This window comes from Hordeum vulgare, chromosome 5H (assembly GCF_904849725.1).
Source record: "Hordeum vulgare subsp. vulgare chromosome 5H, MorexV3_pseudomolecules_assembly, whole genome shotgun sequence".
In the NCBI taxonomy this organism is placed as follows: Eukaryota; Viridiplantae; Streptophyta; class Magnoliopsida; order Poales; family Poaceae; genus Hordeum; species Hordeum vulgare.
Window position 1 is genome coordinate 281,558,326 of NC_058522.1, and position 72,089 is coordinate 281,630,414.

Below are 72,089 nucleotides of genomic sequence, written 5' to 3' on the forward strand. Positions count from 1 at the left end.
GCCTAATTACCTCTATACTTTGTCTTGCTTTTTGTACTTAAAAGTATGACTAGTTGACTACTATTGTGTATGACTATGTATTTTTATTTCTGCTAAAGTGATGTTATTTATTAGAATGTGGTGTTGTTCTTTACGATGTGCTCTTGTTCATTATCGGCGGTATATGATGTGATCTTTTTTATAAGTATATGCTCCTGTTATGGTGTGTTGTTGTGTACGAATTACGATTATATGTTGTTTTCTATGACTATGTGCTGCTCAAATTGATGATTTGCAACATGGTTATTTCACACGTGGGTACCCGTTTACCCTATCAGTTGACGGGTATGGGAAAACATTATACCCATCGGGGATTATGGATACGAGAGTATGGGGTGGCTCCACTTGTACCCAAACCCGGCGGGTGCCATCCCTAAAACTAAACTATTCCCCTCCTCATGTTCCTACAATAAAAAAAGAACTAATTGAGACAATTATGCCCCCATACACTTCCTAACACTTCAAACAAGACAACCGCTTGAGCCTTCTTATCTTTCACAGATGAACCCCCGTCCCCATACAAGTTTTGTTTCTCTTCTTGTATGTTTCTCTTTCACCATCTCTTTTCAATCCCCCACCATCGTACATATCATCATAGTGTTTCCAACCTATAGATTTTATCGCCTTACACTACCCTAAACATGATCTCCGCCGAATTTGTATCCCTTCTCAGCCGCATCCATCGGCCTCACCACATCCGGTGACACTAATTTGCTTATTCGGGCACAGATCTCACAAGGCGTGCATGGATCTGGTTTCTAGGTCTCTTCGATGTGGGTGTCAATTATGCTAGCCCTATCCGCTATCTATGCCACCCTTTTGCGCGTGCTATGAAGTAGGTAAGTTCTTACTAGATCTGTGGTTCTTTCCCCAAATCTGAAGTACCCATTGATAGTTATATTGGTATTCTTTTATGAATGTGGTTGATTTAGGAAAATTAAAATACATAGTTTTGACAAATATTATTTTCTTATGTGGATGGCAACTTCTTTTGTTAGAAATATATGGTTTTGTTACCCTCGGATAAAAGGTTGTACGTTTTTGTGCACTATACTAAATTTGAGGTGATTCAGAACAGTAAGTTTTTCAGGAAATTGTCAATGTGTTACACAGACTTTCAAACTCTTCAAATGAGAAAACTACTTCAGTCTTCTTGTCATTTATAATTGGACCCTCCCACCCCCATTTTTTTGCATCTTTCTCTCCTACAATCTCTATGCAATCCCCCCCCCTATCATCCCTATCGCAAAAGCGACGCCAACCTGCAGATTTCATCACCTTCCACCGATTTAAACATGGGTGCCGCTAAATTCGTGTCCCTTCTTAGCTGCATCCATCGGCATCCCCATATCTGGCGACACTAATTTGCTTAGGTCGTCATAGATCTCACAAGGCATGCACATACATGCATGGCTTCTAGGTCTCTTTGACATGGGTGTCGATTGTGCTAACCATATCCTTTATCTACGTCACCCTTTTTCCGATGAAATGAAGCTCGTAAGTTCTTACCATATCTATGGTTCTGTAGCCAAAATTTAGATAACCATAGATAGAGTTATATTAGTTTTTAATTTGTGGATGTGGTTGTTTTAGGAAAACTTAAAATATGTAGTTTTGATAGTATATTACTTTTCTTATGTGGAGGGAAATTTATTTTATTAGAAGTATATGGTTTTGTTAACCTCGGACGAAAATTGGTATGTTTTGTGCAACATACTAAATTTTGAGGCAATCCAGAACAATATGTTTTTGAGAAAATTCGCAGTGTCTTCCCAAAAATTCAAATGAGACAAATGGTCCAACCTTCTTATATTTTATAGTTTGACCCTCCCTCACAAGTTTCGTTTCTTTTTTCGCAACTTTCCCCATTACCATATCTTTCCAATCCCATAGTCATCCATATCACGAAAGCGACGCCAGCCTATAGATTTGGTCGTCTTCCACGACTCTAAACATGGGTGTCGTCGACTCGATGTATCTTCTCAGCCACACCCATCGGCATCCACTCATTCTTATGCCGCTACAAATCTCACAAGGCGTGCACGGATATGGTTCCTAGGTTTCTTTGCTGGGGTGTTGATTGTGCTAGCCCTATCCTCTATCTATGTGATCCTTTTGCCAATGTAATGATGTAGGTAAGCTCTTACCATATATATAGTTCTTTAGCTAAAATTAAAATAACCAGTAATAGTTATATAAGGTCTTATTTTGTGGATGTGGTTGTTCTAGTAAAACTTAAAATACGGAGTTTTGATAATATATTGTTTATATTATGTGGATGTCAATCTATTTTGACGGGAATATATCATTTTGTTAGCCTTAGACTGAAATTGGTACGTTTAAATGAGACAACTGGTCCAATCTTCTAATAATATTATATATATATATATATACATATATATATATAGTTGGACCCCTCTGGCCCGAAGTTTTTTGTGCTTCTTTCTCTCTCACCATCTATTTCCAATCCCCACTATCATCCCTATCACAACAGCGGTGCAAACATATAAATTTCATAAATGTGGATGTGGTTGTTTAACGAAAACTTAAAGTGTGTACTTCTGATAGTGTATTGTATTGCTTTTATTATGTGGATGCTGATTTCTTTTGTTAGAAATACATGATTTTGTTAGCCTTAGACAAAATTTGATACGTTTTTGTGCAGCATACTAAATTTTTAGGCGATCCAAAATAGTAAGTTTTTGAGCAAATTCTCATTGTCCCACACACTTCAAACTTGACAACCGCTCCAGCCTTCTTACCTGTTATAGTTGGACCCATCCTGCCCCTTTTTGCATCTTTATCTACTACCATCTCTTTAGAATCCCCACCTATAAATTTAGTCACCTTCCACCGTTCAAAACATGGGCACCACTGACTCATGTCCCTTCTCAGCCACATCCATCGTCCTCTCCACATCTCGTTATGCTAATTTGTTTGTGTCGTGATAGATTGTCCAAGGCATGCATGGATCTAGTTTCTAGGTTTCTTCGACAACAGGATTGATTGTGCTAGACATATACTCTATCTATATCATCCTTTTGCATATGCAATGAAGTAGGTGATTTCTTACTAGGTATGTGGTTATTTAGCCAAATTTGAAATGACCAGTGACGGTTATGTTAGTTTTTCTTTGGTAGATGTGGTCGTTTGGGGGAAGCTGAATATACATAGTTTTGAGATTATATTGTTTTACTATTGTGTATGGTGAATTCTTTTATTAGAAATATATGGTTTTGTTATCCTCGGACTAAAGTTAATATCTTGTTTGCAATATACTAAATTTTGAGGCTATCTAGAACAGTCGAGAAAATTCTCATTGTCCCACACACACTTCCAAACATTTGAAACGAGACAACCAGTCCAACCTTCTTATCTTTTATAGTCGACCCCCCATCATAGTTTTATTTATCTGTTTGTATGTTTCTATTTTACCATATCTTTTCAATCCCCACCACCACCCATGTCATGAGCGTTGCCAACCTATAGATTTCGTCGCCTTCCACCACTCTAAACATGGGCACCGTCGAATCCATGTCCCTTCTCAACCACATCCATAGGCCTCCCCACATCCGGCGACGCTAGTTTCCATATGTCGTCATAGATCTCACATGGCCTGCATGGATCTAGTTTCCAGGTTTCTTTCTGTGCCGCCCTTTATCCAACACAATTAAATAGGTATGTTCTTATCAGGTCCGTGGTTTTTTAACCAACTTTGAAATAACCATTGATAGTTATATCATTTTTTATTTTGTGTGTGTGGTTGTTGTAGGAAAATTTAAAATACTTAGTTTTGATGGTGATTTATTTTATTAGAAATATACGGTTTTGTTAGCCTTGGACAAAAGTTGTCACATGTTTGTGCAGTATACAACATTTTGAGGTGATTCGGAATAGTAAGTTTTCAAGAAAATTCTCATTGTCCTGCACACACTTTCGAGCACTTAAAACGAGACAATTGGTCTAGATTTCTTATGTTTTATAGTTGGATCCCTCCCACCCCAGGTTGTGTTTTTTTGGCTCTTTCTCTCTTACCATCTCTTTCCAATCCATGTTGTGATCCCTATCATGGAAATGGTGACAACCTGTAGATTTCGTCACCTTCCGCCACTCAGAACATGTACGCCACCGACTCCATTTCCCTTCTCATTTGCGTCCATCGGAATCCCCACATTTGGAGAAGCTAATTTGCTTATGTCTTTAAAGATCTCACAAGGCATCCACGGATCTGGTTTCTATGTATATTTAAGATGGGTGTCGATTGTCCTTGCCCTATCCTTTATCTATGTCATCCTTCTGTCGATTCAATGAAGTAGGTAAGTTATTACCATACATGTGGTTCTTTAGCAAAATTTTGAATAACCATTGATTGGTATATTAGTTTTTGTTTTGTGGATGTGGTAGTTTTAGGAAAACTAAAATACGTAGTTTTGAAAGTATATTGTTTTTGTAATGTGGATGGCAATTTATTTTGTTATAAATATATGGTTTTGTTAGCCTCACACTAAAGTTGGTATGTTTTTCTTCAACATACAAAATTTTGAGGCGATCCATAGTAGTAAGTTTTTGACCAAATTCTTATTGTCCACACACACTTCCCAACACTTCAAACAAGACAACTATTACAACCTTCTTAACTTTTATAGTTGGACCCCTTCCACCCCAGATTTTTTTTTGCATCTTTCTCTCTTACCATGTCTTTCCAATCCCCGTCGTCAACCTAATCGTCAAAGTGGTGTCCAATTGTAGATTCCGTCGCCTTTCATCATTCTGTACATGGGCATTGTCGACTCCATGTCCCTTTTTAGTCGTATCCATGAGCCTCCCCACACCTAGCAAGGCTAATTTTCTTATGCCATCAAAAGTATCACAAGACATGCACATATCTTGTTTGTAGGTTTCTTTGAAATGGGTGTTGATTGTGCTAGGGTTATCCTCTATTGGTGTCCCCCTTTAGCCAGTGGAATGAAGTATGTAAGTTCTTACCAGATATGTGGTTCTTTAGCCAAATTTGAAATACCCATTGATAGTTATATTAGTATTTATTTTTATGAAATCGATTTTCAAAAACTACTAATCCTTAACTTTTTGAGTTTCTGAATATGGTTGTTTTAGGAAAACTTAAAATACGTAGTTTTGATAGAATATTGTTTTTCTTATGTGGAGGGCAATTTCCTTTATTGGAAATATATGGTTTTGTTAGTATCAGACAAAAGTTGGTACTTTTTGTGCAGCATACTAAATTTTGAGGCGATCGAGAACAACGGGTTCTCGAGCAAATTCCCATTGTCCTACACGCACTACCCAACACTTCAAACTAGACAACCGGTCAAGCCTTCTTGTTTTTTATAGTTGGTCTTGTCCCACCGCAAGTGTTGTTTCTCTTTTATGCATCTTTCACTCTTACCATCTCTTTCGAATCCCCACCATCATCCATATCAGGAAAGCGAGGCCAACCTTATTTCGGTTGCCTTCCACCATTCTAAACATGGGCACCACAGACTCCATTTCCCTTCTTAGCCACATCCATCGGCCTCCCCACATCTGGTGACGCTAATTTGCGTATGTTGTCACGAATATCACAATACGTGCACGGATATGGTTTCTAGGTTTCTTTGATATGGGTGTCGGTGGTGCTAGACCTATCCACTATCCATGCCATCCTTTTGTCGATGCAATGAAGTAGGTAAGTTCTTACCAAATATGTGGTTCTTTAGCCAAATATGGAATATCCTTTGATAGTTATGTTAATTCTTCTTGTGTGGATGTTATTGCTTTGGGAAAACTTAAATACGTACTTTTGTAGTTTTGATAGTATAATGTTTGTCTTATGTGGATGATGATTTCTTTTGATAGAAAACATATGATCTTGTTAGTCCCACACTAAAGGTGGTACGTCTTTCCGCAACATACTAAATTTTGAGACGATCTAGAATAGTAAGTTTTCGAGCAAATTTTCATTGTCCCACACACACTTCCCAACACTTCAAACGAGGCAACTCGCCAACCTTATATTTTATAGTGGACCCCTCCAACCCATGTTTTGTTTCTCCTTTTTCATATTTCTCTCTTACCATCTCTTTTCAATCCCCATCGTCATCCCTATCATGAAAGCGGTGCCAACTTGTAGATTTTGTTGCCTTCCACCACTCTAAACATGGGTGCCACCGACTCCATTTCACTTATTAGCAGCATCCATCGGCTTCTCCACATCTGTTGTTGCAAATCACACAAGGTGTTCACAAATCTGGTTTCTAGGTTTCTTTGATATGGCTTCTATTTATGCCATTCTTTTATCAATGCAATGAAGTAGGTAAGTTCATACCAGATCCTTGGTTATGTAGCCAAATTTGAAATAACCATTGATACGTATACTAGTTTTTTTCTTTTGTGGATGTGGTTGCTTTAGGAAAATTTAAAATACATAGTTTTGACACATATTATTTTCTTTTGTGGATGGCGATTTCTTTTGTTACAGATATACGGTTTTGTTAGCTCGGACGAAAGTTGGTACATTTTTGTGCAACATACTAAATTTTGAGGTGATTTAGAACAACACGTTTTTGAACAAATTCTCATTGTACCACACACACTTGCCAACACTTTAAACAGACAACCGGTCCACCGTTCTTATCTTTATAGTTTGGCCTCTTCCACCCCAATTTTTGTTTCTCTTTAAAAATATTCCTCTCTTACCATCTCTTTTCAATCCTCGTTGTCATCCATATCAAGAAAGGGATGCCAACCTATGGATTTTGTCGCCTTCCACCACTCTAAACATGGGTGCCACAGATTCCATGTCACTTCTTAGCCATTGGCCTCCCCACATGGCTCCCCACATTAGGTAACATGGAATATTGTGTTGTCAGAGACATCACAAGGCGTGCATGAATTTGTTTTTCTAGGTTTCTTTGATACGGGTGCCAACTACGCTAGCCCAATACTTTGTCTTTGTCACCCTTTTATCGATGCAATGAAGTAGGTCAGTTATTTTCATATATGTGACTCTTCAGTCAAATTTGAAATAACCATTGTTAATTTTAATAGTTTTTATTTGTGGATGTGGTTATTTTATGCAGTGAGAGATTTTATTTCAACACGCCATCGCGACCTTCGCCTCGTTGATGCCACCAGGGAAACACAATCTAAGGGGAAAAAAACTAAACAATGAGGTCCCCACTCCTTTTGCCACCGAGCTAAGAGATGGTGGCGAACCGAGGTGGTGGTGTGGAGACCTTTGACAGCGGCAGGGGGAAGGGTTGGGAACGAGCAATGGGATAAAGAATAAGTTGAAATTATGTTGAGTTGGGTAAGTTGAAATTTCTCTCCGGTGTTGAATAAGGCACTTTTCTGTGTTATTCCTTGTTAGAAAGAAAGGGTGAGTTTACTCAAGTAGGGCATTTTAGAGCCCGAGCTTCATAGAGGGCTTAATTTTGAAAAAAAAAATCAAACTTACTAGTTTCAAAAACTTCTAAAAGAAATGCACATGCATACAAGGATGTAATGTGTATGTTTGTAAAGATTCAGGATTCAAAACCTTGAATTGCAAGCTGCGCAAAAAAACATGGGCTTTAAGGATGAACAGTATATATGTAAAAAAGTTACAGATTTGTTTTCTTTTTCTGTAGCCCTCATTTTAACATATTTAGACCTGAAAATTATATACATGTACATTATGTCTCAATGTATATGTCTCTGTTTTTCTGAATTTTTAGAAACTGGAAATTTTGAATTTGAAGTTTACTCCCCTGAAACTAAAATCCATGGTTCACCTAACGGTTTATATAAGAAACTTCTTTTCTTTTCCTTATTCATGCACGTGGAGTTCTTGAGTTTTCTCAATCATATTTTTTTTAGGCCCTAAGTAATGTTGTACGGCATTTCGTAATGGTATTTTGTAAACATAGAAAGAGTCATTTTGCCTAGGCATAGTCACACCATGTCGCAAACATGGAAAGCAATTCAAACATTAATAGGGGGAAAAAGACTAGGCACAGTCACACCATGTCCTAAACATGGAAGGCAATTCAAACTTGGAGGGGAAAAAAGACTAGCATAGTGACAATTGAGACCGATTTCCCTATTCAATAGCACACACTAAATGCCTGACTTCTCCACTTTCCACTTCCGCCGCACGAGCAAAGCACCAAGCGGCATGGAAATGAGCAAGTATTTTAACATGGCTGACAAAATATCAAGGATAACAACAGCCACTCTAACGAAGAGTGGAAGAGGCACTTCTATCTGGTAAACGGAAGAACAGAAAGAATGAAAGAGGACACACCGAATTACCGAAAGGAACCTGGCTTTGAGACCCATATTACCTGCTGCTAACAGCATCCTAGTTATATAACTCTCCCCCTAAATAAACCACCTAAAGAATGGAAAACGGTCAGCGGTGACCCATCCTTTAGTATGTACAATGTCAACTTCGCACAGACGGTATAACTAGTCTAACTTTCTGATGATTAAAAGTATGTCCAGTAACCAATGCCAATTTCAGTTCCACATGATCGCTATCACCGCATACCAACAGCTAGATGGAAAAAAAAATCCATTGATATACCCCAGCGCCCTTCATACGATATTACATTCCACCTGAATAGAAAGACTGATCAGCACAGTAAACCCAATTCTTGTTGCAGCAATAATGCGGTCATCAAATACTGTAGAATATAACTGAGCTTACCTGCCATAACATTCGGCAGCATTTGCTCCGGCACTCAGATCACCAATGCATTAAAGCTGAAAGCTCATCATTGCCACTCCCGGCAAGTACCACACCTCCAATTGGCACTGTCACCAGGTTGTTCGCTTTCCTGCCAAGGTGAGCACTGATGGTGTACACACAGGCCACAGGAAGAACATTTGAGATCAGGTGGCGGTTGAGGATCCTTGCACTTGTGGCACACTAACTCGTCAATGGATGGATCGGTTGCTGGGAAGTGCACATTTGAAGACTCTTCTTCTACCATGAAAGTCAATTCATCAAAACTAGCCCCTTGCTGATCAAAGCTTCCTGCAAAGTTACCATCATCTTGCAGACCAGTAGACATCCCGAATGTGTTATCAAACTGTGTATCATCAGCTTCGAGCAACTCTGTGAATGAGAAATAAGTCTGTGGTTCATATTCCTCGGCCACAATGCTGCCACCACTAGTGTCATTCCACTGGGAATTAGTGCCATGATCAGGACCAGCAGCATATCCGTTTCCTTGGGTAAAATCCCAACCCAATAACTCCGAAGCATCCACACCATCAGCCTCTGACATGGAAAATTCAGTCATATGACCGAAATTAATGTTTGCCTCCCCTGGAGGTTGGTTCTGAACATAATACCCATTCACTGATGTTCCAGCTTGATCAAGGTATTCAGAATTCTTAACTTGTGCCCTTCTTATGGACAATTTCTGATTATTTCCTGGCATAAGGCTTCCCATGTTTATTGATAAATCAGCATTCATCGATTCTTCCCCAATCGGTTCAACAATTCCGTATGAAGCAAGCAGTGGGTCTTGATCTGCTATAGCGAAAGTCTCCTCACCAGAGAGCATAGTTGATTGTGATGACATAGTGGCTGTTTGTTCACTGACTTCTGGTTCAGGCTCCCTGTAATCATCTGAATGAGGACATTGCGGTATGGCTCTCCTTCGGCATCTACAGCATCGATATTGAACCACTTCAGTTATTCTTTCTTCCTCAAGTTGCAAGGCATCACCATGAAACCACTCTGTATGCAGGAGGATACCAAGATGTTAAAAGAAAATGAAAGATAACACAAAACATGTACCTTTAAGCAACAACAATTAGAAACATACTTACTTTGGCACCTCTCACAGCGGACATACATGAAATCTGGACTGTAAGGTTTGTTACAGAGACAGCAAGCTGGTTGTATTGAAGAACCTATACCATCCTTGCTTTTTAGGATTATGTCATTGACCCTGAAATCTTCTCCACTAATGTCATTCTTATTTTTCTTCCAAACAAGACCAAAGTATGTGATAACCTGAACTTTTTTAGGTTTTTTTGGCTTTTCTGGCTTCGGTTTTTTAGTTTTAGCCTTTGGCTGAACCTGCACCCTTGCAATATTTTGAGTTGCCACATTTGTACGAGGCACGGATCCTGCCTTTGGTATTGGCTGGGTTTCCACCTTCATGATTGTTTGGGTTTCCACCTTCGTTGGCTGACTTTCCACCTTTGCAACTGGCTGAGCTTCAATCTTAGCTGCAACATTCATGGCTGGTTCAGAAGAATGGGCAGAACGAACCGTGAAGATTATTTTGGGAGCAGTCACTGACAGTTGGCCATTACTCTTTTGTTGAGACAAGGCAGAATTTGCATTTGTCTTTTTCTGGATGAGATTATGCTTCTGAAGGCATAACTTGCACATCAAATTCGGAGCAGTATTGCCTCCTTTGCTGCCAACAGATCCTGATGTGCACTCTTTATGGCAATTGCCTGCAAAATATTCGTGCTTATCAATATTTTGACTTGGTATTGGACAGCTTAGAAATTGACTAGTTATCTTTTTAACCGCACATGAGGGGGGGAAAACAACTTTAAGTACATGCCAATAAACTGGTACATACCTTGACAAGAGCTACACTTTACGGCATCCCTACATGTGATTTACCCAACAAAACACATATGAGAAGTGAAGAAAATCGGTTGCACTGACAAGAAAAGAATAATTGAATGAGCGCAACAGAGATGTGAAGAAGAGGGCACCTGAAGGCCACATCCTTCTCACATGAGGAGCAGGCATATACATCTCCCTTGTGAAAGAGATAGAAAAAGATATCCCCAATGGTTGCCTTTACACGTCTTTGGTAGAAATTTGTGAAACTGTTAGAGATTATCATTCCTGGACTAGGTGAGGAGCTAACCCCAGCTTTCTGCTCAAAATCCCGTACTAAATACAGTGGGACATGGCTTTCAGAAAACCACAATTTGCCATTCTCATCCTGATTATCTTCTGCTTCCAAGATATTCTTGGTTACACGCACAGGAAGATGCTTCTGGTTTGAAAACTTCAGTGCATATCTTATGTTACCATCGACTACTTTTCTATCACAAACTACTGCGTTTCTGAGAGCAGAATGGTCAGCATCTGAAATTTTTCCATCTGAAGGAATTTGGTCTGGAGGGATGAATTCCTTCCATTTTATATGAGTGTCAAGGTATCTAACCTGAGAGAGAGAAAGAGAGAGAGAGATTAGGATCATTGTCAATATTTAAGTCAGAGTAACTCTTTTAAACATTAGGAATCATGTTCAAGATGCTAACCTGCAGAGCAAGTTGAGATGAATTATGGCTTAACCCAACACATGCTCGCCAAGCAAATTGTCGAGTTCGTCTTGGAAAATTGGAAGCTTCATGATAAGATAGACCTGCTATCTTTCTTTTACCACCTATTGAGCAACATAACATGTCAATTTATTCTTACCATCAATGCAAACAGGGGATGGAATGATAGTCATAACACTAATCAAAGATGAGTGGTACCTTGACGAGCAGCTTTTCTTACGGACGAACTCGGAAGAACCCCCCTCTGCAAAATACATTTAGAAATATTTCCTCCATTCCACCAATTCACCTCTTTCCAGCTCTTGTCATCATCAGTAACAGTAGAAGATTCAGATGCCAACAAACGTTTTCTTCCCCGCCTTCCACCAGTTCCACGTTTTTGGTATGCTGCAGAACGGGATGGTCCAGCAGATACACCAGGAGATTTCACAGGCCAATCATCCATTAGCTTCAACCAGCTTGCAGAAAATACTATGCCACGAATATTGCTCTCCAACTGCACACGAAATGTAGCAACTTTTTATTAGATAACAAATATACTTTGTTTTCTACTGCTATTTAGTGCAGTAATTTCTGCAGGGCCCTCAACATTATGTTACGGCTATTTATTGTGTGCCCAATTTGATTCACAGAAGCAAGTGATACTAGCACGAATGTAACAGCACTAAATATGCCATTATGTTTTACATATTATTTTACTTTGCCTAATAAAGACCTTTCTATTTAGCACTACCGATTATCCAGCGCTGAGCCGTGTGAAGCGCTTGACGAAATTGCCACCCACACTGTTCTGCTTTTTACTTGTATAGTTGCGTCTATAATACAACAATAACAAAGCCTTTAGTCCCAAACAAGTTGGGGTAGGCTAGAGCTGAAACCCATAAGATCTCGCAACCAACTCATGGTTCTGGCACATGGATAGCAAGCTTTCACGCACCTCTATCCATGGCTAGTTCTTTGGTGATACTCCAGTCCTTCAGATCTCTCTTTACGGACTCCTCCCATGGTTCTGGCACATGGATAGCAAGCTTTCACGCACCTCTATCCATGGCTAGTTCTTTGGTGATACTCCAGTCTTCAGATCTCTCTTTACGGACAACTCCCATGTCATGTTCGGTCTACCCCGACCTGGCGACCTCTCGACATTATCAGCACGATTTAGACGCCCACTATGCAATGGAGCTTCTGGAGGCCTACGCTAAATATGACCAAACCATCTCAGACGATGGTAGACAAGCTTCTCTTCAATCGGTGCTACTCCAACTCTATCCCGTATATCATCATTCCGGACCCTGTCCTTCCTTGTGTGGCCTCTGATCCATCTCAACATGCGCATCTCCACTACAACTAATTGTTGAACATGACGCCTTTTAGTCGGCCAACACTCAGCGCCATCAACATTGCGGGTTGAAATATGCCTCAACATTGCGTCATATAATAACATATTCATATTAGCTATTATTGGAATATACCTTTTAGATTGAGTTACTTTGTTTCTAGAAATATGCCTAATTATGTTACCCCTGTATATCGCCTCTATTTGCTACCATTACATAAGCATCCTCCAATCTGCTATTGATAACCACACTTGTTCATGGCCATTCTTCAAGACTAGCTCCCTTAACCAAATTGTTCTTTAGGATGGATCAAAACTTAGTAAAGTTGCAGAAAGTACAGTATCTTAGGCTCCTACAAGAAATACAAAAAGAAGGAGAGGCGGACTCCAGCTAATTATATTATCAGGTTATCCATGCAATTTCTGCAATCTCAAACAATTCAAGAAAATCTATAAATACTCATATAAGGTACGAGTTCAAATTCAAGCTACATATGGAAAGATTTTGTGTGGTGGATCTCGACCGACCCAAGAAAAAGAATACGAGATCAGTTCTCGTGGCATTATTACAGGAGAACGAGGTGTATATGGCATGGTGAAATCCTCCACGCGGTTGTTATTATGGTTTACAGAGGTGGTTGTGTGCCTCGCTAGTGAACGCGGGATTGCATGTGATCACTGCAGCTGAGAGGTGGTGGGGTACTCGAAGGCTCGGTGATCTTAGGCTGGTCATAGTGGAAAGTAACTTAGACTAGTAACATAGTAACATGCATATGTTACTAGCCTATGTTACTAGCCTATGTTACTACTAATAACATGCATATGTTACTAGTCTATGTTACTGCCTTCATATGGGTACTAACATGTGTGGTACCATGCAAGCCTTCATTTACTTAGATGTAGACTCATTTGCATTGGGGTGTGTTATATTACGGTAACATATTATGTTACCACAAACACTTCTCCTCATTAACTACTTGCCACATAAGCAAACTTGCCTTTGGGGTGCGTTGTGTTACTAGCTAAGTTACTCCCACTATGACCAGCCTAATTTTGTATTTGAAAGCTGCGAGGTCTTAACCATTCATTGCGTCAAGGAGGGGTCAAGGGCTGCAATTCAGAGTTGGTCCCCTCCCCAGAAAATATGCCTGTAATGAAGACACAATTGAAACACGCAGAGACTAAGTGCTGCATTAACTATGTTTCCTGATTTTGTAAGTAACACTAGATTCCACATGATGGCGTGACCACTAACTAGTGCGTCCCTAAATACGCACAAATAAAGTGGTAACCAACAATTCTGTTCTTCAAAGTATTACTGACAAGTATCAAGGATACTTAAAAATTAGTTTGAATCCTAGAACTCACTTCAAGTAAGAGGGGTATTATAGTTCTGCAGTTGGAAGCTTCTTGTAGCTGTTGATGCCATCGTTGTCTCTGCTGCATGTCTTGTAGGGAACCAGCTAAAAGGCCACGTAAACTCTCCTCCATGTTGGTCAGATAAGCAACAATGCTGGGGAAGTGGCTCTCGGAACTTTTGATTACATGCATGGTACTAAAAATTCGAGCAGATCCTTTGGAAGCATTTGCAGTGGCTAAATTAAGAAAACAAGCCTTTTTATTTCCAATTGCCGAACTTTTACAGGCAAGGCACCAGCCACATCTATCTCTTGGGACTTCCATAACCTTCTTTTCAGTACATGGCCAAACAAATTGAGCAGCTGCTGAGGAAAATGCTTTCACTTGTAGAGCGCAGTCAGCAGCCATTTTCTTCCTTGGATTTGTGAAGACCTGAGATGCTGCAACTTTTCCTTCATCTGATGTAAGAACAGCTAGATTAGCGGCAGCAGATGCTGCGATATTGCCATGATTGTAAAGATTCATGTAAGCCAGAGGTTTAAATGATGACAATTTAGCTGCCTTGCCACCAATCACGTTTCCAAAGGGATGCTTATTTTGGGATGCAGAAGATGAGTCTGCCTTCACAGAAATGGCGCTCCCAATATCTTCTCTGGACATGGCATTATCTTTCATCCCTGAAAAGGAGACGGACAAGTCCGTCCGAATTAACGGATATGCTGGCTGTGCATGTGTTATGTTAGACAAACCAGCTACCATGGACCCATTCTGATGAGAAACTGAGGATAACCCCGAGGATCCAAAAGCTCCATTGATTGGTGTAATATGTATGTCATTCTGAGCTAAAGAAGTTTGTAGGTTGTTGTTCTCAGTATCATCATCTACACTAGTCACCATGCATTTCTGTTCCTCCAGTTGATCGGCAGAGCACACTGTAAATTGATTAGCCACAAATTTGTGCTGCACATCTACTTGAGAAAATACTGCTGCTTTACTCTCCCCACCATCTTTTAAGATTGAACGGACACTTCCATCTACTGCTTCCCTTGGACTAGCACTCTGTGACATATTGCATTTTAGAGCATAGCTTGCATCAGTATTCTTACCTATTTTTGATCTCTCGTTCTGGAATACATCTAGCAGGTGCGGCCAGTACTCTGTTATTCTCCTACATATAGCTGTATATGCATCTGAACGGGCAAGTACTTGGATGATCTTGACAACATCATACTGATTGTAATAACTTGCATAAGACTCTGCATTTGAAGATGTTCCAGTCCTGCATTATTTGATGGAATTACCATTAAAGAAAAATTATGACAGAAGTGTATTTCCAGGACAGGCCGGAGAAAAAGGCTGGTATTTATGTGGTAGCACTCAAACTACCGTTACGCACTAAAAAATACGAATCAGGAGTCAGCTGTGAACAGGTGCAAAAGCAGAATTGAAAAATGGGAAAGACGAAACAAATGGCTGAACTACATGAGATTAGGAAGGGCAAAGGATACTAGAAGACTTGTCCTTGAATTCATAACTGTGGCTATCAAGTCCAATAGAATATGATTTCCCTATGTTAATTAAGTTCCACCTAACCTTATACAGCTGGCATGTTTGCCCTTATTTCACCACCACCACCACCACCACCCCCCCTTCTCAAAAAAAACATGTACTGTAGAATTCAACATTAATAGCAGTATTTATCGATGTATGGCTATGCAGAGTGAATGAGAAATTGTCGTACAAAGGGTTGATGCCTTCCCGCCCACCCAGGTTCAAGGCATGGTACTTGAAATTTGGGTTTGTTGCACCAATTATACAGTAGGGGCCTCCAGAGATTCCATTGCTCTACGCCTATCAACTAGCGATGTAGGGGACGGGGAAGGGTTTCTAGTAGAAGGTTCCCCTCCACCGAAAGAACTCTCACAAGTAGAACCACCTTCTGTGTCTATGAAAAAACCCTCTGGGTTCGTGGGCCGCAGAGCGAAATCTCACACCTCGATGATCCACAATGTTGGATAAGTAGTGGTGTCCATAGGTGGGGGCTCCACGTGTTGCAGAAAATATGTAAAAAAACACCTTTTAGCAAAAGAAAGGCCCGAGCTTTACAAGGAAAATAAAGGTCTGCTTCGTCAAACCCAACGAGCGCAAAGAGCAAGCCTGGCATACAAAGAAACGGAAAATACCAAAGAGTTCTAAATGACAGCTAATTAAGATAATCGCTCTATTTCTTGGATCGCTAGTAAACACCAAATAATGCAGGATTGAGATGCAAGAACTTACACAAGCAAATAGTTGCAGGATCCCAGGAAGAGTCTCCCACACATGTCAATCCCAAACATTTGAGCGCCTCTTGCTCCACGCTCTATCCTTGAAGATGTTGGCCCAAGCTTGTTAACCACACATTCTGGACAGAACCAAAGTCCCTGGGGAAGAAATGCTTTGTTGAGACCAATACATCTTGAGTGATATGCCCATGGGCACCCATCACAGCATACAAGAGTCCCATCCATTCCACATATTCGGCAATCATCACTGTTGCCATCCAGAGATGCATTTGCTACAATAGCTTCTGGACTTGTTGCATTTGGAGCAGCTTCTGGAGTCTGGGAATCTTCAATCTTTTTGCAAGCAGAAACCCTTGAGGGTCTAGTCAGGACTACTCGTGATCCAGCCTCTGAGGAATTACTTGGATCCATCTCATATTCCAGTTCCTCATTATAGGCCTCCCGTGCCTCCAGTTCGGTTTTGAGTTCTTCAGAATCAATGGCATGATCAGAGAGTATTTGGAGGACCCTAAGCTTCATGGTAACAGGAAGCTTATAATATTCAAGGGCCAAGAGGCTTCGACCAAAACTCTTCCCCCCTAGACTCTTGATGCAACGCATTACATAGAGGTACTCCAGTAACAAAGTTGGCCAAGTCAGTGCATCTAGCAATGACCAATCTAGATACCTGAAAGTATTTGAGGAAAATTGACAGAAAAAAAAAAATCAGTATTGAAGTAAAAGGACACGGCACTAACTAAAATATGGAGGATTGATAGGTTACGTACTTCAAGCAATTTGAAGCAAGCTCTGATCCTTCGGAGGATTTAGTCTCAAGCTGACGCCTCAGCGCCCGCAGCAGCGAGACATGTACAGCATCGAACAATGTACTCTGCACAGAGCAATTAATGGATGCAACAAAATCATCCATGCCAAATGGACTGAGGAACAGCTGCACACTGAATGAACGGAGGAAGTTATAAACAGAAAAAAGGTGACTTATGGAGTCCCCTGGCACATCAATGTCGCCTGATGACGGAGGTAACTCTGGGGCCTGAACTGGCAGGCACGGCACGACTGCCAAATCTTTAGTAGAATCTGATGAATTGCTCGAAGATTCCACATCCTCTGATACATCTGAGTCAGATCCACTTTGCTGGGATGCATCAGGCATTTCACATGCATCAACCTTCTGTCTAGTAGTTGGCGGACCATTGAGCGCCGTGGCAGTCCCTGATGAAACCACCAGGTCCAGCTTCCTCTTCCTGCAGCTGACTTTCATGCCAGATGCACCATTTTCCTCAGTCATGAGTAACTCCTGGAGCTGAGGATGCCCCAGCTCCTCACTCCGTCCATTCTCAAACACCACGCTGTACGCCCCAATGCTGGTATCGTATGATGCAACCTTCCCAAGACGAATCCTTGTACCATCATCAGCAGTCTGGCTGATGTAGCGGCCCACCAAGCATTCCCCCTCCTCCTCCTTCACCTGACGGGCACCAGCAGGTTGGGTGGGCTGTTGATCCTCTTGCTCCATCTTCACCTCAGTTGCCAGAGCATGCTCTTGCTCCGGAATGGTGGTGTCATGTACCACAGTCTTTGTTTCGGTCGCCACAGGGGCCGCAGCATGATGTGCGTCCCCCGTGCAGCAGTCGTCCACATCCATCTTCCCCTCACTCACCAAGGCCAAGGCCAAGACAATAGTCTCTTGCTCCGTTGTGGCGCCTCCGCCCTTCTCCTCCACCTTGGCCTCACTCGTCCCGGCCACGGGTGGCACGGCAGGGGTTTCTTCTTCTCCCACCGCCGGGCTGGCCTCCGCGATCTCTTCCATCAGCTCGTCAGCAAGTGGCGCCGCAGACGGGGCGACGGCGGGAGGGTCCTCTGCAGGCATCCGATCAGCAGCTTCCCGGGGCTGAGCCGCCGCGGGGTCCATAGCATCGGACGCGAAAACCCTAGCGACCCGAGTGGCGCGGCGCCTGCCTAGACAAGCATCCGCGCCGCGAATCGCGAGCGCCCCGGGCGAGATTCCGGCAGAATTCCCGGAGGGCCGGGCTCACAGAGTGGTCGGGCGTGGTTAGATGCGAATCTGGAGAGTCCGCTGAACCCCGCGACGCGCTGGCGGCGGCGTGACAGCCCAAGGCCCGGCGCGAGGAACGGCGGGGAATCGGACGGTCGATGTGTCGATCGGCGGCGGGGGCTCGCAGGGGTGCGCGTCGGCGGCGGCGGGGGCTCGCAGGGCGGCGGGAGGCGAGGAGGAGGAGGAGGGGGTGGGGTGGAGGCGAGGAGCAGATGAGGAATGGGAGAGGAGGGCAGGGAAGGGAAGGGGTTGAGGAAAAGGAAAGGGAGAGCGAGAACTGCACAGGCGAGGCGAGGCGAGCGAGCACGAGGAGGGGAAGGCCAGGCTGCACTCGGTCTCGCGTCGCGTCACTCCGTCCGGTCCGTGTCGCCTTCTCCGGGTCGGGTTCCGCACTCGCGCTGTTGGAGCCGGATCCACGTGACGCGAGGTGGGGCCATGCTGGCGGTGAGACTGCGAGGTGGGGCCAGCACACGGGGGGCGGGCGCGACCCGATGCGGATTGGATGGGTAGGGAGAACCGCGAGCGTGGCAGGTCCCGTCCCCTCGTCGTGTCCATCCGCCCGCCCGCCTGGCTCGGCTGGACCGGGCAGGGGAGGAGTGCGAGCTAGCAGCGGCAGCACCTGGTGGAGTGGTACGATGGACGGCCGCTCGATCTCGCTGCCCCGACGACGCGAGCGAGGAGGATGGAGGCGGGGTGGCGCAGCACTTTTTTCAAATTCAAAACGGTGGAGGGAGTCGCCGTAGGTGTCAGGGACAGGGAGGAGGGGTGGTGCACTGCCCGCTCGGGGTAGAGGTAGGGCTAGGGCCAACGGTTGGCGCGCGCCAAGCACCGGACTTAGACTTGCTCCTCCAGGGTTTTACGGGTATAGACAGACGACTGGTCGTGCCGTGCCAGCGACTGCCACACACACGCGCGCGCGCACGCCTAGTTGCAACTCTGCTTTGTGCTTGTGCTCTGCTCTCGGCTGCTTTGCTATCATGCGCACTGTTCATAAAAGGGTTTGATCCAAAACTTCGCATCGGCGCAATACAAGCGAAAATAATTCACGCCCGACTCTTATCAACCGATGCGGAATTTTGTAAAGAAAGTCACCATGTAACACCATGAGTCTAGGGGCGGGCACTGTACGACCCATCATTCCTTGCTTACATATGATCAATCTATAGTGCTAGCCTGCTGGCGCAAGGCGTAAATCGTTTCCTATTTCGGGGCATGCCTCTTTAGATCAATCTAGTCGCCATGTCACACCATGAATCTAGGGGTGGGCTCGGCGTTTATTTCACATGGCTTGGTTTCTTGAAATTTGTTTGTGTATATATAAATAAATAAACAAACTAGAGGTATTTGGGGGTGCGCAATGTATTTCCACTATCACTACGACTTGCCAGAATGCGCGACGTACATGCCTAGTAAGACGACCCAGAGCATGTATATAACTGAAGAAGTTGATGACGGTCCACAGAGCATGCCAGCTTTCAGCAATCATGGTCATAAAGGCCAAAGATGTACTACTGCTTCAAAAATTTCAAGAAGAAAAGTATACTCCTTAACTTTTTTGCAAGAAACAAAAAGATATACTCCTTAACTGCTGGTCAGTGGTGACAGTGCCACATGCAGCAGCAACACGGTACAGCCAGGAATAATTAGACATCCGTGACAGAAACTCAAAACAGGGTATATTGCCATGGGCTGCTAGGGTTATGCAGCGTCAGTATAAGAAATGTTTCTTAACAGCCTCGTCACAAAAACCAGCTTTGTTGCTTTAAGTATAACCCCAAGGAACAAGCTGCGTCGATGAGGGATCACCTAAAAAAACAAGACATCCGAATAGCTTAAATCATAGTATTGAGCCGCTTCGAGAAAAAATATCATGCTGTTGAGGTGAATCTTCCTGGAGTCCAAATTACAATGCCTCAACCACACGCAATCTGATAACATGGGCAAAAACCAAGATAAGAAGAAGGGCATGTTGATAGGGTAAAAACATATTTAAACCTAAAGCAGCATAGATTTACTCCACAAAATAGGGCGGGTTGATGTTCTATAGACTACATTGTGGTTTTCAGTATCGATTGTCACTGAACTTTTCTGAATTGTCACATTCCTATTGTATAGGCATCAATAACCATGTATGTAAACCAAGAGAAACATTGCTTCTGTTCATAATATTATGTACGAAGAGATTCGAATAAAATATTGTGTGCGCTAAGTTTCTCGGAAAATAAAATCTTACAAGCAACCTTTTAGCGGCAGAGAACATATATTAGTAAAATATGAAATGCAGTTTTGTTTTCACCACTAAATGCAACCTCATTCTTCATTATGCCAATGGAATTTGTCGCATTGCAACTCATCCGTGAGAACCCATTTTGGTTTAGGGATTGTAAACAGAAAGACCATTCTACCCCCATCTTTCCCAAGTCCAGATGTTATTCTCCCTCGAAAAAGTGCACAAGAGCAGATGTATGATCTCACCCCCTGGGTTTGAGTCCGCACGGATGCAAATTTGGGTTTAATACTATCAGGGCTTTCAACCGATTCTGGACAAGATTGATGGACAGCTAGGCGTGATGATAAAGGGCGGGAAACTCATGCTAGTTGAACAGTCAAGTCAGCTGCTCTAATTCATACCCTGCTGGCAGTGGATGTGCCCAGATGGTTCCTGTGAGGCGATAGATAAAAAAAGCAGAGTAGCTTCTTTTCGAAAAGGAGTCAAAGAGTCCTGTGTGTCGCGCATGGTGCCGACAGATTGAGTACAGAGGCGTTGGGGTGAAGAACCTGCAGAAGAAGAGGTGGGCGCAACGCCTAAGGTGGCCATGGCTGCAGCGCACCAGCCTCGACAGGCCCATGGGCTCAGTTTAAACTCAACTGTAACAGGAACGCCACAGTGATGTTTCATGCCACAACAAAGGTCATTCTAGGGAATTGCAAAAAACACCAAGTTCTGGTTGGATGGTTTGATCAGGGGTCAATCAATTGCTGACTTAGCTCTGGAGGTGGTGGCAGCAGTCAGTAAGCGAGGAGTGCGCAGCAGAGCAGTTGCAGATGATCTAGCTGGGTTTGTGACATGGGGAATCATGAAGTACTTGCACCTACTAGAGCTTGTTGGGAGTGTTCAACTCGCTCCGAAGATTGAGGATACCTTTATCTGATGCCAGACTGAATCTGGGTTATACTCCGCCAACTCTGCCTGCAATGCTTTCTTTGATGGCTGGACTGAAGCTCCCCTCTGGCAGCAAAATTAGCATTGCTGGACTCCTTTGAAATGCAAGATTTTCAGTTGGTTTGCAGCGAAGAACAGATGTTGGACTGGGGATAGATTGGAGAAGAGAGGAACGGATCACCTGGCAGGCATGCCCTCTCTGAGAAGAGGAGCCTGAAACCATTTCCCCTCTGCTCAAAGGTGCTCGTTTGCGCGCCAAGTCTGGTGCAGTATTCAGGGATCTGGGGCTGCAGCAGCTCACTCATACGGCAAATGACAACTCAGGAGCACAGGAAGCTGACATGGCACCCCTTCCCACGAAGGTAGGCAACAGGCTGCTGTAGTTTAGCCTTCTTCCTTTGTTAGAGCATCTTCAACCAGACCCCCTACTCCGCCCCGTATGTCTGGGCGGACAGCCTGGACATGCCTTGGACCAAGAAAAGGGCACCCAACTGGACCCCCCATACCTAGCCCAAATGTCCGGGCTGTTCTGCACCCTCAAACCTAGCTCATATGAGGGGCAGATTTGGGGCCGCGCAGACGTGTCTGCCACGTCGGGCCGGCCCATCCCGACAGCACAAAATCCATCCCTATCCCCACCCTGGGCGCAACCCTATCCATTTTGAACAGTCCACTCCGCTTCAACTCCGCTTCGCTTCGCTCCTCTAGCAGCCCCAATGTGGATCCAGCAGCCACTCTGTTTCCACTCAGCTTCGCTTCGCTCCTCTAGCAGCCCCGATGCGGATCCAGCAGCGGCGCCGCGCCCGGAGCTTGCGGCGTCATGTGTCCGCTCTCTTGTCGCAACGCGCCACCCGGTGGTGGGCGCTTCTCCCCGCACCGACGTCCGCCTCGGAGTCTGAGGCCAAAGACAGCAATGTGCATGGCCGTGGATGCAACAGCGGCGGCGGCTCCTCCGAGATCGAGGCACAACGTATCAGTCGTGAGAAGGTGAAGGCACGCCGCGGCTCCTGCTTGTCCGTTGTGGTACCGGTGCACTCCGGATCCGAGGAAGATCCGGTCCTCCATGCCGTCAAGCAACGGTCCTTGCCCTCCAAAGAGTCTGAAGCGCGCCGCCACAGCCGCCGGATCAACGCCAAGACCCTCGCGAAGGGCATTGAGGAGTCACGTCGCGTCGTAGAAAAGGACGCGAAGGAAGCCCGTGCCCAAATCCTCGCGAAGCAACGAACCTGTGCCGCCCATGCCCTCCGAAGAAGTAAACCCAAGTCATTCGTGTCCTCACGGGCCTGCCCCCGAAATCGGACGAGAACATTTCCGGTACCGCCTCCAACACTTCCAGCACCGTCGGCTAGCCCGACTTCACCTTCGACCACTACTCCCACGACAAGGGCAAGGGCAAGGGCGGCCGTCGATGAACTTCCCCTATCTATAGTCCTACTTTACTTTATGCTACAGCCTATAGTTATGAACTAGTAGCATGTTGTCATTGTGGTAGTCCGATGGCATGTATGACGAATTTCCCTATGCTATTTCCGGACTATGTATGAACTATGTGCTATGGAATTGAAGTACGTTTATTGATCGCCATTGCATGTTTGTGTGTGTATTTGAGGGTTGGGAAATGGGGAGTGCTGTTGCGGACGCGAACAAATGAGGGGCGAGCCCATGCTGTCCGTGGACATATAGGGGTCCAAATTAGCTATGTGTGGTTGGAGACACTCTTAGACAGGCTGGTGCTTTTTGTACAGTATTTTTGTTTGTGGACGCAGGCAATTTGCGCCTTCTTGGTGTTTTGTTTAACATAAAACAACACACAATGAGATGCGTGTTTGAGTAAAAAATACTGCCAGGGCTTCGCTTACAGTTTTCCTTAAGAAAAAGTTGGGGGAGGCCCCTGGCATGGACGGTCTGCACCGCTAGGGCATATAGACTACAGTATACACCTAGAACAACAAACAATGCACCCTAGACCAGTAGATCCCAATACAATTATACAGCCTATGATCCCCGTCTCCCTCACAACAACCTCTTGCACGCTGCAGTTGGCCCCAGTTTGGTAGTGGACTATTAGCTTTGCTCATGTCGGCAAGGTGATGGAATCAACTTGATGTGATATGGTAGGCTTCAACTGCAGCGGAACTGGCTACAGGGCTGCAGTACATCACCAATTTGTTCATGGTTTAGCATTTGAACTTGACTTGATAAAGTAGGCTCCAACTGCTGTGAAACCGGCTGCTGCACCTATTTTAATAATTTATTTAACAAAAACTGCATCGTTACTCTTTCTACCAGAAGGAGAAATCTGACTCCAGCTAGCTATCTTATAGCAGACAACTAAGGCAAGCCTACTTAACTAATCTCATGTAAATTCCTGTTCGCTAAAATCCAAATAGAAAAATGGAATAAATTCTTCACGGTTTCTACAGTTCTGGAATTACTTCAATGATATGGATTACTTATTAGTTGAACATGTATTCTCGGCAACCATAGAAAAGCTTACTCACTTGATAGCACAGTTAATTATGATGTTGTAGCAATCACATCTGGTGCTGGAGTCTTAGAGGCTACTCTGGTGATCAGATGGCCAGGTGGTGGAGGTGCTTGCGTTGTGCATTGATTGTGTCGGGACCTCGGAGTAGACTATGCCATGGCTGGCAATATCCTTCATTTGGTGTAGAGCAATTTTCTGAAGCTTGTCCAAGGTCCCCATGATCTCATCATTGGTGAGATAGTCCCCCTGTCTAATCCGCTCATATAATGAGCCACTCTCCGCAGCAACAACCCGAAAACCACCATACTGCAAGAAGTGCATTTACGATAAAAACATCACATGGCAATATGAATGAATTATGCAGACATGACTCTAGCACATACAGCTCTGTGAAGTGCAGCAGTTTGGTCTTTCTCAAAATTGGTCTCCACTGTGGGAACTGGCAGGGGGACATCATCCACAGGATCCATAGGGTCCAACTGCTGGCAGGTACCGCTACCAGGCGTATACCATGCAAAGCATGCATCATATGGTTGAGCGTCCTGAATAATTGATAAACCAAGATTTTTTTCAAAAATAAAGTATCAAGGACTGCAACTGAATTCTTGTCCAGTGTTCATTGTAAAATATCACATTTACAGTAAATTGCACTCAATTTTCAATATGTTAGACAGTAGACACACATTATTAATGAACGTACACACATTGTGATTTCCAACTTTAGGATAAATGCTTTTAGAGCACTAGATCTTTGCCGTATATACTAACACTCTGCTCGCGTACACATAGATGATCATATAGGGCTAGGGCCATATGCACCAAAGAACTGCAAGCACCTTTCAGTCTTTCACTACTTTCGCATTTAAAGCTTAAAATTATGGCATACATCAAAGTCATAGGATATGCAGACAAAGAATTGTCAATCGGCAAAAGAAACTACAAATATTTCTTATGTTCAATTGAGACCATACAATGATGAGCTATTGAAACTTGCAAAAAATGGGTGACCTGCTGAATTTCATAACAAACAATGATTTTCGTTCTAAGAAAACATACAGAGATCCGTGGAGGAAAAAATGCATGAGTTGGGTAAACTGAGCATGCCAATTTTAGATTGTGATTAGAATAAGTGTTACCTTCATAACCTGCTTAATTTCTATCTTATCGAATGAATGTGCTGAATTGTAAGAACCATCCACAAAGTTCATCTCTTGATTACTTCCCGGGACAAAGGTTTCCATGTGCACCGAGGAATCAGCATGAATCTCTTCTACAGTGTGTTCGAATCTACCAAATGAAGCACATGATGGATTTTCATCTGCTGCGCTAATAGCTTCCTCGCTTGAGGGAATATTAGCTGCACTTTCTTGGATGACAGGTTCTGGTTCAGGCCTCTTATGATAATAATCATCTGAATGAGGACATCCCGGTATTGCCCTCCTCCGACATCTGCAGCATCTGTACGATATGACTTCAGCAATCCTTGCCTCCTCTAGTCTCAAGGCATCTCCATGGAACCAATCTGTAAACAGGAGAAAATCAAGATGCGGAAAAGATCGGTAAGATAACGCAAAACGAAAATTGCTTGCTTAGAAAATGGCAGGTCAAAGGTGGAATCAACTTACTTCTGCACCTCTCACACCGGATGTACATCAGGTCTGGGGAATATCGCTTGCGGCAGAGACAGCAGATTGGTTTCATGGACGAACCAACACCATCCTTGCTTCCAAGGATAACATCGTCAGCACTGATAGCATTTGTGTCGCTCTTGCTTTTCTTCCATACGAGACCGAAGTAGGTGATCCCTTGTGTGTTTCTGCGTTTGATCTTGGACTGCATTTGCGCCTTCGCTGTTCGCTCGGCTTCCGCCGAGCTTCCCCCACGCACCTCCGCCCTCCTACCTTCGCTTCCAGGAGTTGCTAGGGTTGCGTACCTGTTCCCCGTGCGCTGTGCGCCACCCCAGCTCAGGCCATCTCCTCGATCCATCTGAAGCTGATTCTTCCACGCATCAGACAATTGTGAATCGCGCTCATAGGGCACCTCGTCCTCTCTCCCCGTTCAGGGTGGGCGCAGTTGGATTTTCTTCCTTCTGCTCCCCCGAGTCGTCGGATCCTGACTTGGGGGACTGCTCCGGCCGTCGGCGGCAGCAGAGCCAGAGCGGAACACTTCGGGACAGCCGGCGGCTGGTGGAGCCCTAAGGGGAAGAGGCGTTGGCGTTGTGCTTGGTTTAGGGCTGCAGTTGGGCCGTTGGATCCAAAGTTGACTGGTATCAGCCGCCCATTTCAGACCGGCTTGGGCGAGTGCGCTGAGGGCAACTTACAGTGGTTGCTAAGATAATATTCTAGTACCTCATTTAGAAAAAATAAAAAAGATATGCATTATATTTTGATATATTCTTTGAATTAAGGAACTTATATCCCGTTACATTTTGAAAGAAAAAATAAAAACAACATATCTCGCATCTCAAGTAGGCTTTTGTCTTCAAGCTAAAAGTATACATATAGGCAAGCATCCTAACACGACATTTACAAAAAAACAAAAAAACGAATTCCAATAGTTCCAATTTTTATATGACTTTGATGCATGCATGCAGTTTGTTTATAACCCTTTTGCTTGTTATACCATGAAGTCATGAAGGTGAGTGGAAGGAAGGTGGAGTGATACTTGCAATCTGCGGTGATGGACATGTATGCAAATAAACATACTGGGATTAGATGTACATGTACAAAATGCTAAGAAGGAGTAGTTTTGAACCCTTTTGATGGTGGTCGCTTGAAGGCTCACTTGCTGATCAGTGGTTTTATGGATGGCTATACTCGGTGGATAAGTGAAGATGATGATGAGGACGTCCACATGGCAGGGAATAACGATATGGGACTAAACGAAGAGATGACCGATCGACACGAAGACGATGGAGCCGGACACGGCGGCGTGAAGAGTCCGAACACGACGGCGGGGAAGAGTCCGGACACGGCGACGGAGAAGATTCTGGACACGGCGAAGAAGCACAGTCCGGACATGGCGGAGAAGAGGCGACGGACACGCTGCAAACTTCAACGCTACTAAGTTCAGTCGTGCAGGACCCTCATGTTTGAGACACCTTCGCAAGAGTACGACTAGCGACAGAGTTTGAAAAGGACGTGGATGTCGCCTAGAGGGGGGGTGAATAGGCGCTTTAAAATAGTTAAGGTTTAGGCTTGAACAAATGCGGAATAAAACTAACGTTTGATATGTCAAGCACAAAACCTACAAACAACTAGGCTCACCTATGTGCACCAACAACTTATGCTAAGCAAGATAAACAACTAAGTGATAGCAAGATATATTACAATAAACAATATGTCTATCACAAAGTAAAGTGCATAAGTAAAGGGTTCGGGTAAGAGATAACCGAGGCACGGGGAGACGATGATGTATCCCGACGTTCACACCCTTGCGGATGCTAATCTCCGTTAGAGCGGTGTGGAGGCACAATGCTCCCCAAGATGCCACTAAGGCCACCGTAATCTCCTCACGCCCTCGCACAATGCAAGATGCCGTGATTCCACTAAGGGACCCTTGAGGGCGGTCACCGAACCCGTACAAATGGCAAACCTTGGGGGCGGTTACCGAACCCGTACGCGTGGCAACCCTTGGGGGCGGTTACCGGTACCCGTACAAATTGCTCGGGGCAATCTCCACAACCTAATTGGAGACCTCGACGCTTGCCCGGAGCTTCACACCACAATGATTGAGCTCCGAGACACCACCAAGCTTCTAGGACGCCAAAGCATCCACGAAGAACAATATCAAGGGTACTAAGTACCAAAGGTAGTAAGCTTCTCAACTTCTCACTTCCACGTATCACCGTGGAGAACTCAAACCGATGCAACTAATGCAATGGCAAGAACACACGAAGTGGTCAAGTCCCTCACACTCAAATCCCTCCACAACAACAAAAGCTATGGAGAAATATGAGAGGAAGAACAAGGAGCTCACAAAGAACTCCAAGATCAAGATCCAAGGGGTTCCCCTCACATAGAGGAGAAAGTGATTGGTGGAGATGTGGATCTAGATCTCCTCTCTCTTTTCCCTCAAGAACAAGCAAGAATCATTGGAGGGATTGAGAGTAATCAAGCTCTAAGAATGTCAACAATGGAGGTAGAACAAGAGCTCAACTGATAGATTAGACCAAGGGGGAAGAAGACCCCCTTTATATAGTGGGGGGAGGAATCAGACCGTTACCCCCGCTTTCTGCCCGAGCTCCAGCGGTACTACCGCTGGCTGCAGCGGTACTACCGCGGGCACTCCAGCGGTACTACCGCCAGCTAGCGGTACTACCGCTGGCTGCAGCGGTACTACCGCTGGCACTCCAGCGGTACTACCGCTGGCCCGAGCGGTACTACCGCTGGGCCCTTGGTAGTGCAACGGTATTACCACCACCAAGAAAGTCTTCACAAAAAGGTCCGTCCACGAACAACCGCTAGGCAGGCGGTACTAAGCTCCTGGAGCGGTACTACCGCTGACCAGGGGCGGTACTACCACCAGCCAGCGGTACTACCGCTAGGGCCAGCGGTACTACCGCCAACTCTAGCGGTACTACCGCTAGGTCCAGCGGTACTACCGCTCGCCACTGAAACAGCCATAACTTTCGCATACGAGCTCCGAATCGAGCAAACCCAAGCTTGTTGGATTCAGGACGACAAGGGCTATCCAAACTCCGTTTTCGATGAACTCGAGCTTGTCACGAAGATGACCATAAGCTCTAAAACTCACAAAGAGAAACACCAAACAAGAACCAAGAAGTATGATGCAAGGATGCAAATGGTTTGAGCTCTCAACGAATGATACGATCAAGCTACTCACTTGAGAGCCCCCTTGATAGTACAACAATCTATCCTAAACAGAAAACCTATCAAGGGCAAACCTATACCTTGCACATCGTCCTCTTGAGCTAGATGATGATGATCTTGGCTTCCTCAAGATGGACCACCTTTCTTGATTGTGTTGGCTTGATGAAGACTAGTTGATTGCTCCCCCATACTCACTATGGGTGAGCCACTCTTCAGCATATCTTCACAAGTCCATTGCCACCACAATGGACGGCAAGCTTCAAGCATGATATCTTCGTGCTGATCCACTTGAACTTGCACATCGCAATCTTGATGACGATCACAACTTGACGTCATACTTCATGGGTTGTATGAGATCTTCCCTTTGACGCAAGCCCATGGAAACACACCATACCATGGGATCACTTGATCCCTCTCGGTACATCTTGTACGCTTTGTGTGTTGATCATCTTGATTTTCTCATGGGTTGTATGAGATCTTCCCTTTGACGCAAGCCCATGGAAACACACCTAACCCCCACATAGAACTCTCACGAAGACCATGGGTTAGTACACAAATACGTAATGGACAATGCTTACCATACCATGGGATCACTTGATCCCTCTCGGTACATCTTGTACGCTTTGTGTGTTGATCATCTTGATTTACTCATGGGTTGTATGAGATCTTCCCTTTGACGCAAGCCCATGGAAACACACCTAACCCCCACATAGAACTCTCACGAAGACCATGGGTTAGTACACAAATACGTAATGGACAATGCTTACCATACCATGGGATCACTTGTTCCCTCTCGGTACATCTTGTACGCTTTGTGTGTTGATCATCTTGATTTACTCTTTGTCTGAGATCTTGATCAACCATGTGTCTCTATGACCATTTTTTGGATAATACCTTGAATACCATCTTGGTCATCATATAAACTCCTTGAACCCAACAGATGGACTTCAAGAAGTGCCTATGGACAAATCCTATAAATGTAACTTAAGGCAACCATTAGTCCATAGGAATTGTCATCAATTACCAAAACCACATATGGAGATATATGCTCTAACAGAGTTGCTTCTAGAGAGGAGGACAAGCTGGCACAACTTGAAGTAGGCTCGAAGACTCCATTATATGACGGTTGTGATCCCGAGGTTACCCGCTTGAGTTTCACGCTAGAACTTCTAAAGATGAAGGCCAAAAACAAATGGATAAACAAAAGTCTCGATGAGCATTTGAAGTATCTACATAATAATGTTCTTCCCGCGAGGAACCTGTGTCCTACTTGTTGGAAATATGACCTAGAGGCAATAATAAAATAGTTACTATTATATTTCCTGTTTCAAGATAATCGTTTATTATCCATGATATAATTATATTGAATGGAAACATAAATGCATGTGTGGATATATAGACAAAACAATGTCCCTAGTGAGCCTCTAGTCGACTAGCTTGTTGATCAAGGATGGTTAAGGTTTCCTAACCATAGACAAGACCCAAACTATAAATGACGGGATCACATCATTAGGAGAATGATGTCATGGACAAGACCCAAACTATAAATGTAGCATATGACCGTGTCAGTTTGTTGCTATTGTATTCTGAATGTCAATGTATCTGTTCCTATGACCATAAGATCATGCAACTCCCAAACACCGGAGGAATACCTTGTGTGTATCCAACATCGCAACGTTACTGGGTGACTATAAAGGTGTTCTACAGGTATCTCCGAAGGCGTCTGTTGGGTTGGCATGGATCAAGACTGGGATTTGTCACTCCGTGTGACGGTGAGGTATCTCGGGGCCCACTCGGTAATACAACATCACAATAAGCCTTGCCAGCAATGTGATTAAGGAGTTAGTCACGAGATCTTGTATTACGGAATGAGTAAAGAGACTTGCGAGTAACGAGATTGAACTAGGTATATGTTGGGGAACGTTGCATGGGAAACAAAAAATGTCCTACGCACACGAAGCTTTGAACTGTTCAATATTTCAGACTTGTGATTCATCAAGTAAATACTCTTGTATCTACTCAAATCGTGAGTGAAGTAAGAACATAACGGTATCCACTGCGTGCCTCAGCACTCATTGGACTGTACACATAAAAAATGTATTACTCCCAACAAGTTACTCTCTTGTTTCATGTGGCATGATTTGCATGTCTCAAGTGATTCAAAATCAAGTGAATCCAAACGATCCATCAGGATGAAGCTTCTTCATGCATTTTACATCAGCATGACTCAAGTGGCAGTGCCACAACTAAGTGGTACTATCATTATTACTTTATATCTTTTGGCACCAATATTATGAACATGTGTAACACTACGATCGAGATTCAACAAACCATCGAGGGCAATTATTCAAGCAAATAGAATAACTATTATTCTCTCTAAATGAATAATCGTATTGCAATAAACACGATCCAATCATGTTCATGCTCAACGCAAACACCAAATAACAATTATTTAGGTTTTACCACCAATCCCGATGATAGAGGGAGCGTGCGATGTTTGATCACATCAACCTTGGAAACACTTCCAACACGTATCGTCACCTCACCTTTGGCTAGTATCCGTTTATACCGTAGCTTTCGTTTCGAGTTACTAATCACTTAGCAACTGAACCGGTATCCAATACCCTCATGCTACTAGGAGTACTAGTAAAGTACACATCAATATCATGTATATCAAATATACTTCTGTCGACTTTGCCAGCCTTCTTATCTACCAAGTATCTAGGGTAGCTCCGCCTCAGTGACCGTTACCCTCATAACAGAAGCACTTAGTCTCGGGTTAGGGTTCCATTTTGGGTTTCTTCATTAGAGCAGCAACTGGTTTGCCGTTTCACGAAGTATCCCTTCTAACCCTTGCCCTTCTTGAAACTAGTGGTTTTACTAACCATCAACAATTGATGCTCCTTCTTGATTTCTACTTTCGTAGTGTCAAACATTGCGAATCACTCAAGGATCATCATATCTATCCTTGATTTGTTTATAGTTCATCACGAAGCTCTAGCAGCTTAGTGGCAGTGACTTTGGAGAACCATCACTATCTCATCTAGAAGATTAACTCCCACTTGATTCAAGTGATTGTTTGTGCTCAGACAATCCGAGGACATGCTCAATGATTTGAGATTTTCTCCTTTACTTTTGTAGGCAAAGAATCTTGTCGGAGGTCTTACACCTCTCAACAAGGGCACGAGCATGAAATCTCAATTTCATCTCTTAGAACATCTCTTATGTTCCGTGACGTTTTCAAAACGTCTTCGGCGGCTTGCTTCTAAGCTATCAATTATTGCGCACTGAACTATCACGTAGTCATCAAAAACGTGTATGTTAGATGTTCTCAACATCCACAGACGACGCTCGAGGTGCAGCACACCGAGTGGTGCATTAAGGACATAAGCCTTCTGTGCAGCAATGAGGACAATCCTTAGTTTTACGGACTCAGTCTGTAAAGTTGCTACTATTAACTTTCAACTAAATTTTCTCTAGGAACATATAAAAACAGTAGAGCTATAGCGCAAGCTACATCATAATTCGCAAAGACCATTAGACTATGTTCATTATAATTAGTTGAATTAATCATATTACTTAAGAACTCCCACTCAAAAAGTACATCTCTCTAGTCATTTGAGTGGTACACGATCCAAATCCACTATCTCAAGTCCGATCATCACGTGAGTCGAGAATAGTTTCAGTGGAAAGCATCTCTATCTTAATCATATCAACTATATGATTCATGCTCGACCTTTCGGTCTCATGTGTTCCGAGGCCATGTCTGCACATGCTAGGCCCGTCAAGTTTAACCCGAGTGTTCCGTGTGTGCAACTGTTTTGCACCCGTTGTATGTGAACGTTGAGTCTATCACACCCAATCAACACGTGGTGTCTCGAAACGACGAACTGTCGCAACGGTGCATAATCGGGGAGAACACAATTTCGTCTTGAAATTTTAGTGAGAGTTCACCTCATAATGCTACCGTCGTTCTAAGCAAAATAAGGTGCATAAAGGGATTAACATCACATGCAATTCATAAGTGACATGATATGGCCATCATCATGTGCTTCCTGATCTCCATCACCAAAGCACCGACACGATCTTCTTGTCACCGACGCCACACCATGATCTCCATCATCATGATCTCCATCAACGTGTCGCCATCGGGGTTGTCGTGCTACTCATGCTATTACTACTAAAGCTACGTCCTAGCAATATAGTAAATGCATCTGCAAGCACAAAGTTAGTTTAAAGACAACCATATGGCTCCTGCCGGTTGCCGTACCATCGACGTGCAAGTCGATATTAACTATTACAACATGATCATCTCATACATCCAATATATCACATCACGTCTTTGGCCATATCATATCACAAGCATACCCTACAAAAACAAGTTAGACGTCCTCTAATTGTTGTTGCATGTTTTACGTGGCTGCTATGGGTATCCAGTAGATTGCATCTTACTTACGCAAAAACCACAACGGAGATGTGCAAATTACTATTTAACCTCTCCAAGGACCGCCTCGGTCAAAACCAATTCACGTAAAGTTGAAGAAACCGACACCCGCCAGTCATCTTTATGCAACGAGGTTGCATGTCAAGCGATGAAACCAATCTTTCGTAAGCGTACGAATAATGTCGGTCCAGGCCGCTTCAATCCAACAATACCGCCGAATCGAGAAAAGACTAAGGAGGGCAGCAAATCGAACATCACCGTCCACAAAACCCTTTGTGTTCTACTCGAGATTATATCTACGCATGAACCTAGCTCATGATGCCAATGTTGGGGGACGTTGCATGGGAAACAAAAAAATTCCTACGCACACGAAGACCTATGATGGTGATGTCCATCTACGAGAGGAGATTTGGATCTACGTACCCTTGTAGATCGCACATCAGGAAGCGTTAAGAAACACGGTTGATGTAGTGGAACATCCTCACGTCCCTCGATCCGCCCTGCGAACCGTCCCACCAACCGTCCCGCGATCCGTCCCACGATCCGCTTCGATCTAGTGTCGAACGGACGGCACCTCCGCGTTCGGCACACGTACAGCTCGACGATGATCTCGGCCTTCTTGATCCAGCAAGCAAGATGGATAAGTAGATGAGTTCTCCAGCAACGTGACGGTGCTCCGGTGGTGGTGAAGGATCTACTCCTACAGGGCTCCGCCCGAGCTCCGCAGAAATACGATCTAGATGAAAAACCGTGGTGTTTGTGGTCGGGCTGCCGTGGCAAAAGTTGTCCCAAATCAGCCCTAGAACCCCACTATATATAGGAGGAGGGGAGGGGAGGCTTTCCTTGGGGTCCAAGACCCCAAGGGTCCGCCGGCCAAGGAGGTGGAGGAGTCCACCTCCAATCCTAGTCCAACTAGGATTGGAAGGTGGAGTCCTTCCCTTCCTTCCCACCTTTTCCCCCTTTCTCTTTGATTTCCTATCTCCTGTGCATAGGGCTTGTTGGTCTGTCCCACCAACCCACTAAGGGCTAGTGCGGCACCCCTAGATCCTATGGGTTTCCCCGGGTGGGTTGGCCCCCTCCCAGTGAACATCTGGAACCCATTCGTCACTCCCGGTACATTCCCGGTAATGCCCGAAAACCTTCCGGCAATCAAATGTGGTCATCCTATATATCAATCTTCGTCTCCGGACCATTCCGGAAACCCTCGTGACGTCTGTGATCTCATCCAGGGCTCTGAACAACATTCGGTAACCACACATATAACTCAACTATACTAAAACATCGTCGAACCTTAAGTATGCAGACCTTGCGGGTTCGAGAACTATGCAGACATGCCCCGAGGTACTCCTCGGTCAATATCCAATAGCGGGACCTGGATGCCCATATTGGATCCTACATATTCTCCTAATAACTTATCGGTTGAACCTCGGTGTCAAGGATTCATATAATCCCGTATGTCATTCCCTTTGTCCTCCGGTGTGTTACTTGCTCGAGATTCAATCGTCGGTATCCGCATACCTATTTCAATCTCGTTACCGGCAAGTCTCTTTACTCGTTCCGTAATACAAGATCCCATGACTTACACTTAGTCACATTGCTTGCAAGGCTTGTGTGTGATGTTGTATTACCGAGTGGGCCCCGAGATACCTCTCCATCACATGGAGTGACAAATCCCAGTCTTGATCCATACTAACTCAACGGACACCTTCGGAGATACCTGTAGAACACCTTTATAGTCACCCAGTTACGTTGCGATGTTTGATGCACACAAGGTATTCCTCCGGTGCCAGTGAGTTATATGATCTCATGGTCATAGGAACAAATACTTGACACGCAGAAAACAATTGCAATAAAACGACACGATCAATATGCTACGTTCATAGTTTGGGTCTTGTCCATCACATGATTCTTCTAATGATGTGATCCCGTTATCAAGTGACAACACTTGCCTATGGCCAGGAAACCTTGACCATCTTTGATCAACGAACTAGTCAACTAGAGGCTCACTAGGGACAATGTGTTGTCTATGTATCCACACATGTATTTGAGTTTCCAATCAATACAATTCTAGCATGGATAATAAACAATTATTATGAACAAGGAAATATAATAATAACTAATTTATTATTGCCTCTAGGGCATATTTCCAACAGTATAGAGATACCGACGATCGAATCTCGGGCAAGTAACATACCAAGGACAAAGGGAACTGCATACGGGATTAACTGAATCCTTGACATAGAGGTTCAACCGATAAAGATCTTCGTAGAATATGTAGGATCCAATATGGACGACCAGGTCCCGCTATTGGATATTGACCGGAGAGTGTCTCGGTCATGTTTGCATAGTTTTCAAACCCGCAGGGTCTGCACACTTACGGTTCGATGATGTTCGGTATAGTTGAGTTATAGGTGTTTTTGACCAAAGGTTGTTTGGAGTCCCGGATAAGATCCTGGACGTCACGAGGAGCTCCGGAATGGTCGGTAGGTAAAGATTGATATATAGGAAATCCTGTTTTGGTCACCGGAAAGGTTCCAGGCTCATCGGTAGTGTACCGGGAGGGTGCCGGGGGACCACCGGGAGGGGTGTGACGACCCTAGGGTTTCATGGGCCAAGAGAGGAGTCAAACCAGCCCTTGGTGGGCTGGCCGAAGCCATCTCTAAGGGCCCATGTGGCTGGAGTGGAAAATAAGGGGAAAATACAAAATGTGGAAAAGGTTTCCAAGTGGAAGGGGAATCCTACTAGGAGTAGGATTGGAGGAGGACTCCTCCTCTCCTCCCACTTCGGCCGACCCAAAGGGGCAGCCCTAGGTCCGGCAGCCTCCCTCGTCTCCTCCTATATATACTAGAGCTTTTAAGGGTTTTGAGACAACAATAATCAGCCACGTGCTGCCCTCTCACTAGATCTATTTCTCCTCTAGTCTAGTTTTCAGTAGTGCGTAGGCGAAGCCCTGCTGGACTAGCTCCACCACCATCGCCGCCACGCCGTCGCACTACCGGAGAACTCATCTACCTCTCCGCTCCCTCTTGCTGGATCAAGAAGGCGGAGATCATCGTCGAGCTGTACGTGTGCTGAACGCGAAGGTGTCGTCCGTTCGACGCTAGATTGGGACGGATCATGGGATGGCGGCGATTTGGGTCGCGGAGATGTTCCACTACATCAACCGCATTTCTTAACGCTTCCCGCTTAGCGATCTACAAGGGTACGTGGATCCTATCTCCCTCTCGTAGATGGTCATCACTGATACGTCTCCAACGTATCTATAATTTTTTATGGTTTCATGCTATTATCTTGTCAAACTTTGGATGTTTTGTATGCCTTTTATATCTTTTTTGGGACTAACTTATTAACTCAGTGCCAAGTGCCAGTTCATGTTTTTTCCGTGTTTTTGACCCTTTTCAGAGGAGGATTTTAAACGAAGTCGAAATGGAATAAAACCTGCAGAATGATTTTTTTCCATAACAGAAGACACGCAGGAGACTTGAGAACCAAGGCACGGGTCCTCGGAGGAGGTCACAAGCCGACCAGGCCCAGCCTAGGGGGGCGGGCCTAGCAGGCTTGTGAGCTCCCCGTGGCTCCCCTACCCTACTTCTTCCGCTTATAAATTCCCTAAAAATTTGAAACCACGGGAGAGATCATCGAAAGTACTTTTCCGCCGCCGCAAGCTTCTGTCTCCGCAAGATCCCATCTGGGGCATGTTCTGGTGCCCTACCGGAGGGGGGATTCGGATACGGAGGGCTTCTTCATCAACACCATGACCTCTCCGATGATGCGTGAGTAGTTCACCATAGACCTACGAGTCCATAGCTAGTAGCTAGATGGCTTCTTCTCTCTCTTGGATCTTCAATACAAAGTTCTCCATGATCTTCATGGAGATCTATCCGATGTAATATTCTTTTGCGGTGTGTTTGTCGAGATCCGATGAATTGTGGATTTATGATCAGATTATCTATGAATCTTATTTGAGTTTCTTCTGATCTCTCTTATGCATGATTTCTTATCCTTGTAATTCTCTTCGAGTTGTGGGTTTTGTTTGGCAGCTTTATCTATGATTCTTGCAATGGGAGAAGTGCTTGGTTTTGGGTTCATACCGTGCGGTGACCTCACCCAGTGACAGAAGGGATAGCGAGGCACGCATCGTGTTGTTGCCATCAAGGGTAAAAAGATGGGGTTTTCATCATTGGTTTGAGTTTATCCCTCTACATCATGTCATCTTGCTTAAGGCGTTACTCTGTTTGTCATGAACTCAATACACTAGATGCATGCTGGATAGCGGTCGATGTGTGGAGTAATAGTAGTAGATACAGAAAGTATCGGTCTACATGTCTCGGACGTGATGCCTATATGTATGATCATTACCTTAGATATCGTCATGACTTTTCATGGTTCTATCAATTGCTCGACAGTATTTTGTTCACCCACCGTAATATTTGCTATTTTGAGAGAAGCCTCTAGTGAACACTATGGCCCCTGGGTCTACTTCACACCATATTTTGAGCCTTACTCTTTTACTTCGTTGTACTTTCCACCTTCAGATCTCACTTTGCAATCAATCTTGAAGGGATTGACAACCCCTTTATAGCGTTGGGTGCAAGCTCGTTTGTGTTTGCGCACGTACTCTGGACTTGACGAGATTCTCCTACTAGATTGATACCTTGGTTCTCAAACTGAGGGAAATACTTACTGCTCCTGTGCTGCATCACCCTTTCAAGTCTCTGTCAACGTGTCAATTTCTGGCGCTGTTATTATCCATGCTACAATTGTATTGAATGGAAACATAAATGCATGTGTGGATATATAGACAAAACAATGTCCCTAGTGAGCCTCTAGTTGACTAGCTTGTTGATCAAGGATGGTTAAGGTTTCCTAGCCATAGACAAGTGTTGTCACTTGATGATGGGATCACATCATTAGGAGAATGATGTGATGGACAAGACCCAAACTATAAACGTAGCATACGATCATGTCAGTTTGTTGCTACTGTTTTCTGCATGTCAATGTATCTGTTCCTGTGACCATGAGATCATGCAACTCCCACACACCGAAGGAATACCTTGTGTGTATCAAACGTCGCAACGTTACTGGGTGACTATAAAGGTGCTCTACATGTATCTCTAAAGGTGTATGTTGCGTTGGCATGGATCAAGACTAGGATTTGTCACTTCGTGTGACCGTGAGGTATCTCAGGGCCCACTCGGTAATACAACATCACAATAAGCCTTGCAAGCAATGTGACTAAGGAGTTAGTCACGGGATCTTGTATTACGAAACGAGTAAAGAGAAGTTCCAGTAACGAGATTTAACTAGGTATAGAGATACCGACGATCGAATCTCTGGCAAGTAACATACCAAGGACAAAGGGAACTGCATACGGGATTAACTGAATCCTTGACATAGAGGTTCAACCGATAAAGATCTTCCGGGGATGTGGGAATAGGGAGATGCCATCCATCTACATGTAGAATATGTAGGATACAATATGGATGTCCATGTCCTGTTATTGGATATTGACTGGAGAGTGTCTCGGTCATGTCTACATAGTTCTCGTACCCGCAGGGTCTGCACACTTAAGGTTCGATGACGTTTCAGTATAGTTGAGTTATAGATGTTGGTGACCGAATGTTGTTCGGAGTCTAGGATAATATCCTGGATGTCACGAGGAGCTCCAGAATGGTCTGAAGGTAAAGATTTTTATATAGGAAGTCATGTTTTGGTCACCGGAAAGGTTTTGGGCTCATCAATAGTGTACCGGGAGTGTCGAGAGGGTGTCGGGGGACCACCGGGAGGGGTGTGACGACCCTAGGGCTTCATGGGCCAAGAGAGGAGACAAACTAGACCCTGGTGGGATGGCCGAAGGGGAATCCTACTAGGAGTATCTCGGGGCCCCTACTAAGGCTTATTGTGATGTTGTATTACTGAGTGGGCCCCGAGGTACCTCACCGTCACACGGAGTGGAAAATAAGGGGAAAATACAAAATGTGGAAAAGGTTTCCAAGTGGAAGGGGAATCCTACTAGGAGTAGGATTGGAGGAGGACTCCTCCTCTCCTCCCACTTTGGCCAACCCAAAGGGGCAGCCCTAGGGCCGGCGACCTCCCTCCACCCCTCCTATATATACTAGAGCTTTTGAGGGTTTTGAGACAACAATAATCAGCCACGTGCTTCCCTCTCTCTAGATTTGTTTCTCCTCTAGTCTAGTTTTTAGCGGTGCTTAGGTGAAGCCCTGCTGGACTAGCTCCACCACCATCGTCGTCACGTCGTCGCGCTGCGGGAGAACTCATCTACCACTCCGCTCCCTCTTGCTGGATCAAGAAGGCGGAGATCATCGTCGAGCTGTACGTGTGCTGAACGCGGAGGTGCCGTCTGTTTGGCGTTAGATCGGGACGGATCGTGGGACGACGTCGATTTGGATCGTGAAGACGTTCCCCTACATCAACCGTGTTTCTTAACGCTTCCCGCTTAGCAATCTACAAGGGTATGTGGATCCGATCTCCTCTCATAGATGGTCATCACCATGATAGGTCTTCGTGTGCATAGGAAATTTTTTGTTTCCCATGCAACGTTCCCCAACACTACTAGTGTCGATGAGGCCAAGAAAATCGTTTGCCTCTTGATCTGCCGCATAGTAGATACCATGCATCCATCAACGATAGCATCATTTATCGGGGGGAGCACACGGAAAAACCCAGGTGTCCAGAGTGCAATGCTTCTCGATACAAGAAGGTAGGAAATAAAGCTCCTCGAAAAGTTGTATGGTACTTTCCGATCACTCCCCGTCTGCAGCAGTATTTCGTAGATCCTAAGGAAGCAAAGCTCATGCGCTGGCACGCGGAGAGGAAGAAGCCCGATGATGGAGATGATCTGAAGCTGAGATATTTCGCAGATGCTAGCCAATGGAGATCATTGAACACCGAATATCTATTTTTGGAGAGGATGCAAGGAACATCGTGCTTGGTGTGTGTACCGATGGCATGAATCCGTTTGGAAACCAGAGCACCAACCACATCACATGGCCCGTCTTTGTATGGATGTACAACCTCCCTCCATGGAAGTGTATGAAGACAAAGTACATACACATGAGCATTATGATTCAAGGGCCAAAACAATCGGGAAATAATATTAACCTGTATATGGGGCTTCTGAATGAGGAGCTAGACACTTTATGGAAATCGCCAGTCAAGACATGGGACGCCAACACAAGAGAATATTTCTATATGAGAGCTACGCTGATGACGACGGTGCACGACTATCTCGGTTACGGGTACACCTTAGGCCAGGTGTGCCATGAACACCGCGGATGCACGAGGTGCATGGATGATACAACGTTTGAGCAGCTTACGCCAACGAAAGATGGCGTGTGTGGGAAAATCGTGTACATGGGGCATCGTAGATGGCTCGAAAAGGATGACCGTGGAGAAAACGTGTAGATCTATTCAATGGTTTGGCTGAGCATCGAGGACCTCCACGTAAGAGGAGCATCGCCAAAATCAACGAGCTATTGAATAACTGACAACAGTGCCCCGTGCCGGGAAAGATGGAAAAGTCGTCGGAGCCGCTGCTGAAGGTATGGAAAACGAGGTATGTTTTCTAGGACTTGGAGTACTGACCCAATCACGACACGCCTCATTGCCTTGATCAAGTGCATATCACGAAGAATGTCCTCGCGAGCTTGCTTGGCACACTGTTGAACTGTTGGAATTATGCCCTAGAGGCAATGATAAATAAGTTACTATTATAATTCCTGTATCAAGATAATCGTTTATTATCCATGCTATAACTGTATTGAATGAAGACTTAGATACATGTGTGGATACATAGACAAAACACTGTCCCTAGCAAGCCTTTATTTGGCTAGCCAGTTTATCGAGGATAGTCAGCGTCTTCTGACTATGTACAAGGTGTTGTTGCTTGATAACTGGATCACATCATTAGGTGAATCATGTGATGGACTAGACCCAAACTAATAGACGTAGCATGTTGATCGTGTCATTTGGTTGCTACTGTTTTCTGCGTGTCAAGTATTTGTTCCTATGACCATGAGATCATATAACTCACTGACACCGGAGGAATGCTTTGTGTGTATCAAACTTCACAACGTAACTGGGTGACTATAAAGATGCTCTATAGGTATCTCCGAAGGTGTTCGTTGAGTTAGTATGGATCGAGACTGAGATTTGTCACTCCGTGTGACGGAGAGGTATCTCGGGGCCCACTCGGTAATACAACACCACACACAAGCCTTGCAAGCAATGTGACATAGTGTAAGTCATGGGATATTGTATTACGGAATGAGTAAAGAGACTTGCCGGTAAACGAGATTGAAATAGGTATGTGGATACTGACGATCGAATCTCGGGCAAGTAACATACCGAAGGACAAAGGGAATGACATACGGGATTATATGAATCCTTGGCACTGAGGTTCAAACGATAAGATCTTTGTAGAATATGTAGGATCCAATATGGGCATCCAGGTCCCGCTATTGGATATTGATCGAGGAGTCCCTCGGGTCATGTCTACATAGTTCTCGAACCCGCAGGGTCTGCACACTTAAGGTTCGACGTTGTTTTATGCGTATTTGAGTTATATGGTTGGTTACCGAATGTTGTTCGGAGCCCCGGATGAGATCACAGACGTCACGAGGGTTTCTGGAATGGTCCGGAGACGAAGATTGATATATAGGATGACCTCATTTGATTACCGGAAAGTTTTTGGCATTACCGGGAATGTACCGGGAGTGACGAATGGGTTCCGGATGTTCACCGGGGGGGGGGGGGGCAGCCCACCCCGGGGAAGCCCATAGGCCTTAGGGGTTCCGCACCAGCCCTTAGTGGGATGGTGAGCAAACCCAAGAAGGCCGCTGCGCAGGATAAGAGAAAATCAAAGAGAAAAAAAGGGGAAGTGGGAAGGAAGGGAAGGACTCCACCTTCCAATCCTAGTTGGACTAGGATTGGAGGAGGATTCCTCCTCCCCCCTTTCGGCCGACCCCCTTGGGGCTCCTTGAGCCTCAAGGCAAGGCCCCTCCCCTCCCACCTATATATACAAAGGTATTAGGGCTGATTTGAGACAACTTTGCCACGACAGCCCGAGCACATACCTACACGGTTTTTCCTCTAGATCGCGTTTCTGCGGAGCTCGGGCGGAGCCCTGCTGAGATTAGGTCACCACCAACCTCCGGAGCGCCATCACGCTGCCGGAGAACCCATCTACCTCTCCGTCTCTCTTGCTGGATCAAGAAGGCCGATATCATCATCGAGTTGTACGTGTGCTGAACGCGGAGGTGCCGTCCGTTCGGCACTAGATCGGAGCGGATCATGGGACGGATCGCGAGACGGTTCGTGGGATGGTTCGCCGGGAGGATCGAGGGACGTGAGGACGTTCCACTACATCAACCGCGTTTATTAAGCGCTTCTGCTGTGCGATCTACAAGGGTACGTAGATCTGAAATCCCCCTCGTAGATGGACATCACCATGATATGTCTTCGTGCGCGTAGGAATTTTTTTGTTTCCCATGCTACGTTCCCCAACATGAACATGCCAGAGAAGACCAAGGATGGGCCAAGGCAAGGAAAGACTTGGAAGATTTGGAGATCAGGGGGGATCTCCACATGCCCCGTAAAAAGGAGATGGAGGAGACGGAGACGGCGGCAGGGCCAAGGGGAAGACAATTCAACAAGAAGGAGGAGAATTGTTGCCCCCTTCTTGCTTCACCTTAAGTCCGAAGGAGATCGATCAATTCATGAAGTGCCTTACGGGAATCGAAGTCAGTTCCGGTTACTGTGGGAACATAAGTAGATTTCTAGACACCAAGAAGAAAAGGTTCAGCAGGATGAAGTCTCATGACTGTCATGTGATGATGACACAGATACTCTCGGTTGCCATTAGAGGGATAATGGACAAGCACTTCCGTGAGATGCTTACTAGTCTCTCCAACTTCTTCGATGTTATCTCTTGAAAGTCCATCAGTGTGAAGCAGCTCCTACATGAAGAGATTGTTGTCATACTATGTGATCTTGAGATGTACTTCCCTCCCGCGTTCTTTGACGCCATGGTGCATCTGTGTGTCCACATCATGGACGACATCATCGACCTCGGGCCGACATTACTTCACAACATGATGCCGTTCGAGAGGATGAATGGGGTCATCAAAGGATCCGTTTGTAACATGTCCCGTCCCGAGGGGAGCATCGTCCAGGGGTATCTGGCCCAAGAGTGCATCTCCTTTTGCGAGAATTATATAGGCAAAGAAGACCCTGTTGTTGGTTTGCCCGTCGATAAGCACCATGGGAGGCTCGGAGGAGAAGGTCACAATAACGACTAGAGGGAATTGCACGTGGACTACTCGGATCGACCGGACGACTTTGAAAGGTCTAACTTAGTAGTGTTACAACACCTAGATGTGGTAGATGATTATGTGACACTGCACAAAGAAATCATTGCAATGAAGTATCATGATTAGGGGATGTGCAAGACGGACGACGAAGTTACTGTAGAGCACAACGCCACTTTCTTGCATTGGTTCAAAGAGCAAGTTCGTGCTAATCCCCCGGAAGAGGGCAGTGCGGGCAAGTTTCTCATACACGTCTTAGCACATGGCCCCGCGCCAAACTCGTGTCCTATGAGGCATACGATATCAATGGGTACACGTTCTACACGAAGGCCAAAGACATGGACAGTGATTACCAGAACTCAGGGGTGACGATTGAATGCGTGACCGACTTCAACGACACAGCTGAAAGATTATATGGAAGGGTCGAAGAGATCTATGAGCTTAACTATGCTGGAAGGCACGATGTGATGATGTTCCGTGTCAGGTGGGCTAAGGCCTTTGTAAGAGAAAACAAGTATTGCACTAGCATGTCTATACCCGAAGCAAAGAGCGCTACCGTGAGCGTTAACGTCATCGCCAAAACTGAGCCATGGATACACGCTAAGCACGTGACACAATGCTTTTTCATAACCGATCCGACCAATCCCAGTTGTGTTTTCATGAGGAGAGGCAAAAGGAACATTGCCGGAATGGATGGAGTCGCCAACGAGGAAGACTACGACCAATACGACAACCCGATGAGGGAAGATGATGATGACGACGAAGCATACGTGAAAAGAAGAATCAAGACTACATTACCTAAGAAAGATCGTACTCCATGGTGCCGGAAAAGAAGAATTAACACAACGAACAAGAAAGGAAAGAAGCTCAATGTGAAACGTCTTCGACGCAGCTGAGCAACAATCATTTATATATATGTATGTATTTTGTGTACGAAACAACACATGGTTCCGGTAATATTCGCGCAGTGTGGGAGGGAGACGTATGTTCTCGTTGTCGACTCCGTGCGAGAGGCCATCGGGATAAAAACTAAAAACAAAACACAAAAAACAAAAGGGATAAAGCAATACAAAAGAAAAGAAAACGGAAAAGGAAAGGAAAATAATAAAAAGTAAAGTAAAATAATAAAAAGAAAAAATAATAAAAAGGAAAAATAAAAAATAAAATAATGTTAGCAGTAGCGTTGGATTGCTAAAAGCGCTACTGCTAACTTAGTAGTAGCGTTGGTACCAATCCAACACTACTCCTATTTGTCCTAGGGCATTTAGCAGTAGCGCTCGATTAGAACCAGCGCTACCGCTAAGTTAGCAGTAGCGCTGGCTCAAATCCAGCGTTACTGCTATGTTTACTAAACCGGCCCAAAATTTCTAACTCCCTCCACTCCCTGCACTCGTGCCTCTCTCCCCAATCCTCTCCTGCAATGTCGTCGACGCCGCCGCCCCCTCCTGTGCTCGCCGCCGCCGCCGCCCCCATCCTGTGCTCGCCGCCGCCACCACCGGACGCCGCCACCCCCTCCAGGTAACACCGCCGCCACCCTCTCCCCCTCGCCCCTCAACCCCTCCAGAAGAAGAAGAAGGAGAATAAGAAGAGGAGGAGAAGTAGAAGAAGAGGAGGAGGAGGAGAGGAGCAGAAGAAATAGAGGAGAAGTAATATTTTGTGCTAGGTTAATTCTGTTTTTTTTGTCATTTAATAGCTATTGTTATTAGGTTAGTGCTAGGTTATTAGGGTTAGTAATACTTAGAATTTGGTTAGGGTTAGGGTTAGGAGAATAAGAAGAGGAGGAGAGGAGAAGAAGAGGAAAAATAGAAGAAGAGGAGAAGTAGAAGAAGAGGAGAAGTAGAAGAAAATGAGGAGAAGAAGAAGAGAAGAAGAAAATAATAATAATAATAAGAAGAAGATAAGAAAAGGAAGAAGGGGAGGAGGAGAAGAAGAGGAGAAAAAAGAAGAAGAAGAAGAAGAAGAAGAAGAAGAAGAAGAAGAAGAAGAAGAAGAGGACAAAAAGAATAAAATAGAGGAGGAGAAAAAGAAATAAGTTAGCTAGTGTGCTAGGTTAAATCTGTTTTTATTTTTTATTTTTTGTCATTTAATTGCTATTGGTATTAACTAGTCATCAACCCGTGCAGCAACACGGGCTAGATTTTCAAATTTACAGAAAATTGTATAATTACATCCATTGCACATTAATCTTTTAGGAATTTGAAATATTGCAAAATGTAGAAAAGTAGCATGAAAAACTATCACTAAGTCCTTGCAATAATATTTTTCATCTGGAAAAATAAAAAATATCAGTTGGGTTTAATAGCTAGTTTAGTGGCCCTTCTAATCTTAGGTAACATCAAGTATAGATCAAATTAATAGGTTGTGTGAAAGGAGCTAATAATTGGTTTTAAGTTCCCCTCACAGTGACAAAGATTCTTTGAATTAACACCTATCAACAAAGTGGAAAAGATCATACAATGGTTTGCACTAATCCATATATATTTGCAGTTGTGGTAAAAGAAAATCAATGTATGATGACAGAAGCATAAAACTATTTTTTTATTTGACATTATAAACCAAGGGTTATTTCCCATCAAAGAGGAGAAAAATAAAAACATTGTAGGATTCTTATTACTATATAAATTTGGAAAACCTATCCTTTTGTGTACCAAATATACTGGAGAAAAAAGAAAAACATTGTGGGCTTCTTATTCCTATATATAGCCGACGGTTATCATACATGTACACCAAAAGAAAAATCACTTTAGCAAATTTACCTACCTCGAAGCAAAATAGTATTGATTAAAAGTTTCTCAAGAATATCCCTCCAATATTCTAGTGTTGCCTGATTCAACAAAAATATAGTCCATATATATTCACATGAAAATCAATATCCTTGAAGGCATTGTTTTCTAGACATGGATATAGCACATCGTAGATACCTTCCAACACATGTAATTGTGTTTCTCTTCTAACACCGAGTAAGATGGTATTAGAAATCTAAATAAAAGCACTACAAAGAAACAATCATGTGATTATTCTCTCCAAAGAGCCGATGTGTTTTTCATTTCCTTTGGAACTTCGACGTGAATATGTTTTTCTTTACTGGTTGCACGTGGCGATGAAATCTTTTTATTCTCATACGTGAGGACGTGGGGCTGGTAACTTTTTTGTGCTCGCTTTTATGTGCTGGAAATTGGCAATGGGTATGGAGGTCTCTTCTTTGTACATGTACGCGATGTTTTTATTTACTGTTATTGTACGTGGGTGCTGAGGAGGTTTTTTACCTGATGGATTACTTTTTTGCATAATTGAATTTATTTTTATTTTCTAGAACTTGGACGTGGTGTTGGGGACTCATTTTTGTACATGTACGCAGTGTATTTTTTCTTTGATTATTGGACGTGGGTGTTGAGAACTTTTGTATTACGTGATGGATTTCATTTTTTTCTGCACCTTGGAGCATGGGTGTGGAGGACTCCTCCTTTTACATGTACCTCGTGTTTTGTTTAGAGCATCTCCAACAGCCGCGCTTCGCGCCGCGCTTAAAAAATGTGTTTGCCGCCCGCGCTTCGGCTGGTTTAGCGCTGGCTCCAACGGCTGCGCTATAATGCAGCGCGCGCGTCGCTCCAGCAGCGTCCAAAAACTACAATTCAAAACATGCACCAAATTCATAAGTTTGGAGCAATACATACCTTGTAGGCGTTTTGTCGAACACCTTGCGGGCGCGGCGCGGCAGCGAGCGCTCGGGCGCTGTTCCTCGGACGTCGGAGGCGCGCGAGGGCCGACGTGACTAGGAGGGGGTGGGGCGGAAGCGCAGCGGCGCGGGGAGGCCGGGGAAGCGCCTGAACGGTTGCCGGGGGGCGCGGGCGGCGGCCGCAGCGGAGACAGGTCGGGGAAGCGCCTGAGTGGTCGTCGACAGGCGCGGGCGGCGGCGGCGGCGCGGGGATAGGCCGGGGAGCGCCTGAACGGTCGCCGGGGGCGCGAGCGGCGGCGGCGGCGCGGCCGGATGGGGGTGGCAGTGGGGAGCGATGCGCGCGAGAGTGGAGGAGCGAGCGCGGGGAGAGAGGAGGAGCGAGCGCGGGAGAGTCGCGCGCGGGAGCTGGCGCAGCAAATAAGGGGCGCGCGATTGCGTTTCGGCCAACGCGCTGAACTGAAAATGCCGCGCGCGCCATTTTTGCACGCCAGTTGAAGCTGCCCGCCGCGTTGCACGCGCGCTAAAACTGCCTTTTTTACGGTGGGACGCTAGTATAGCGCGGCTGTTGGAGATGCTCTTACAAATAGAGACGTGAGTGTTTCTTTAGGGCAACGTGGGTATTGAGGACTCCTTTTTATTTAAGTGACTACTTTCACTTTTTTTTTGCTTAAACTTTTTGAGGACATGGGTGTCGAGGATTTTATTTTTTTACTCGTAGATCTATTTCCATTTAGTGTATGTATGTACATGTTGATTTTATGTACAAATAAATAAGTAACGTTGTTTTAATAGATCATAACCATTAAATTTCTAATCTAATGGCTAATCTAATTTTGCTGATGTGGATTAATATGGAAGCTCGTATGGTGCGTTGAATTAGTAAATACTCCCTCCGTTCGAAAATACTTGTCCTAGAAATAGATGTATATCTATTAATTAAAATAAGTCTAGATACATCTATTTCTAGAACAAGTATTTCCGGACGGAAAGAGTATAAGATTTAGTGTATGTATGTACATGTTAATTTTTTTACAAATAAATAAGTAACGTTGTTTAATAGATCATAACCATTAAATTTCTAATCTAACGGCTAATTTAATTTTGTTGATGTTGATTAATGTGGAAGCTCGTACGGTGCATCCAATTAGTAAATATAAGATTTTGCTTGCTAAGTTTGTGTTAATTCATCACATATTGTTTCGTGTTAATTAAGTTATCCGCGAAGTAATGTTGGTCGTTTTTGCTGGAATGTCTGAGTGGCCTATGTTTTGTCGGAATGTTGATTCATTTCCGTTGCGGTAAATTTCACGTGCTCCATATGTCCACTTTTTAGCAAAGGTCATGCCGAAAATTTCCGTAAATTTCGGCATGACTTGTGCTAGAAACTAGGACATATGAAGTGCTCGGGAATTGTCGGAAAGGGGAATGAATCAACATTCCGACCAAATATAGTCCCCTTCTATTATTCATGTTATTTGGCCTAGAATTAAACTATTATACTTAAATACTCGTAGGAAATTAATATGTCTAACCACAACGAAGCCGGGGGTTCTGGTTGCCACAAAGAAGATCATTTTGAGGAAGCAAATCATTTCTTTGATTACGTGGACCAACGGGACATGCGGATGCAGGGTGGCAATGAGACCAACCCCGACACCGACACTGCCATCGGCACTAAGACCGGCGATGATGTTGACGTACCCGGTGAAGGACCGAAGCCGAAGAGGGCAAGAAAACCAAATGCGCTCGGCATCGGACAAATTGTGGTCACGACGATGCACCCCACGAAACTAGAGCTAGTGGCGCCGGAGTCAGCGCACAAGTGTTATGGCAATCAACTAGGATGCATCCTCAGGGAAACCGCCAACATCAACGACGAAAAGTTAAAGAAGATACCACATATGGAGTAGACGCTCCTAACAAAGTTGCACAATAGGTTCTTGTTCCCCGGGCAGACTCAAAATAAAAACTTCTGTGGGATGACGAACCCATGACAAAGATAAACATCAAGGCAATGGTGACATTCACCAACGCCTTGTCCGCCTGGAAAGTAAGGATGAAAAAATCGATTCTAAACAATGAACCGTGGTCCAAGATTCATGCTAACAATCCGTCACTAACGGAAGAGGACTTCGAAAAATTCAAGGAGACTTACGCTACAGAAAAAGCGCAACAAAAGTCGGAGAAAATGAAGGAGCTACAGGCCAGGAACACGCATGCCCACCACCTCAGAAGCCGTGGTTATGAGGGGAAGAGGCATGTATGGACCAAGGAGGACGCCAAACGTGAAAGTCACGGAATCCCAGACCCCTTGGCAGTGTTCACCGACCCGCAGGAGCGTGACTGGATCAGGGCCCGGCACAAGTGGGACCCCGTCAATAAGGTCTTTTCCATGGACCTGAGCACGAGGGAGTTCATGAGACTACTAGTAATTGTTCTATTACCACCTTATATTAATTAGCTTACAATAAATTCGATAACAAGTTTTGTCACATTTATAAACATCCACGTTCCTTTTGCAGAAAGAGCAGCACCAAAAGGCAGCCGAAAGCGACGAGTCGTCTCAGTCGTCGGCGACGCCCAAGTGGGACAACCTGTTTAACCGGGCCCTGAACATACTTAAAAATGTCTCGATGGACAAACCTCCATCTTATGGATGTGTACACGACGTCAAAGATGGTGCCTCATGGATGAAGTGCTACCACGAGAAGCCGGAGGAAAAAAGCAGAGACGACATCTTTCTCAACATACCATCGACGAGAAGGTCGCGCAACCGGTCGATAAGAGCAAAGTTGAGACCAAAGAAGAGTTGGCCAAGGTAATCGACGATAAGGTCAATGCAGATGTGGCATCTTCCTTGGGCCAATTGGTTCCGACAGTTTTTGAGTTTGTGAGGAGGAATCCAGAAAAAGGGCCAGAGGACTTTCCCCTTCTGAGCTTTGTCAGGAGCAATTCGGCGAACATCGCACCACCAGCACCTGCTCACGCAACCGCACATGCTCCCGTACCTGGTCTCGCTCTGGTTCATAGCAGCCCGTCCTCCGTCTCTGGTGTGCTCGGAGGGGCTTCATCTTTGGCTGAGCTCGACGCCATCACGGTAATTGTGCGTCATACACTCTTCACCAGCATGTCTATATAGTCATCCGTTTCTGGTGCCTTTCAGATGTATGACGTCGTAGTCATGTATTGACAGGCTGACGAAACCCAGTTCACCCTACCGTACGATGTCAACGGCGAGAAGGTGGACGTGGGAAAGACAACGATCATGAAGCCAAAGGACCACATGCTCCACAACCAACAGATGCCTCATGGCGTCTTCAAAGTTTGCGTGGCCAGTGTGAAAGCAGGCTTCAAGGATTTGCCTTTTCCGACACTAGTCGATAACGACGAGACCCCTAAATAGATTGGCGCATGCAAGAGCTAGATCTTGCCTTGGACGAAGACTCACATTTGTGTCGAGGCGCCCGATAGCACACTAACGAGAACTCCTCAACAAGGTATGAAGACCACCCCACCTACCCAATTACCTGCACCTGTCACGGCGGGTAATAGCGGTCGACGCGGCGAGGGAGAGCCTCCATTAGTGCCAGCTGACGTCGCCCCCGTCGAGGAAGCAAATGCTGATGATGTCATGAAGGAGGATGCTGATGACCCTAACCAGTATATCAATACCGACTATGACGATGCTCGGGAGTATGAGTCAGGCTATGAGCATGGAGATGACTTGATGATGTCTGAATTACCACAGCCGCAACGTCCCACGGGTGATTGCAAATAGTCTCTCTTCATGCGATCCTCGTAGGAGACGCCTCCAGATGCCGCCTCTAACCAGCAAGAACAACACGGGGGCCGTCCGCTGGTAATTAGCCCGACGATGCTGGGGTGGTGGTTAGGGAAGGTATGGCAGTCTCAATACCGCCACCCACCAAGAAGCGAAGGAGGAGACTGGATAAGAAAGGATCTAAAGGCGCCAGAGCTGCTTCAAGCAGCCAGCCGACTCTAAGTCCCTGAGAGGTAGACATAATACCTGTCATAGGTGCGGATCATTTCCATGTCGTCGGCAACCCGATCCTACCTCATAAAGCGCCAGAGAACATACAAAACAATGATCTAAGGAGACTTCATGATGATGTGCTGGCCATAGAAAGAAGACTTCTCAGCACGAAAAAACCAGGATACTACCCGCTTTACCCAGCTCAGGTTCCGGGTGCGATGTCATACGTCGACAGACGGCCCGCTGAAAAGTTCATCGTGCGATTTGACTACATCTATGACATGTTCCACATGACCAATCTGGATTTTTAGTTCATCCGCCTGTATGCGATGTATCTCAACTACATCATCAGGCGCGAGAACATAGAATATATCTGCGTCGCGGACCCGTACTATATGCATGAGAGCTTCTTGGTAGTCTGCAAAGAGCACCGTGACTATGCGAGCAATTACATTAACGATTTCATGATCGCTAATAAGGACAAGGAAACAATTCTCCTGCCTTATCATCTGTGACAGCCCGATGCCGACGTTTCAGAAGATTCCCCTTTCCTTTCCGTTTCCGTCGTGTGGGTATTTTATTTGTTGCATCATCATTGCATCATGCGCACCATCTGCATTGCATCGGCGTCTCCGTTGCCGCCAGTTTTCAAAAAAACTTGCATCCGTTGTTAGTTGCCGGTTCTCGTCGTTGTTCGTTCTGAGCCCGTTTACACTCGCACGCGCCCGCGGCATCGTCGAAACCCTGTTTTTAAAGTGTGCGTAAAACTTTCTCTGATCGGGTTGAGATTTGACGTGCGGTCGTAATTAGTTATCGCTAGACCACCTGTCGAATTTCGTCGCGATCGGAGATCGTCTGGTACCCGAACGGTCGACCGTAGCAGCACCGTATTCGGTCTACCGTCGGACGTCTTTCGGTGTGTTATAATTCGTGCCGCGCCGCCCGTTCTCCCTCTCGTCTCCGGATATTCCCTCGACACGGCCGCGTACCCATACCCGCGTTTGGAATCGTCCGAATCCGACCCCGCGGTTGGATCCGGGTCGAAATTTCGCTAAACCTAGCCCCCCTTTCCTATTTAAACACACCTCCCCTTCCATTTTAGGCCTCCCCTAATCCTGCCTCGAAAACCGTGCAATTCCGAAACCCTAGCGCAGCCAAATCCCCACCTCTCTCCTCCCTGGCGCCGCCGGCCCGCGGAGCCCATCGCAGGCCCGTCCTGGGCCCGAGCCGCCGACGCCCCGTTCAACCTCCCGAGCTCCTGCCCGGAGCTTCTCTCCAGCCCGAGCCGGAGCGGCTCCCTCGCCGGCAGCCGGAGCGCCGCCGTCGCGTCCCTGCAGCCCAGCGGAGGTGCCTCGCCGGACTCCTGCGTGCTGCCAACCCGACCGCCATGGGTATCCATGCTCCTGCCGCCATGCCTCACCGCCGCCGCCGCCTACCAGCCCTCTCTGCAGCCCGCCGGCGGCCAGATCAACCGGATCCGGGCCGGATCCGCAACCCCTCGGCCTCCCCCGCCGACATCGGGTGCTCCCTCCCGGAGTCAGGAGCTCCCCGCCGCCGCATGGACTCGGCTGGGGGCAGAGACGACCGAGCTCGCCTGGCCGCGTGGGTCGGCCTCCCGCGCAGGCCGCCTCGGCCCACTACCACGCGCCCCCGCGTGGGCCTTCTCCTCCCCTGCTCGACCCACTACTCCAACCGGCCCGAGTGGCTTCCCCCGAGGTGAGCTAATCCTCGCCCCCAGCGCGCCTTAGGTATATTGCGCCCTCATATTAGGCCCGATAGTATTTTATTTTTTAGGATTTTCGGTTTTATAATTTCAGGAATATGCTAGATTTTAAAAACCCCATAACTTTAAAACCGTAAATCGGATCGAGACGTGTAATATATGGTTTTGTGGTTGTTTCGCGCGTAGAATACGAATTTGAAACATGCATAATTGTTTGACGTTGTTTGACGTGTTGAATGCCTAGATCAACGTGCTGTTTCAATAGGATACGCCCCGTATTTAATTCTCGCGCAAGTCCGGATAGCCCGAATGCCGTAGAATAAATGTCCATGTTTTAGGAACCCTCGTGCTATGCATTTTAGAGCGGTCATTTGTATTTTTGCGTGTAGGGATTTGCCGCTAGATTATTTTCCATGTCTAGGATTATTTCTCGCTTTTTCGTGTGGCTTTATTTTGTTGTGCAACCCCACATATTTTATATGTTTCCGGGGTAGAAAAATCCCATGGATTTTTCTGTGCAATTAGTTTTAGCATTAGAGCAAGTTAGTTCGTGCGATATTTTGCCGTGCTGCCCTTTTGTTTAATTCGTAGGAATTAATCCGTGCTTCGTTTGACGGAGTTGTCAACTAGGGAGTTGTTCTTGGATGTTTAGACTAGCCCCTGGTATTTTTGGTTGCAATAGAAATGCATGGTTAGGTGTAGTTTGATTGCTCTCAAGTTGTTAGGAATAGTGTTGTTTTAGACGTGCTGAAATATTTCTAAGTTTGGATTCTGTTTTCATTTTTGTTGCTGTTTTGTTTTGCTTCTATCTTTGGATCTGTAGCTCTTTTGAGGTTGGTCCAATGGAGTTAGTTGTAGCCGTTATGGTTCTCTTGCTTGCTGTAAATTTTCATGCCATTTGGAGTCATCTAGCTATAGGTTTTGCTGCTGTCAATATTGCTTCAGATCGAAAACTGCACTTTCATGAGGTGTAATTTTCACTAAGTCTGAAATAGTGTGTGGGAAGCCATTTTGTGACTTCTTTGCCTAGTGTTCCATGATGCCATGCTAGTTGTTGTTAGTTGTTCGTAGTAGTGCTTCTTGCCCTCTTTCGTGTCATGCCTTGGTTGATTATATCGGAGTTGTGTAGCTCGTAGTTGTGGGGCGTAGTAAATGCTACGTGGCTGATTTTGGCAGATTGTAGTGATTTCTTGTTTTGCCCGTAGTTTTTGAACCGTAGCTCCGATTTGATCGTGTCCTATATGGAACTTGCTTAGAATCTCGTGTAGTTTCATTTTCTCTTGTTGGTTGGATGTTTTGAAGTGCTCGTAGCCGTCGTTGCACACATATTGCATTCATGCCTTCATATCTTGCGGTGCTTGTAACTTTTGATCCGTAGCTCCGTTGGAGAAGTTCTCTATGTGTAAATTGCTTGAAATGACGCGTAGAATCACGTGAACCTATTTGTTTTGCTGTTTAACAACCAATTAAATGCATTAGTTCAGATCTGTACAGAATTGTAAATTAACATGTGAGGTCGTCTCGGAGATGCTATATGTCATTTCCGGCCTCATTTAAAATGTCTAGATAGTTAGTTTAATTTCCGCTTCACCTCTTGCATGTTTGACAACATTAATATTGCGTGTAAATAACCGGGAGTGAACTAAATAATTAAACGTGGAGTTTCGTCAATATGCAACTCGTTGCATATTGAACTTCACTTAATGTGTAGTTTTTGATTGTGTGAATTGTCATGCCATGACTTGCATGTATTCAGCTGCTCATGCATCATTTGTGTTGTGCATCGTGTGGTGAATTCCGTGTGTTGATTTGTGTTTCCGGTTTGCTTCGTCTCGATAGAGTTCCGCAGCGTGCAGGATTGTGAGGACCCGCTCGACTACGTTGGTTCGCCGACTTCACCGAGTTGTTCTTCTTCCAAGCGGGATCTCAGGCAAGATGATCATTTCCCCAGATACCATTACTATCATTTCCATGCTAGTTTTACCATCTCTATCGTTATGTCTCGTTGCCTACCACATGTTAAATATTAGCCTCTCAACAATGCCATGATAACCTTCAAACTGTACGACCTAGCAAACCACTGATTGGCTATGTTACCGCTTGCTTATCCATGTTGTTAGCATTGCTAGTTGTAGGTGCAGTTGCTTCCATGTGATAACATGGGTTCCTTGTCATATCACCATATTAATGCTATTTAATTTAATGCACCTATATACTTGGTAAAAGGTGGAAGGCTCGGCCTTTCTAGCCTGGTGTTTTGTTCCACCTTTGCCCCTTAGTTTCGGCTACCGGTGTTATGTTCCATAAACGAGCGCTCCTAACACGTCGGGGTTGTTATGGGGACCCCCTTGATAATTCGTTTTAGATTAAAGCTGGTCTGGCAAGGCCCAACATTGGTACTACATTTGCCCAACATAATAACTTGATAAACTGAAATGCATAGGGAGTTAGCGCTATCCGAGGAGTAATTCTACATAATACAGGGGGGCCAGTGCTGTTGGTGCTGGTCCAAACTAGAGCCGTTTGCGGGGCCAACCCGGGGCAACTCGGGAGATTTCTATCAGGCTAGAAAGGCATAGAGATTTCTATCATGTGCTTATCCGCCGTGTCCTGAGAACGAGATACGCGACTCCTATCGGGATCGTCGACACGCCGGGGGGCCTTGCTGGATTAATTTTACCTTTGACGAGATATCTTGTGCATCGGGATTCTGGTGATGCTTTGGGTAATCTCAGAGTTGAGGTTTTCCACTAAGGAATTCGACGAGATTGCGAGCTTCGTGATCGAGGATTTCTATGCGGCTTGTGGGAATTTGTGATGGACTAGTTGGAGCACCCCTGCAGGGTTAAATCTTTCGGGAAGCCGTGCCCGCGGTTATGTGGCAACGTGGAAACTTTGTTTAACACTGGTTCTAGATAACTTGAAGTTAACTTAATTAAAACATGCCAACTGTGTGCGTAACCGTGACTGTCTCTTTCGTGAGTTCTTTCTCCGATCGAGGACACGGTGGGGTTATGTCTGACGTAGGTAGGTGTTAAGGATCATTCATTTGATCATCTGTAGTTCACGTCCGCTATGCGTAGATCTTCCCCCCTCTTATTTTCTTGTACTCGTAAGTTTAGCCACCAAATATATGCTTAGTCGCTGCTGCAACCTCACCACTTAACCATGCCTCACCCATTAAGCTTTGCTAGTCTTGATACCATTGGAAATGAGATTGCTGAGTCCCCTGTGGCTCACAGATTACTACAACACCAGTTGCAGGTACATGTAGAGGTTACTTGCCGCGAGCGCGTTGATTGTTCATTTGATGGGGCCCACCTGGTCTGGCCCAAAGGCTCCCTGGTCTTCTTTCGTTGGGGAAAAATCATTTCGGGGATTTTATTCCGTTTGGACTCCGTTCCAAAATCAGATCTGAAAAGAGTCAAAAACACGGAAAAACAGGAACTGGCACTTGACACTGAATCGATAAGTTAGTCCCCAAAAATATATAAAAAGGTACATAAAACATACAAAGAAGACAAGATAACAATGTGAAACCATCAAAAATTATAGATATGTTTGAGACGTATCAAGCATCCCCAAGCTTAACTCCTGCTCGTCCTCGAGTAGGGAAGTGCTAAGAATGAATTTTGATGTTTTCATGCTACCTAGCATAGGTGTCCTTTGTAATTCCTCTTATGTGACGTGAATGTTCAGATCCATTAGATTCAAAACAATAGTTTTCTATTGACGTGGAAACAATAATAATTCAAGCAAACTAGCAAAGTAATCATGAACTTTCAAAATAACAAGGCCAAAAGAAAGTTATCCCTACAAAAGCATATAGTCTGGCTATGCTCTATCATCATCGCACAACGAATTTAAATCATGCACAACCCCGATATTGGCCAAGTAATTGTTTCACACCTTTACTTTCTCAAACATTTTCAACTCTCACGCAAGACATGAGCGTGAGCCATGGTTATAGCACTATATATCGTGTGGAATATGGTGGAGATTGCAAGACAAAAAGGAGAAGATAGTCACATTAACTAGGCATATCAATGAGTTGTGGAGATGCTCATCAATAGATATCAATGTGAGTGAGTAGGGATTGCCATACAAATGATGCACTAGAGCTACAAGTATGTGAAAGCTCTTAAAGAAAACTAGTGGGTGTGCATCCAACTTGCTTGCTCACGAAGACCTAAGGCAATTTTGAGGAAGCCTATCATTGGAATATACAAGCCAAGTTATATAATGAGAATTTACCACTAGCTATATGGTGGTGACAAAACGAGAGACTCTAATCATGAAGATCACGGTGCTCAAAATGCACAAGTGTGGAAAAAGTGGTAGCATTGTCCCTTCTCTCTTTTTCTCTCATTTTTTTTATTTTGGTGGGCTCTTTGGCCTCTTTTTTATGGGCTTCTTTGGCCTCTTTTATTTCCTCACATGGGACAATGCTCCAATAATGATGATCATCACACTTTCAACTCAAAATTTAGAGCAATTATAACTCTATATGGAATGCCTTCGGTAGTGTACCGTGGCAACGATCTATCAAGGCATAGACATCAATGGAAACATCATGCTAGCTATCTTACGATCATGCAATGGCAATGTAGATGTGGTGGCACATATCATGGTGGTAGTTGCATGGCAATATATCTCGGAATGACCTTGAAAAAGCCATAGTAGGTAGGTATGGTGACTGTTTTGAGGGAGGCTAATGGTGGGTTTTGTGCACCGACGAATGTTGCACGACACTAAGAAGATAGTGATGGTGGAAGGTGAAAGTGCATCTAAACCATGGACTCAACATTACTCATGAAGAACTCATATACTTGTTGCAAAAGTTTTATTAGTAATCGAAACAAAGCATTCAACGCATACTCCTAGGGGAAGGGTTGGTAGGAATAAACCATCGCGCAATCCCGACCGCCACGCAAAGGATGACAATCAATATACTAATCTTGCTCAGACTTCATCACATAGTGGTTCACCATACGTGCATGCTACGGAAATCACTAACTTCAACACAAGTATTTCTAGATCCACAACACCTTACTAGCATGACTTTAATATTACCATAACCACAACTCAAAACTAATTGAGATGAATCAAACTTCTCTAACTATTCAATGCACATGAAGGAGGAAGTTTTCGTATCCCTTTGGATAACTACCCCTTTTGAGACTACTTTCAAAGCATAGATCAACTACCAAGCTACGCACCGCTGCGATCTAAAAGATATAAGTGAATCACATAGAGCAAAAGTATCTAGCTCAAAAGATATAAGTGAAGCACATGTGAGCTGAATTGTCTACCAAAAGATATAAGTGAAGCTCGACAAAATCACGGCGTGTGCATGTGTCTCTCTCTAGGTGTGCAGCAAGGATGATTGTGACACAAAAAAGATAAAAGACTCCTACGATACAATACACTCCAAGCAAAAACATATAACATGTGGTGAATAAAAATATAGCCCCAAGTAACGTTACCGATGGATTGAAGACGAGAGAGGGGATGCCTTCCCGGGGCATCCCCAAGCTTAGGCTTTTACGGCATCCTTGAATCTCTTGGGGTGCCTTGGGCATCCCCAAGCTTGAGCTCTTGCCACTCTTTATCTTTTTGTCCATAAGAACTTCACCCAAAACTTGAAAACTTCACAACACGAAACTTAAACAGAAACTCGTGATAACATTAGTACAAGAAAGCAAACCACCACTTCCTTAGGTACTGTAGCAAACTTAAATTCTACTTGTGCTAATGTTGGGTTACTGTACTTTCAATCTTCCATGGCTAATACCCCCCGATACTATCCATAGTTTCATCAAAATAAGCAACCAACACAACAAAAACAGAATCTGTTAACAGCAGACCAGTCTGTAGCAATATGTATGTTTCGTATACCTCTGGTACTTTAAAAATTCTGAAAAATTACGACAATCTGTAGAATTTGCGTAGCAATCAGCAGAAAAAAGAATCGACTCAAAAACTCTTACAAAAAAATGAAAATTCTTTTCATGAGCAGAAAGTTTTTATCTTTCCCAGCATGACCAAACGATCATCCTCAAGACTAATCATAATGGTTTTGCTTGGCACAAACGCAAAAAGAAACACAAAAACACAATCATAACAGAATTATGAAAGTGTGAAAAACACAAAACAGAAAGAAAAAGGATAGATTCGTTGGGTTGCCTCCCAACAAGCGCTTTTGTTTAACGCCCTTAGCTAGGCAAAAGTGATGGAATCACGTATAGTCATCTTTGGTGCTCAAACCATAAGTAGCGTGATCATTTATCATCTTAAGATTTCCATCTTTATTAGATGACTCACCACTAGCTTTAGGAAGAAAAACAGGCTTGACAGTCTTTTTGAGAGTAAGATTTGGAGTATTTTGCACAGCGGCAAAGGCGGAACCCAAGTTGGTTATGACATCTTCTAATTTTCCAATTCTAGAAGAATCATTAACTATAAGTTCCTTCTCCTTTAAATTTTTCAAAAACTTTCCCACTTTGGATCCGTACTGAGTAATTTGATTGTGGATCTTTCTATCCAAACCCTCAATAAGTTCAACTGTGGAAATTTTGTTTTCAATAGCGTCAAGCCTTTGCATCACGTGTTCCAAGGTCAAGATAGTTCCATTAACCATGAGCGGGGGTGAGCCTACCAAATTAATGATAGCTCTATAGGAGTCAACAGTATGGCTCCCCAAAAAGTTCCCGCCTACAATGGTATCAAGGATATACCTATTCCAAGGAGAAATTCCAACATAGAAACTGCGAAGGAGGACGGTAGTGGATTGCTTACGAGTAGATCTACTTTGAGCATTGCAAATCCTGTACCAAGCGTCCTTCAAATTTTCTTCCTCATTCTGCCTGAAATTGAGAACTCCATTTTCAGGGGTGTCGTTTGGATTGGTGGGTCTAGCCATTGATGGACTATCTCACACACAAACGAGTAGGAAGAGAGAGTGAAACGGGCAAAAGAAAATGGCGAAGGGAAAAAAAGGCGAATGAAAACGACAAATGTGAAGTTTGGGAGAGGAAAACGAGAGGCAACTGGCAACAAAAGTAAATGCAAGAGAAGAGTTTGTGAGACCTACTTGGATAGATTTTGATTTCTCCTCCCTGGCAACGGCGCCAGAAATAGGCGTGTTGTCGGGAGAATATTATTCACGATCCTCCTCGGCAAGCGATCCTCTTCCCCGCCAACGGCGCCAGAAATACTTTTGATGTTTGCTGTGAATCCCTGGCAATGGTGCCAGAAATACTCCTACTACGACACGTTGGTATTCCCTCGAAGCAGAAAGGGTGATGTAGCACAGCGACGGTAAGTATTTCCCTCAGTTTGAGAACCAAGGTATCAATCTGGCGGAAGAGCATCTTAAGATCCTCCACAAACACAAAAGCTTGCACCCAACGCTATGAAGGGGTTGTCAATCCCTTATAGATTGTTTTCCAAGTGAGAACTGAAAGTAACAAAGTAACAAAGCAAAGTAAAAGCAGAGATGTAAATGATGGATGTGAATAGACCCGGGGGCCGTAGTGTTTACTAGTGTCTTCTCTCATGAAAGCAAGTAGACGGTGGGTGAACAAATTACTACCGAGCAATTGATAGAACTGTGCAGAGTCGTGACGATATCTATGCAATGATTGTTTCTATATGCATCACGTCCGAAACAAGTAGACCGATACTTTCTTCATCTACTACTATTACTCCACACGTCGACCGCTATCCAGCATGCATCTAGTGTATTAAGTCCATAAGAACAGAGTAACGCCTTAAGCAAGATGACATGATGTAGAGGGATAATCTCAAACCAATGATAAAAACCCCATCTTTTTACCCTTGATGGCAACTACTTGATGTGTGCCTTGCTGCCCCTACTGTCACTCGGAAAGGTCACCACATGGCAGAACCCAAAACCAAGCACTTCTCCCATTGCAAGAATCATAGATCTAGTTGGTCAAACAAAACCCAAGACTCGGAGAGACTTACGAGGATATCAAATCATGCATATAAGAAATCAACAGAACTCTAATATATATCATAGATAATCTGATCACAAGTCCTCAATTCATCGGATCTCGACAAACACACCGCCAAAGAAGATTACATCGGATAGATCTCCATGAAGATCATGGAGAACTTTGTATTGAAGATCCAAGAGTGAGAAGAAGCAATCTAGCTACTAACTACAGGCCCGTAGGTCTCAAGTGAACTACTCACGAGTAATTGGAGGGGCGATGATGATGATGAAGAAGCCCTCCACCTCCAAAGACCCCTCCGGCAGGGCGCCGAGAAGGGTCTCCAGATGAGATCTCGCGGAAACGGAAGCTTGCGGCGGCAGAAAAGTATTTTCGAGGCTCCCCTGATTTTTTGCGGAATATTTGGGAATATATAGGCGCAAAACCTAGGTCAGGAGGCGGCCAGGGAAGCCACAAGCTTGCCCACCGCCGCCTCCCCCTGGTGGCGTGGTGCAAGCTTGTGGGCTCCCAGGGGGCCACTTGGCCTGGGCCAAAGGCTCCATGGTCTTCTTTCGTTCGGGAAAAAATCATTTCGGGGATTTTATTCCGTTTGGACTCCGTTCCAAAATCAGATCTTAAAAGAGTCAAAAACATGGAAAAACAGGAATTGGCACTTGGCACTGAATCAATAAGTTAGTCCCCAAAAAGATATAAAAAAGTACATAAAACATACAAAGAAGACAAGATAACAGCGTGAAACCATAAAAAATTATAGATACGTTTGAGACGTATCAATCGTCACCACCACCGGAGCGCCGTCACGCTGCCGGAGAACTCATCTACTTCGCCATCTTGCTTGCTAGATCAAGAAGGCCGAGATCATCGTCGAGCTGTACGTGTGCTGAACGCAGAGGTGTCGTCCGTTCGGCGCTAGATCGGAGCGGATGGTGGGACGGATCGCGACACGGTTCGTGGGATGGATCGTGGGACGGTTCGAGGGACGAATCGTGAAGACGTTCCACTACATCAACCGCGTTTCTTAACGCTTCCCGCTGAGTGATCTACAAGGGTACATAGATTTAATCTCCTCTCATAGATGGACAACACCATGATAGGTCTTCATGTGCGTAGGAAACTTTTTGTTTCCCATGCAACATTCCCTAACAGTGGCATCATGACCTAGGTTCATGCGTAGTTGTTATCTCTAGTAGAACACAAAAGGTTTTGTGGACGGTGATGTTCGATTTGCTACCCTCCTTAGTCTTTTCTCGATTCAGCGGTATTGTTGGATTGAAGCGGCCTGAACCGACATAACTCGTACGCTTACGAGAGACTGGTTTCATCGATTGACATGCAACCTCGTTGCATAAAGATGACTAGTGGGTGCCTGTTTCTTCAAATTAGTTGAATTGGTTTTGACTGAGGCGGTCCTTGGAGAGGTTAAATAGCAATTTGCACATCTCTGTTATGGTTTTTGCGTAAGTAAGATGCGATCATACTAGATACCCATAGTAGGCACGTAAAACACGAAACAACAAATTAGAGGACGTCTAACTTGTTTTTGCAGGGTATGATTGTGCTATGATATGGCCAATGACGTGATGTGATATATTGGATGTATGAGATGATCATGTTGTAATAGTTAATATCGACTTGCACGTCGATGCTACGGCAATCGGCAGGAGCCATAGGGTTGTCTTTAAACTAAAGTTTGTGTTTGCAGATGCATTTACTATATTCCTAGGTTGTAGCTTTAGTAGTAATAGAATAGATAGCACGACAACCTCGATGGCGACACGTTGATGGAGATCATGGTGTGGCGCCGATGACAAGAAGATCATGCCGGTGCTTCAGTGATGGAGATCAAGAACCACAAGATGATGGCCATATCATGTCACTTATGAATTGCATCTGATGTTAATCCTTTTATGCACCTTATTTTGCTTAGAACGACGGTAGCATTATAAGGTGATCTCTCACTAAAATTTCAAGAACTGTGCACCGTTGCGACAGTTCGTCGATGGTACGGCAACCGGCAGGAGCCATAGGGTTGTCTTTAAACTAAAGTTTGTGTTTGCAGATGCGTTTACTATATTGCTAGGACGTAGCTTTAGTAGTAATAGCATAAGTAGCACGACAACCCCGATGGTGACACGTTGATGTAGATCATTATGATGGAGATCATGGTGTGGCGTCGGTGACAAGAACTGTCGCAACGGTGCACAGTTGGGGAGAACACAATTTCATCTTGAAATTTTAGTGAGAGATCACCTTATAATGCTACCGTCGTTCTAAGAAAAATAAGGTGCATAGAAGGATTAACATTAGATGTAATTCATAAGTGACATGATATGGCCATCATCTTGTGCTTCTTGATCTCCATCACTGAAGCACCAGCATGATCTTGTCACCGGCGCCACACCATGATCTCCATCATAATGATCTCCATCAACGTGTCGCCATCGGGGTTGTCGTGCTACTTATGCTATTACTACTAAAGCTACGTCCTAGCAATATAGTAAACGCATCTGCAAACACAAACTTTAGTTTAAAGACAACCCTATGGCTCCTGCCGGTTGTCGTACCATCGACGTGCAAGTCGATATTAACTATTACAACATGATCATCTCATACATCTAATATATCACATCACGACATTGGCCATATCATATCACAAGCATACCATGCAAAAACAAGTTAGAGGTCCTCTAATTGTTGTTGCATGTTTTACGTGGCTTCTATGGGTATCTCGTAGATCGCATCTTACTTACGCAAAAACCACAACGGAGATGTGCAAATTGCTATTTAACCTCTCCAAGGACCGCCTCGGTCAAAACCAATTCAACTAAAGTTGAAGAAACTGACACCCGCCAGTCATCTTTATGCAATCGAGGTTGCATGTCAATCGATGAAACCAGTCTTTCGTAAGCGTACGAATAATGTCGGTCCGGGCCGCTTCAATCCAACAATACCGCCGAATCGAGAAAAGACTAAGGAGGGCAGCAAATCGAACATCACCGTCCACAAAACCCTTTGTGTTCTACTCGAGATAACATCTACGCATGAACCTAGCTCATGATGCCACTGTTGGGGAACGTCGTATGGGAAACAAAAATTTTCATACGCGCACGAAGAGCTATCATGGTGATGTCCATCTATGAGAGGAGATTTGGATCTACGTACCATTGTAGATCGTACAGGAGGAAGCGTTAAGAAACGCGGTTGATGTAGTGGAACATCTTCACGTCCCTCGAACCGCCCCACGAACCGTCCCGCGATCCATCCCACGATCCGTCCCGCGATCCGTCCCACGAACCGTCTCGCGATCCATTGCACGAACCGTCCTGCGATCTGTCCCACTAACCGTCTCGAGATCTGTTGCACGAACCGTCTTGCGATCCGTCTCATGATCCGTTCTGATCTAGTGCCGGACGGACGACACCTCCGCGTTCAGCACAGTACAGCTCGATGACGATCTCCACCTTCTTGATCCAGCAAGAGGGGGCGGAGAGGTAGAAGATTTCTCCGGCAGCATAACGGCACGTCGGTGGTGGTCATGATCTACTCCGGCAGGGCTTCGCCTAAGCTCCGCAGAAATACGATCTAGAGGAAAAACTGCATGGTATAGGGTCGAGCAGCATGTGGCAAAGTTGTGTCTCAAAAACCCTCAATACCTCTAGTATATATAGGAGGGAGGGAGGGGAGGAGGCAGCCTCAAACCCTCAAGGTTTGGCCGAAATTGGAGGTGGAGGAGTCCTACTCCAATCCTACCTGGAGCAGGATTCCACCTTCCCACTTGGAAACTCTTTCCACCTTGTGTTTTTTCCTTCTCAAACCTTATGGGCCTTAGTGGGAACTTATTCCAGCCCAATAGGGGCTGGTTTATCTCTTCCCATAGCCCATGAGACCCCTTGGGGCGTTACACCCCTCCCGATGGTCCCCGGCACCCCTCTCGGCACTCCCGGTACACTACCGATGAGCCCGAAACTTTTCCGGTGATCAAAAGAGGACTTCCTATATATCAATCTTTACATCCGGACCATTCCGGAGCTCCTCGTTACGTCCTGGATCTCATCTGGGACTCCGAACAACTTTCGGTTACCAACACCTATAACTCAACTATACCGAAACATCACCGAACCTTAAGTGTGCACACCCTACGGGTTCGAGAACTATGTAGACATGACCCGAGACACTCCTCGGTCAATATCCAATAGCGGGACCTGGATGCCCATATTGGATCCTACATATCCTCCGAAGATCTTATCGGTTGAACCTCAGTGTCAAGGATTCATATAATCCCGTATGTCATTCCCTTTGTCCTTCGATATGTTACTTGCCCGAGATTTGACCGTTAGTATCCGCATACCTATTTCAATCTCATTACCGGCAAGTCTCTTTACTCGTTCCGTAATACAAGATACCGTGACTTACACTTAGTCACATTGCTTGCAAGGCTTGTGTGTGATGTTGTATTACCGAGTGGACTTCGAGATACCTCTCCGTCACACGGAGTGACAAATCCCAGTCTTGATCCATACTAACTCAACGGACACCTTCGGAGATACCTGTAGAGCACCTTTATAGTCACCCAGTTACGTTGCGACGTTTAATGCACACAAGGTATTCCTCCGGTGCCAGTGAGTTATATGATCTTATGGTCATAGGAACAAATACTTGACACACAGAAAACAATAGAAATAAAACGACACGATCAATATGCTACGTTCATAGTTTGGGTCTTGTCCATCACATGATTCTCCTAATGATGTGATCCCGTTATCAAGTGACAACACTTGCCTATGGTCAGGAAACCTTGACCATCTTTGATCAATGAACTAGTCAACTAGAGGCTCACTAGGGACAGTGTGTTGTCTATGTATCCACACATGTATTTGAGTTTCCAATCAATACAATTCTAGCATGGACAATAAACGATTATTATGAACAAGGAAATATAATAATAACTAATTTATTATTGCCTCTAGGGCATATTTCCAACATGAGGCCCTTGTGCCTCAAGTCTAGCCCCTCCCCCTCCTCCTATATATAGTGGTGGTTTAGGGCTTTTGGAGACACAACTTTGCCACGTGCAACTCAAGGCTATTCCACACAGTTTTACCTCTAGATCGGATTTGTGCGGAGCTCGGGCGGAGCCCTGAAGGAGTAGATCGTGTAACATCTAAATTTTCCTAATTGGGAATGTTCTACAAATGTAGTTAAGCATCTATGCATTTTGTTTGCAATAAAGTTTTGTATTCGAATTCTTTCAAATATTTGTTTTTGCTTTTCTATTTTCTTCCCACGAGAAATGCCCCGACAAAATTCTTGCACGCAAGAAAGAGCGGAGGAAAATGACCCTCCAAAATGTGAGGCACTTTTGAAAAATAATTGAGGCAAGAAAAAAACCAGAGATTTATGGAGAAAATAATTTGAAAAAGAAATAAAGCTTTTAGGGGTTTTTCTAAAAAAACCATTTTTTTAGTTTTTAGTTTTGCCTTGAAAAAATGTTAATCGAGTAGAGAATATTTTTCTGATCATTTTGGTATATAATACCCTATATTAATTATTTTATTTTGTTCCATTTTTACCCCTAGCCCGAGCCCTCGCCGCCTCCTCACCACCCCTCGCCACCTCGCCGGAGTTGGGGCCGGCCAAAGCTACTCGAGCCACCCCCGCCACCCTGCTGCATCACCGAACTGCCCCTCCGCCGCCACCAATCGACGGAGGAGTTTCCCCGCAACGCCCCCGACCCCTCAGCCGCCGCCGGAGACCGCCGGAGGACCCTCCCCGTCGACCGCCACCTTCTCTGCCTCGCCGGAGAAGGAGCACCAGCAGCATCCCACGGTGAGCACCCCCCATCTCTTCTCTAGCCATTAGATCTTTAATCTACGGTGCAGATTAGAACCCCGTACCCCTTCGGTTTTAGTTAAAAGACCGAGCCGGTTTTTACCCCACTTACTATTAGCCAGAGAGTTTTTATTAGAACTCGGCCGTGTGCTAGTAACTCTTGCAGCAAACACCCCTGCAACCAACCACAGACTGCCACATGTACCCCTATCCGATAGAATTCAGATTTTCTTTTTTCTGTATTAATTTCAAAACAGAGAAAGTTTCAATCTTGTTTTGATAATAACGTTTGATCCAGAATTGCAATGGAGTTGAAACTTGTTCCAGTAGAACACAATTTTTCTGTAGTTTTCAAAAACATATAATTTGTCTATGTTTGAAATTTCCAAATTTGAATTAGATCAGATTTAGTTTAAACCTTTTTTTGCTTATTCCAGGAGTTTAAAAATAGATTTTTATTTGATTCTTTTTTATATTGCTTCCTAGTGATTATATATTTCTGTAGTAGAAGTTTAAATTTTTTTTTAAATATTTTACTTGGGGTTTTAAACAATTTCTGCCTTAGTTAGGTGAAGTGAATTCTTTCACTTTATGCCATAGCTACTTTATGCTTGTGATGTTATTTTACTTGTTGATGATTGTAGTGCTTATGGTGTGTATTTGCTTGTATCGGTAGATCACCCGGAGTGCGAAGCTTGCTAATTAAAAGCGCTCGATCAAGACAACTATCATTAAGGCAAGTCATTTTGATCATACTATCGCCTATGTTTTCTATGCATGGTAGTTTCACCCTTCTTTGCCCAATTGCATGCCGAGTAGGTACATGGAAATTATAGTTATAGGTTGTAGTATCATGTGGTAGGCACACAACAACCCCGATACTTGGCCCGGGACAACAAATTTCATATTGCTATGCTTGAGTAGACGGGATTCTGGTTGAGTGCATAACCCGACTGATGCGAGGATAATTAAATAACCAAGACCGGTTAAGTGAAGATTTTCAAGACCTCGTGAAGCAATGCAACTCTAGGTGAAGGACGGTTTGACGGGCTCCCTGGAGAAACCAGTGGACGACCCCGGGATGCTTGGAGACGTGCCATGTCATCTTGCGGAAAGCTTCACCCAGGCTCGAAGAGACGGACGGAGGCTTCAAGACCCAAGGCTTACCTGCACAGCCACAAGTCATTATGGGCCCTCGCTTGGTTGGACAACGCGGCGACTCTCGACAGGCGGTGCTAGCAGATGTAGAAGAACGGTAGGATTGGATGGGCACCGACAGGGGATCAGAGGGACCCGTTGAAAGACCATGTTTTGATCATCCGGTCTTCAAACACCCTGAAGTGCGAGGACATACCCGGAGGCGATCAAATCTTGTGGGGAACGTGTGCAGAACTCTGCAGAGTGCCCAAACCTAATCGATTAGCCGTGTCCACGGTCATGGACAACTTGAGCCGAAGGCATTGAATTTTCCCTGAACTCTCAACACAACTTAATAATGATGTGGGAATTATCGATAACTCGGATACGAGAATTGGTTGGCGGAACCATCTCGTTAACAACAACAATGTAGTAATGTTTTTGCTTTCAGCCCTCTCTTGTTGTAGGAGAAAATTTGCTTTATGCTAAAAACTTATAGCCCCACCTGCCATATATGCATGTAGAAATAGTTGGTTATTGGTTTCACCCCTCTCTTTGATGACTTGCCGGCATATTCCATATGCTGACCTACACGGCTACAACGTATCATGTTGAAGAGTACTTTTCCGACCAGGAGTGAGGCTACGATCTACGCTCGGTGACATGCCCTGGAGTCGGATGGACTCGTCTACCTGATGCTTCCGCTAGTCTTCGTTAGATATCTCATGAGATGGCCTTCAACTACTTTATTGTAATTCATTATTGTAATAAAGTACTCGATATGAGATTTCGATTAATAAAGCTGTGTGATTGAACTCCTGATATATACATTAATGTACTGAGTGTGTACCAGCATGATCTTGGGATGGTACGGAAACACCACAGGCTTGACTCGTATTGAGTCGGGTCGCTACAGAAATGGTATTCAGAGCACATGCTGACCGTAGGACGTAACCTCTAGGAATGGAAAAGCCTTGGGAAGAAAAACTATTTTTTCTTATGTCTATAAATCTTCTATTTCCTCTTCTGATCATTTCTGACTTCTCTGCGATTTTCCAATGATTTAGATGGCCACCTTCATCGCCGTTAAGTTCACAGAGTTTTGCCAGCCCGACGCCACTATGCCTTTCGGAAAGGAGGTGAAGCAGATCACCAAGGACTTGAGGATTGCTCTGCCAACTATCACAGGGAAGCCTACTTCGTCTTACCCGGAGGATTCACGCTATAGGATTGAGGTGCACGTTCCCGGAAGGACATTCGAGCCGCGCACTGAGCCTGTGGACTTCAAGTTCATCGCACCCAACTGGATTCTCGGAAGGGACATGGCGGTCCATTGTGCACTCAGACGTATCAAGGAAGTGTACAAAGGCTGCCCTATTTCACTGGACCTATTCACGGTATCTCGGAGAGGAGAAGATGGAGAAATCATCTCAAGCAAGAACAAGGACGCTCTCCTGTCCTATGCCCAGACCATGGAGAAGCACATCGGGACTCTGGAGCATCGTGTGATCAAGGACGCCAGGAAGATCAAGCAACTGTCGCTCCATGAAATCGAACTTGAAGAAGCAGCCCGGGAAGCCCACTATGAGCACAAATTGGAGGTGAAGGACTCCCTGGAGAGGACCGAGAAGCTGAAGACTCGTGTCGCATACCTGGAGGAAGAACTGGACATGGGCGAGAACCTTCATCCCAAAGGAGACGTAGCCCCCTTGATCAGCAATGAGGAGGACTATGAAGAAAGCTCCACCGAAGGACTCACCACCATGCTTTTCTGAGGAGGACACTTAGACTAGTCCACCAATTTATCTTATCGTCTGCTTAGGCCGATGTTTAGGTTATCGAAACTTGTATCCCCGTGTGTGAACCTTTTGTGATGGTATTGAATAAAATGTGTGGCGTGATACTTGTTTGTTGCATTTCATATGGGTAGTGTAATTACTCTTTAGACCATTGTTCTATGCTAATCTCACCCCTCTACAAACACCAGATGCCTCCGAGACGTGACCCTGCTTCCAACTTCCCGCCGGAACTCACTCAGTTGATTCAGCAACAGAATACCCTGATGCAGCTGATCATCCAGAACCAGAACAATAACAACAACCATCATCCACCCCAGGCCGACAACCTCACCCGTTTCCTGAGGTTCAACCCTCCGACTTTCTCCAGCAGCATTGAGCCCATTGTGGTAGATGATTGGCTCCGCAAGATGGAGCAGGAACTAATCACTGCTGGTTGTACTGAAGCTGAGAAGGTGCGCTTTGCCGCGTATCAGCTTGAAGGCCCTGCAGCTGCATGGTGGGAGAACTACACCACCACATACCCCATTGCTGGAGTCACTTGGGAGCAGTTCAAGCAAGCCTTCCGCACCGCACATGTCTCAGCTGGTGCAATGAGTCTGAAGAAGCGTGAGTTTCGCAACTTACGCCAGGGAAATCACTCTGGGGCTCAGTATGTCGATGAATTCAGCATGCTCGCCCGTTATGCACCTGGAGATGTGGCCGATGATGCGGCCAAGCAGGAAAAGTTCTTGGAGGGACTCAATGATGAGCTGAGTATTCAGCTGACTGTAGCCAACTTCAACAACTACCAGGAGCTGGTAGATAAGGCCCTCATCTTAGAGGGGAAACATCAGCAGATGGAGAACCACAAGCGGAAGTATGGCAATGGAAAGTTCAACTCCGGCACTCAACAGAAGCCTCGCTACACCCCCTATTCAGGGAATACCGGGACTGGATCCGGTAAGTTTGGAGGACACGTCCAGCATAACCACCCAGTGCACAACCATGGAGGCCACAACCATGGAGGAAATGGGAACCACCGCAACAACAGCAACTTCAAGAATGGCGGTACCGGCACTCAGCATCATTCAGCTCCAGCTTAGAAGGATCTGAATCACATCACCTGCTTGAAGTGTTAGAAGACTGGACACTATGCCACTGAATGTCCCGAGAACAAGCAGGGAAATGGAAACGGCAACGGCAACTCTGCAACAAAGAAGCCCAATCCTTTTCCTCGAGCTCAGGTGAATCACATTGATGTTGAAGAGGTCTATGATCACCCTGATACTATGGTTGGTAAGTTTTTGCTAAATTCACGTCCAGTATTGGTACTTTTTGATTCTGGTGCAATGCATTCATTCATATCAAGGGTAGTTGTGGAAAAGTATAGTTTGCCAACTAGAACCCTCAGCCAGCCTATTAAGGTCAGTTCCCCAGGAGGCATGATGACAACCGGGATAGGATGACATGCCTTGAGTCTCAACATCGGGAACTATAAGTTTCCCACCGACCTCATCGTATTAGAGTCTCAGGGATTGGATGTAATCCTAGGCATGGATTGGTTGGCCAAGTACGAAGGGAATATTGATTGTGCCCTTAAGTCTATTTTGCTCACCACTCCCGAGCAAAAGCGGATTAAGTACGTGTATCAGCGCCCGACACGGAGTAAACATGTAAACTCTTTCACGGGAGTAGTTGAAAGTGCGTTATATCGACTAGAGGGGGGGGGGGTGAATAGGAGATTTTTAGAATTTCATCACTGAGGAAATTCCTTTTGAGGAAATTCCTCACTGATAACTAACTTACAGCGGAAACAGTTAAGGATCAGTCGTGCAAACGTTCACCACAGCAGTATTACAGAGTGAAGATTATGAAAACATATTACACAGTAAGCAGGCACGCAGAATACAGATGATGATTAACTCAAGTGAAGAATTTGGGGTTGAGGAAATTCAGAGAAAGTCTTCAGCAAATTTTTCAAACAGTCACAGTGAAAGTCATCAACACATAATACAGAGAATGTAAAGAGTTGAGGAATTAGAACCCGATTCTTGGTGAAGACTGTTGTTGATGACCCAGTTCCAACTGCTGTGACAGTTGTACATCTGGTTTGGAGCGGCTTGGTATTGAAACCAAAGGACACCCAGTCCCAGGACACACAGTCCCTACCGTATTCTCCTTGAGCTATGGACACACAGTCCTCGCCCAACACTCGTGGTAAGTCTTCAGGGCAGACTTCCAAACCCTCACAAACTCGGTCACCCGGCGATCCACAATTGACTGCTGGATTGCTCTAGACCATGACGCCTAACCGTCTGGAGGATGCGCAGTCC

The 72,089-nt window shown here is 44.9% G+C and overlaps 2 protein-coding genes and 1 long non-coding RNA gene across 7 annotated transcripts; 1 reads left to right on the plus strand and 2 right to left on the minus strand.

The window, feature by feature from the left end:
* Positions 1 to 517: 517 nt before the first annotated feature.
* On the plus strand, positions 518 to 8,316 carry LOC123398723. The gene is made up of 2 exons (XR_006610243.1): positions 518 to 878; positions 7,119 to 8,316. It is a non-coding gene; the product is annotated as an uncharacterized LOC123398723 (long non-coding RNA).
* An 11-nt stretch (positions 8,317 to 8,327) lies between these two features.
* LOC123398721 (DDT domain-containing protein PTM-like) lies at positions 8,328 to 18,519 on the minus strand. Of its 3 annotated transcripts, XM_045093174.1 has the most exons (11): positions 17,097 to 18,518; positions 16,325 to 16,996; positions 14,054 to 15,323; positions 11,548 to 11,845; positions 11,329 to 11,453; positions 10,771 to 11,231; positions 10,632 to 10,660; positions 10,354 to 10,500; positions 9,862 to 10,266; positions 8,729 to 9,769; positions 8,328 to 8,637 (listed from the first exon to the last, which is right to left on the minus strand). In XM_045093174.1, exons 1-10 carry the CDS (start codon positions 18,239 to 18,241, stop codon positions 8,796 to 8,798), a joined length of 5,526 nt encoding a protein of 1,841 aa, XP_044949109.1. In that variant the 5' UTR covers positions 18,242 to 18,518; the 3' UTR covers positions 8,328 to 8,637; positions 8,729 to 8,795. The 3 variants fall into 3 exon arrangements, with proteins under 3 accessions (XP_044949109.1, XP_044949108.1, XP_044949107.1); XM_045093173.1 differs by having other exon boundaries at positions 8,328 to 8,650; positions 9,862 to 10,500; positions 17,097 to 18,519; XM_045093172.1 differs by having other exon boundaries at positions 9,862 to 10,500.
* Positions 18,520 to 19,858: 1,339 nt separating this feature from the next.
* On the minus strand, positions 19,859 to 26,267 carry LOC123395818. Of its 3 annotated transcripts, XM_045090853.1 has the most exons (5): positions 25,662 to 26,262; positions 25,173 to 25,558; positions 24,420 to 24,578; positions 24,050 to 24,342; positions 19,859 to 20,313 (listed from the first exon to the last, which is right to left on the minus strand). In XM_045090853.1, the coding sequence occupies exons 1-4, from the start codon at positions 26,020 to 26,022 to the stop codon at positions 24,103 to 24,105; spliced, it is 1,146 nt and encodes a 381-aa protein (XP_044946788.1). In that variant the 5' UTR covers positions 26,023 to 26,262; the 3' UTR covers positions 19,859 to 20,313; positions 24,050 to 24,102. The 3 variants fall into 3 exon arrangements, with proteins under 3 accessions (XP_044946788.1, XP_044946790.1, XP_044946789.1); XM_045090855.1 differs by lacking the exon at positions 24,050 to 24,342 and having other exon boundaries at positions 25,662 to 26,267; XM_045090854.1 differs by lacking the exon at positions 24,420 to 24,578 and having other exon boundaries at positions 25,662 to 26,264.
* Between the last annotated feature and the right edge of the window lie 45,822 nt (positions 26,268 to 72,089).

Excerpts from the sequence above, each read along its gene's own strand:
- LOC123395818 (XM_045090853.1), bottom strand. The coding sequence starts at position 26,022 with ATGGATCGAGGAGATGGCCTGAGCTGGGGTGGCGCACAGCGCACGGGG. Across the intron at positions 25,559-25,661 it reads CCGGTGTGAGAGGTGCAGAA|ATTGGTTCCATGGAGATGCC; the intron begins GTAAGTTGATTC and ends TCCTGTTTACAG. Across the intron at positions 24,343-24,419 it reads CTGCTGCACTTCACAGAGCT|TATGGTGGTTTTCGGGTTGT; the intron begins GTATGTGCTAGA and ends CACTTCTTGCAG.
- LOC123398721 (XM_045093173.1), bottom strand. The coding sequence starts at position 18,241 with ATGGACCCCGCGGCGGCTCAGCCCCGGGAAGCTGCTGATCGGATGCCT. Across the intron at positions 15,324-16,324 it reads TCCTGCAACTATTTGCTTGT|GACTGGAACATCTTCAAATG; the intron begins GTAAGTTCTTGC and ends CAAATAATGCAG. Across the intron at positions 11,846-14,053 it reads TAATACCCCTCTTACTTGAA|TTGGAGAGCAATATTCGTGG; the intron begins GTGAGTTCTAGG and ends TTTCGTGTGCAG.